This window comes from Chiloscyllium plagiosum, unplaced genomic scaffold, assembly GCF_037043375.1.
Source record: "Chiloscyllium plagiosum isolate Xiang-an unplaced genomic scaffold, Cpla_swu_hap1 HiC_scaffold_25, whole genome shotgun sequence".
NCBI lineage: Eukaryota > Metazoa > Chordata > Chondrichthyes > Orectolobiformes > Hemiscylliidae > Chiloscyllium > Chiloscyllium plagiosum.
Window position 1 is genome coordinate 63,847,539 of NW_028270163.1, and position 72,089 is coordinate 63,919,627.

Genomic DNA, 72,089 nt, shown 5'->3' on the forward strand with positions numbered 1-72,089 from the left:
CTGTGTGTGTATCACTGTTTCTAACACTGTGTGTGTGTCACTGTCTCTATCACTGTGTGTGTGTGTCACTGTCTCTATCACAGTGTGTGTGTGTGTCATGTCTCTATCACTGTGTGTGTGTCAATGTATCACAATGTATCTGTGTGTGTATCACTGTTTCTATCACTGTGTGTGTGTGTCACTGTCTCTATCACTGTCTGTGTGTCAATGTATCACAATGTATCAGTGTGTGTGTCACTGTCTCTATCACTGTGTGTGTGTGTCACTGTCTCTATCACTGTGTCTGTGCGTGTCACTGTCTCTATCAGTCTGTGTGTGTGTCACTGTCTCTATCACTGTGTGTGTGCGTGTGTGTGTCACTGTCTCTATCAGTGTGTGTGTGTGTCACTGTCTCTATCACTGTGTGTGTGTCACTGTCTCTGTCACTGTGTGTGTGTTAATGTATCACAATGCATCAGTGTGTGTGTCACTGTCTCTATCACTGGGTGTGTGTGTGTCAATGTATCACAATGTATCAGTGTGTGTATCACTGTCTCTATCACTGTGTGTGTCACTGTCTCTATCACTGTGTGTGTGCGTGTGTGTGTCACTGTCTCTATCACTGTGTGTGTGTCACTGTCTCTATCACTGTGTGTGTGTGTCACTGTCTCTACCACTGTGTATATCAATGTATCAGTGTGTGTGTCACTGTCTCTATCACTGTGTGTGTCACTGCCTCTATCACTGTGTGTGTGTGTCACTATCTCTGTCACTGTGTGTGTCTGTGTGTGTGTGTCACTGTCTCTATCACTGTGTGTGTGTGTGTCACCGTCTCTATCACTGTGCGTGTATCACTGTCTCTATCACTGTGTGTGTGTCAATGTCTCTATCACTGTGTGTGTCAATGTATCAGTGTGTGTGTCACTGTTTCTATCACTGTGTGTTTGTGTCACTGTCTCTATCACTGTGTGTGTCATTGTCTCTATCACTGTGTGTGTGTGTCACTGTCTCTATCACTGTGTGTGTGTGTCACTGTCTCTATCACTGTGTGTGTCACTGTCTCTATCACTGTGTGTGTGTCACTATCTCTATCACTGTGTGTATCACTTTCTCTATCACTGTGTGTGTCACTGTCTCTATCACTGTGTGTGTGTATCACTGTCTATCACTGTGTGTGTGTGTCTCTGTCTATATCTGTGTGTGTGTCACTGTCTCTATCTGTGTGTGTGTCAATGTCTCTATCACTGTGTGTGTCAATGTATCACAAAATATCAGTGTGTGTGTCACTGTCTCTATCACTGTGTGTGTATCACTGTCTCTATCACTGTGTGTGTGTGTCACTGTCTCTATCACTGTGTGTATCACTGTCTCTATCACTGTGTGTGTCACTGTCTCTGTGTGTGTGTCACTGTCTCTAACACTGTGTGTGTCAATGTATCACAAAGTATCAGCGTGTGTATCACTGCCTCTATCACTGTGTGTGTGTATCACTGTGTGTGTGTGTCACTGTCTCTATCACTGTGTGTGTGTGTCACTGTCTCCATCACTGTGTGTGTGTCAATGTCTCTATCACTGTGTGTGTGTGTCACTATCTCTGTCACTGTGTGTGTCTGTGTGTGTGTGTCACTGTCTCTATCACTGTGTGTGTGTGTGTCACCGTCTCTATCACTGTGCGTGTATCACTGTCTCTATCACTGTGTGTGTGTCAATGTCTCTATCACTGTGTGTGTCAATGTATCAGTGTGTGTGTCACTGTTTCTATCACTGTGTGTTTGTGTCACTGTCTCTATCACTGTGTGTGTCATTGTCTCTATCACTGTGTGTGTGTGTCACTGTCTCTATCACTGTGTGTGTGTGTCACTGTCTCTATCACTGTGTGTGTCACTGTCTCTATCACTGTGTGTGTGTCACTGTCTCTATCACTGTGTGTGTCATGCATCATAATGTATCAGTGTGTGTGTCACTGTGTCTATCTGTGTGTGTGTGTCAATGTCTCTATCGCTGTGTGTGTCACTGTCTCTATTACTGTGTGTGTGTGTGTCAATGTATCAGTATGTGTATCACTGTCTCTATCACTGTGTGTGTGTGTGTGTCACTGTCTCTATCACTGTGTGTGTGTTTCACTGTCTATCACTGTGTGTGTGTCACTGTCTCTATCACTGTCTGTGTGTGTGTGTGTCACTGTCTCTATCACTGTGTGTGTCATGCATCATAATGTATCAGTGTGTGTGTCACTGTCTCTATCTGTGTGTGTGTCAATGTCTCTATCACTGTGTGTGTGTGTCACTGTCTCTATTACTGTGTGTGTGTGTCAATGTATCACAATGTATCAGTATGTGTATCACTGTCTCTATCACTGTGTGTGTGTGTCACTGTCTATCACTGTGTGTGTGTCACTGTCTATCACTGTGTGTGTGTGTCACTGTCTCTATCACTGTGTGTGTGTCAATGTATCACAATGTATCAGTGTGTGTATCACTGTCTCTATCACTGTGTGTGTGTGTATCACTGTCTCTGTCACTGTGTGTGTGTGTCACTGTCTCTATCACTGTGTGTGTGTCAATGTATCACAATGTATCAGTGTGTGTGTCACTGTCTCTATCAGTGTGTGTGTCACTGTCTCTATCACTGTGTGTATGTCACTGTCTCTATCACTGTGTGTGTGTGTGTGTGTCACTGTCTCTATCACTGTGTGTGTGTTTCACTGTCTATCACTGTGTGTGTGTCACTGTCTCTATCACTGTCTGTGTGTGTGTGTGTTACTGTCTCTATCACTGTGTGTGTCATGCATCATAATGTATCAGTGTGTGTGTCACTGTCTCTATCTGTGTGTGTGTCAATGTCTCTATCACTGTGTGTGTGTCACTGTCTCTATTACTGTATCAGTGTGTGTGTGTCAATGTATCAGTATGTATCAGTATGTGCATCACTGTCTCTATCTTTGTGTATGTGTGTGTCAATGTCTCTATCACTGTGTGTGTGTGTCACTGTCTCTATCTGTGTGTGTGTCACTGTCTCTATCACTGTGTGTGTGTGTCAATGTATCACAATGTATCAGTATGTGTATCACTGTCTCTATCACTGTGTGTGTGTGTCACTGTCTATCACTGTGTGTGTCACTGTCTATCACTGTGTGTGTCACTGTCTCTATCACTGTGTGTGTGTCAATGTATCACAATGTATCAGTGTGTGTGTCACTGTCTCTATCACTGTGTGTATCACTGTCTCTATCACTGTGTGTGTGTCACTGTCTCTATCACTGTGTGTGTGTCACTGTCTCTATCACTGTGTGTGTGTGTCACTGTCTATCACTGTGTGTGTGTCACTGTCTCTATCACTGTCTGTGTGTGTGTATCACTGTCTCTATCACTGTGTGTGTCATGCATCATAATGTATCAGTGTGTGTGTCACTGTCTCTATCTGTGTGTGTGTCAATGTCTCTATCACTGTGTGTGTGCGTCACTGTGTGTGTGTATCACTGTCTCTATCACTGTGTGTGTGTCAATGTCTCTATCACTGTGTGTGTGTCAATGTATCACTGTGTGTGTCGCTGTCTCTATCACTGTGTGTGTCACTGTCTCTATCACTGTGTGTGTGTGTCACTGTCTCTATCACTGTGTGTGTGTCAATGTATCACAACGTATCAGTGTGTGTGAATCACATACACACTGATACATTGTGATACATTGACACACACAGTGATAGAGACAGTGACACACACACAGTGATAGACAGTGACACACACACACAGTGATAGGGACAGTGATACCCACACTGATACATTGACACACACAGAGTGATAGAGACAATGTGTGCGTCAATGTATCAGTGTGTGTATTACTGTCTCTATCACTGTGTGTGTCAATGTATCAGTGTGTGTGTGTATCACTGTCTCTATCACGGTATGTGTGTGTTTCACTGTCTCTATCACTGTGTGTGTCACTGTCTCTATCACTGTGTGTGTGTCACTGTCTCTATAACTGTGTGTGTGTCAATGTCTCTATCACTGTGTGTGTGTGTGTGTTTTAAAAAAATTCTCAAGGTCAAGGACCAGGCTCGCAGGAAAGTAGTCTGACACAGAACAAACAGCCAAGAGGCGAGTCTGCTAGAATATAAGTGTTTTATTCCCCGCAGCGTCGCCACAACCAGGTCTCGTACTTACAACGGGTCTGGTTTATACTCACTCTACGTGTTACCGGAACTGGGAGCCGTCAGTTCTCGTAGAGCGGTTGCCAACAACCCACGCTCGGCGGTTAAACGCAACCCCGGAGCAGACTCTACCGAACTGGAGACTTTTCCAGCTGATATACTCTTTTCGAGATCTAAACATTCATGTGAACAGCAGAGCAAGGCTGAAAAACACATTCCATTCTGGTCACATACAGATAAGAAGATCACACGGGAAGGTGTGTAATAAGATTCACACGGGACTAAGCGACACCTTCCATTTTCGGTTAGATTCACACATGTATTGGGACACAATTTTAACCCTTTCACCACATTCCACTGCTTGGCCCAATACATGTGTTACATTATGATTCACACATTTATTGGGACATAATTTTACACCACAGTGTGTCACTGTCTCTATCACTGTGTGTGTGTCACTGTCTCTATCACTGTGTGTCACTGTCTCTATCACTGTGTCACTGTCTCTATCACTGTGTGTGTGTCAATGTCTCTATCACTGTGTGTGTGTGTCACTGTCTCTATCACTGTGTGTGTGTCACTGTCTCTATCACTGTGTGTCACTGTCTCTATCACTGTGTGTCACTGTCTCTATCACTGTGTGTGTGTGTGTCACTGTCTCTATCACTGTGTGTGTGTGTGTGTATCACTGTCTCTATCTGTGTGTGTGTGTCACTGTCTCTATCACTGTGTGTGTGTCACTGTCTCTATCTGTGTGTGTGTCACTGTCTCTATCACTGTGTGTGTGTGTCACTGTCTCTATCTGTGTGTGTCACTGTCTCTATCACTGTGTGTACCACTGTCTCTATCACTGTGTGTGTCAATGTATCACAAAGTATCAGTGTGTGTGTCACTATCTCTATCACTGTGTGTGTATCACTTTCTCTATCACTGTGTGTGTCACTGTCTCTATCACTGTGTGTGTGTGTCACTGTCTCTATCTGTGTGTGTCACTGTCTCTATCACTGTGTGTACCACTGTCTCTATCACTGTGTGTGTCAATGTATCACAAAGTATCAGTGTGTGTGTCACTATCTCTATCACTGTGTGTATCACTTTCTCTATCACTGTGTGTGTCACTGTCTCTATCACTGTGTGTGTGTATCACTGTCTATCACTGTGTGTGTGTGTCTCTGTCTATATCTGTGTGTGTGTCACTGTCTCTATCTGTGTGTGTGTCAATGTCTCTATCACTGTGTGTGTGTCAATGTATCACAAAGTATCAGTGTGTGTGTCACTGTCTCTATCACTGTGTGTGTATCACTGTCTCTATCACTGTGTGTGTGTGTCACTGTCTCTATCACTGTGTGTATCACTGTCTCTATCACTGTGTGTGTCACTGTCTCTAACACTGTGTGTGTCAATGTATCACAAAGTATCAGCGTGTGTATCACTGTCTCTATCACTGTGTGTGTGTATCACTGTCTCTATCACTGTGTGTGTGTGTCACTGTCTCTATCACTGTGTGTGTGTGTCACTGTCTCCATCACTGTGTGTGTGTCAATGTCTCTATCACTGTGTGTGTGTGTGTCAATGTATCACAATGTATCTGTGTGTGTATCACTGTTTCTATCACTGTGTGTGTGTCACCGTCTCTATCACTGTGTGTGTGTCAATGTATCACAATGTATCTGTGTGTGTCACTGTCTCTATCACTGTGTGTGTGTGTCACTGTCTCTATCACTGTGTGTGTGTCAATGTATCACAATGTATCTGTGTGTGTGTCAATGTCTCTATCACTGTGTGTGTGTGTCACTGTCTCTATCACTGTGTGTGTGTGTCACTCTCTATCACTGTGTGTGTGTGCGTCACTGTCTCTATCTGTGTGTGTGTGTATCACTGTCTCTATCACTGTGTGTGTGTATCACTGTCTCTATCCGTGTGTGTGTGTGTGTCACTGTCTCTATCACTGTGTGTGTCACTGTCTCTATCACTGTGTGTGTGTGTCACTGTCTCTATCACTGTGTGTACCACTGTCTCTATCACTGTGTGTGTCAATGTATCACAAAGTATCAGTGTGTGTGTCACTGTCTCTATCTGTGTGTATGTCACTGTCTCTATCACTGTGTGTATCACTTTCTCTATCACTGTGTGTGTCACTGTCTCTATCAGTGTGTGTGTGTGTCACTGTCTCTATCACTGTGTGTGTGTCAATGTATCACAATGTATCTGTGTGTGTATCACTGTTTCTAACACTGTGTGTGTGTCACTGTCTCTATCACTGTGTGTGTGTGTCACTGTCTCTATCACAGTGTGTGTGTGTCATGTCTCTATCACTGTGTGTGTGTCAATGTATCACAATGTATCTGTGTGTGTGTCACTGTTTCTATCACTGTGTGTGTGTGTCACTGTCTCTATCACTGTGTGTGTGTCACTGTCTCTATCAGTGTGTGTGTGTGTCACTGTCTCTATCACTGTGTGTGTGTCACTGTCTCTGTCACTGTCTGTGTGTTAATGTATCACAATGCATCAGTGTGTGTGTCACTGTCTCTATCACTGGGTGTGTGTGTCACTGTCTCTATCACTGTGTGTGTGTTAATGTATCACAATGCATCAGTGTGTGTGTCACTGTCTCTATCACTGTGTGTATCACTGTCTCTATCACTGTGTGTGTCACTGTCTCTGTGTGTGTGTGTCACTGTCTCTAACACTGTGTGTGTCAATGTATCACAAAGTATCAGCGTGTGTATCACTGTCTCTATCACTGTGTGTGTGTGTCACTGTCTCTATCACTGTGTGTGTGTGTCACTGTCTCCATCACTGTGTGTGTGTCAATGTCTCTATCACTGTGTGTGTGTGTGTCAATGTATCACAATGTATCTGTGTGTGTATCACTGTTTCTATCACTGTGTGTGTGTCACCGTCTCTATCACTGTGTGTGTGTCAATGTATCACAATGTATCTGTGTGTGTCACTGTCTCTATCACTGTGTGTGTGTGTCACTGTCTCTATCACTGTGTGTGTGTCAATGTATCACAATGTATCTGTGTGTGTGTCAATGTCTCTATCACTGTGTGTGTGTGTCACTGTCTCTATCACTGTGTGTGTGTGTCACTCTCTATCACTGTGTGTGTGTGTGTCACTGTCTCTATCTGTGTGTGTGTGTATCACTGTCTCTATCACTGTGTGTGTGTATCACTGTCTCTATCCGTGTGTGTGTGTGTGTCACTGTCTCTATCACTGTGTGTGTCACTGTCTCTATCACTGTGTGTGTGTGTCACTGTCTCTATCACTGTGTGTACCACTGTCTCTATCACTGTGTGTGTCAATGTATCACAAAGTATCAGTGTGTGTGTCACTGTCTCTATCTGTGTGTATGTCACTGTCTCTATCACTGTGTGTATCACTTTCTCTATCACTGTGTGTGTCACTGTCTCTATCAGTGTGTGTGTGTGTCACTGTCTCTATCACTGTGTGTGTGTCAATGTATCACAATGTATCTGTGTGTGTATCACTGTTTCTAACACTGTGTGTGTGTCACTGTCTCTATCACTGTGTGTGTGTGTCACTGTCTCTATCACAGTGTGTGTGTGTCATGTCTCTATCACTGTGTGTGTGTCAATGTATCACAATGTATCTGTGTGTGTGTCACTGTTTCTATCACTGTGTGTGTGTGTCACTGTCTCTATCACTGTGTGTGTGTCACTGTCTCTATCAGTGTGTGTGTGTGTCACTGTCTCTATCACTGTGTGTGTGTCACTGTCTCTGTCACTGTCTGTGTGTTAATGTATCACAATGCATCAGTGTGTGTGTCACTGTCTCTATCACTGGGTGTGTGTGTCACTGTCTCTATCACTGTGTGTGTGTTAATGTATCACAATGCATCAGTGTGTGTGTCACTGTCTCTATCACTGTGTGTGTGTGTGCGTCAATGTATCACAATGTATCAGTGTGTGTATCACTGTCTCTATCACTGTGTGTGTCACTGTCTCTATCACTGTGTGTGTGCGTGTGTGTGTCCCTGTCTCTATCACGGTGTGTGTCACTCTCTCTATCACTGTGTGTGTGCGTGTGTGTGTCACTGTCTCTATCACTGTGTGTGTGTGTCACTATCTCTGTCACTGTGTGTGTCTGTGTGTGTGTGTCACTGTCTCTATCACTGTGTGTGTGTGTGTCACCGTCTCTATCACTGTGCGTGTATCACTGTTTCTATCACTGTGTGTGTGTCACCGTCTCTATCACTGTGTGTGTGTCAATGTATCACAATGTATCTGTGTGTGTCACTGTCTCTATCACTGTGTGTGTGTGTCACTGTCTCTATCACTGTGTGTGTGTGTCACTCTCTATCACTGTGTGTGTGTGTGTCACTGTCTCTATCTGTGTGTGTGTGTGTGTATCACTGTCTCTATCACTGTGTGTGTGTATCACTGTCTCTATCCGTGTGTGTGTGTGTGTCACTGTCTCTATCACTGTGTGTGTCACTGTCTCTATCACTGTGTGTGTGTGTCACTGTCTCTATCACTGTGTGTACCACTGTCTCTATCACTGTGTGTGTCAATGTATCACAAAGTATCAGTGTGTGTGTCACTGTCTCTATCTGTGTGTATGTCACTGTCTCTATCACTGTGTGTATCACTTTCTCTATCACTGTGTGTGTCACTGTCTCTATCAGTGTGTGTGTGTCACTGTCTCTATCACTGTGTGTGTGTCAATGTATCACAATGTATCTGTGTGTGTATCACTGTTTCTAACACTGTGTGTGTGTCACTGTCTCTATCACTGTGTGTGTGTGTCACTGTCTCTATCACAGTGTGTGTGTGTCATGTCTCTATCACTGTGTGTGTGTCAATGTATCACAATGTATCTGTGTGTGTATCACTGTTTCTATCACTGTGTGTGTGTGTCACTGTCTCTATCACTGTCTGTGTGTCAATGTATCACAATGTATCAGTGTGTGTGTCACTGTCTCTATCACTGTGTGTGTGTCACTGTCTCTATCAGTGTGTGTGTGTGTCACTGTCTCTATCAGTGTGTGTGTGTGTCACTGTCTCTATCACTGTGTGTGTGTCACTGTCTCTGTCACTGTCTGTGTGTTAATGTATCACAATGCATCAGTGTGTGTGTCACTGTCTCTATCACTGTGTGTGTGTGTGTGTCAATGTATCACAATGTATCACTGTGTGTGTCGCTGTCTCTATCACTGTGTGTGTGTGTCACTGTCTCTATCACTGTGTGTGTCAATGTATCACAATGTATCACTGTGTGTGTCACTGTCTCTATCACTGTGTGTGTGTGTCACTGTCTCTATCACTGTGTGTATCAATGTATCACTGTGTGTGTGTCACTGTCTCTATCACTGTGTGTGTGTCACTGCCTCTATCACTGTGTGTGTGTGTCACTATCTCAGACACTGTGTGTGTGTCACTGTCTCTATCACTGTGTGTGTGTCACTGTCTCTATCACTGTGTGTGTGCATCACTGTCTCTATCAGTGTGTGTGTGTGTCACCGTCTCTATCACTGTGCGTGTATCACTGTCTCTATCACTGTGTGTGTGTCAATGTCTCTATCACTGTGTGTGTGTCAATGTATCACTGTGTGTGTCACTGTCTCTATCACTGTGTGTGTGTGTCACTGTCTCTATCACTGTGTGTGTGTCACTGTCTCTATCACTGTGTGTGTGTGTCACTGTCTCTATCACTGTGTGTGTCACTGTCTCTATCACTGTGTGTGTGTCAATGTATCAGTGTGTGTGTCACTGTCTCTATCACTGTGTGTGTGTCATGTATCATAATGTATCAGTGTGTGTGTCACTGTCTCTATCACTGTGTGTGTGTCACTGTCTCTATCACTGTGTGTGTGTCATGTATCATAATGTATCAGTGTGTGTGTCACTGTCTCTATCACTGTGTGTGTGTGTCACTGTCTCTATCTGTGTGTGTGTCACTGTCTCTATCAGTGTGTGTGTGTGTCACTGTCTCTATCACTGTGTGTGTGTCAATGTATCACAATGTATCTGTGTGTGTATCACTGTTTCTAACACTGTGTGTGTGTCACTGTCTCTATCACTGTGTGTGTGTGTCACTGTCTCTATCACAGTGTGTGTGTGTCATGTCTCTATCACTGTGTGTGTGTCAATGTATCACAATGTATCTGTGTGTGTGTCACTGTTTCTATCACTGTGTGTGTGTGTCACTGTCTCTATCACTGTGTGTGTGTCACTGTCTCTATCAGTGTGTGTGTGTGTCACTGTCTCTATCACTGTGTGTGTGTCACTGTCTCTGTCACTGTCTGTGTGTTAATGTATCACAATGCATCAGTGTGTGTGTCACTGTCTCTATCACTGGGTGTGTGTGTCACTGTCTCTATCACTGTGTGTGTGTTAATGTATCACAATGCATCAGTGTGTGTGTCACTGTCTCTATCACTGTGTGTATCACTGTCTCTATCACTGTGTGTGTCACTGTCTCTGTGTGTGTGTGTCACTGTCTCTAACACTGTGTGTGTCAATGTATCACAAAGTATCAGCGTGTGTATCACTGTCTCTATCACTGTGTGTGTGTGTCACTGTCTCTATCACTGTGTGTGTGTGTCACTGTCTCCATCACTGTGTGTGTGTCAATGTCTCTATCACTGTGTGTGTGTGTGTCAATGTATCACAATGTATCTGTGTGTGTATCACTGTTTCTATCACTGTGTGTGTGTCACCGTCTCTATCACTGTGTGTGTGTCAATGTATCACAATGTATCTGTGTGTGTCACTGTCTCTATCACTGTGTGTGTGTGTCACTGTCTCTATCACTGTGTGTGTGTCAATGTATCACAATGTATCTGTGTGTGTGTCAATGTCTCTATCACTGTGTGTGTGTGTCACTGTCTCTATCACTGTGTGTGTGTGTCACTCTCTATCACTGTGTGTGTGTGTGTCACTGTCTCTATCTGTGTGTGTGTGTATCACTGTCTCTATCACTGTGTGTGTGTATCACTGTCTCTATCCGTGTGTGTGTGTGTGTCACTGTCTCTATCACTGTGTGTGTCACTGTCTCTATCACTGTGTGTGTGTGTCACTGTCTCTATCACTGTGTGTACCACTGTCTCTATCACTGTGTGTGTCAATGTATCACAAAGTATCAGTGTGTGTGTCACTGTCTCTATCTGTGTGTATGTCACTGTCTCTATCACTGTGTGTATCACTTTCTCTATCACTGTGTGTGTCACTGTCTCTATCAGTGTGTGTGTGTGTCACTGTCTCTATCACTGTGTGTGTGTCAATGTATCACAATGTATCTGTGTGTGTATCACTGTTTCTAACACTGTGTGTGTGTCACTGTCTCTATCACTGTGTGTGTGTGTCACTGTCTCTATCACAGTGTGTGTGTGTCATGTCTCTATCACTGTGTGTGTGTCAATGTATCACAATGTATCTGTGTGTGTGTCACTGTTTCTATCACTGTGTGTGTGTGTCACTGTCTCTATCACTGTGTGTGTGTCACTGTCTCTATCAGTGTGTGTGTGTGTCACTGTCTCTATCACTGTGTGTGTGTCACTGTCTCTGTCACTGTCTGTGTGTTAATGTATCACAATGCATCAGTGTGTGTGTCACTGTCTCTATCACTGGGTGTGTGTGTCACTGTCTCTATCACTGTGTGTGTGTTAATGTATCACAATGCATCAGTGTGTGTGTCACTGTCTCTATCACTGTGTGTGTGTGTGCGTCAATGTATCACAATGTATCAGTGTGTGTATCACTGTCTCTATCACTGTGTGTGTCACTGTCTCTATCACTGTGTGTGTGCGTGTGTGTGTCCCTGTCTCTATCACGGTGTGTGTCACTCTCTCTATCACTGTGTGTGTGCGTGTGTGTGTCACTGTCTCTATCACTGTGTGTGTGTGTCACTGTCTCTACCACTGTGTGTATCAATGTATCAGTGTGTGTGTCACTGTCTCTATCACTGTGTGTGTCACTGCCTCTATCACTGTGTGTGTGTGTCACTATCTCTGTCACTGTGTGTGTCTGTGTGTGTGTGTCACTGTCTCTATCACTGTGTGTGTGTGTGTCACCGTCTCTATCACTGTGCGTGTATCACTGTTTCTATCACTGTGTGTGTGTCACCGTCTCTATCACTGTGTGTGTGTCAATGTATCACAATGTATCTGTGTGTGTCACTGTCTCTATCACTGTGTGTGTGTGTCACTGTCTCTATCACTGTGTGTGTGTGTCACTCTCTATCACTGTGTGTGTGTGTGTCACTGTCTCTATCTGTGTGTGTGTGTGTGTATCACTGTCTCTATCACTGTGTGTGTGTATCACTGTCTCTATCCGTGTGTGTGTGTGTGTCACTGTCTCTATCACTGTGTGTGTCACTGTCTCTATCACTGTGTGTGTGTGTCACTGTCTCTATCACTGTGTGTACCACTGTCTCTATCACTGTGTGTGTCAATGTATCACAAAGTATCAGTGTGTGTGTCACTGTCTCTATCTGTGTGTATGTCACTGTCTCTATCACTGTGTGTATCACTTTCTCTATCACTGTGTGTGTCACTGTCTCTATCAGTGTGTGTGTGTCACTGTCTCTATCACTGTGTGTGTGTCAATGTATCACAATGTATCTGTGTGTGTATCACTGTTTCTAACACTGTGTGTGTGTCACTGTCTCTATCACTGTGTGTGTGTGTCACTGTCTCTATCACAGTGTGTGTGTGTCATGTCTCTATCACTGTGTGTGTGTCAATGTATCACAATGTATCTGTGTGTGTATCACTGTTTCTATCACTGTGTGTGTGTGTCACTGTCTCTATCACTGTCTGTGTGTCAATGTATCACAATGTATCAGTGTGTGTGTCACTGTCTCTATCACTGTGTGTGTGTCACTGTCTCTATCAGTGTGTGTGTGTGTCACTGTCTCTATCAGTGTGTGTGTGTGTCACTGTCTCTATCACTGTGTGTGTGTCACTGTCTCTGTCACTGTCTGTGTGTTAATGTATCACAATGCATCAGTGTGTGTGTCACTGTCTCTATCACTGTGTGTGTGTGTGTGTGTCAATGTATCACAATGTATCACTGTGTGTGTCGCTGTCTCTATCACTGTGTGTGTGTGTCACTGTCTCTATCACTGTGTGTGTCAATGTATCACAATGTATCACTGTGTGTGTCACTGTCTCTATCACTGTGTGTGTGTGTCACTGTCTCTATCACTGTGTGTATCAATGTATCACTGTGTGTGTGTCACTGTCTCTATCACTGTGTGTGTGTCACTGCCTCTATCACTGTGTGTGTGTGTCACTATCTCAGACACTGTGTGTGTGTGTGTGTCACTGTCTCTATCACTGTGTGTGTGTCACTGTCTCTATCACTGTGTGTGTATCACTGTCTCTATCACTGTGTGTGTGTCAATGTCTCTATCACTGTGTGTGTGTCAATGTATCACTGTGTGTGTCACTGTCTCTATCACTGTGTGTGTGTGTCACTGTCTCTATCACTGTGTGTGTGTCACTGTCTCTATCACTGTGTGTGTGTGTCACTGTCTCTATCACTGTGTGTGTCACTGTCTCTATCACTGTGTGTGTGTCAATGTATCAGTGTGTGTGTCACTGTCTCTATCACTGTGTGTGTGTCATGTATCATAATGTATCAGTGTGTGTGTCACTGTCTCTATCACTGTGTGTGTGTCACTGTCTCTATCACTGTGTGTGTGTGTGTATCACTGTCTCTATCACTGTGTCTGTGTGTCACTGTCTATCACAGTGTGTGTGTCACTGTCCCTATCACTGTGTGTGTTAATGTATCACAATGCATCAGTGTGTGTGTGTCACTGTCTCTATCACTGTGTGTGTGTATCCCTGTCTCTATCACTGTGTGTGTGTCACTGTATCACAATGTATCAGTGTGTGTCACTGTCTCTATCACTGTGAGTGTGTGTGTGTGTGTCACTGTCTCTATCACTGTGTGTGTCACTGTCTCTATCACTGTGTGTGTCAATGTATCACAATTTATCACTGTGTGTGTGTGTCACTGTCTCTATCACTGTGTGTATCAATGTATCACTGTGTGTGTGTCACTGTCTCTATCACTGTGTGTGTGTCACTGCCTCTATCACTGTGTGTGTGTGTCACTATCTCTGTCACTGTGTGTGTGTGTGTGTGTCACTGTCTCTATCACTGTGTGTGTGTATCACTGTCTCTATCACTGTGTGTGTGTGTCACCGTCTCTATCACTGTGCGTGTATCACTGTCTCTATCACTGTGTGTGTGTCAATGTCTCTATCACTGTGTGTGTGTCAATGTATCAGTGTGTGTGTCACTGTCTCTATCACTGTGTGTGTGTCATGCATCACAATGTATCAGTGTGTGTATCACTGTCTCTATCACTGTGTGTGTGTGTCACTGTCTCTATCACTGTGTGTGTGTCACTGTCTCTATCACTGTGTGTGTCATGCATCATAATGTATCAGTGTGTGTGTCACTGTCTCTATCTGTGTGTGTGTGTCAATGTCTCTATCACTGTGTGTGTGTGTCACTGTCTCTATTACTGTGTGTGTGTGTGTGTGTCAATGTATCAGTATGTGTATCACTGTCTCTATCACTGTGTGTGTGTGTCACTGTCTCTATCACTGTGTGTGTCATGCATCATAATGTATCAGTGTGTGTGTCACTGTCTCTATCTGTGTGTGTGTGTCAATGTCTCTATCACTGTGTGTGTGTGTCACTGTCTCTATTACTGTGTGTGTGTGTGTCAATGTATCAGTATGTGTATCACTGTCTCTATCACTGTGTGTGTGTGTGTCACTGTCTCTATCACTGTGTGTGTGTGTCAATGTCTCTATCACTGTGTGTGTGTCAATGTATCAGTGTGTGTGTCACTGTCTCTATCACTGTGTGTGTGTCAAGCATCATAATGTATCATAATGTATCAGTGTGTGTGTCACTGTCTCTATCACTGTGTGTGTGTGTCATTGTCTCTATCACTGTGTGTGTGTCACCGTCTCTATCACTGTGCGTGTATCACTGTCTCTATCACTGTGTGTGTGTCAATGTCTCTATCACTGTGTGTGTGTCAATGTATCAGTGTGTGTGTCACTGTCTCTATCACTGTGTGTGTGTCATGCGTCACAATGTATCAGTGTGTGTATCACTGTCTCTATCACTGTGTGTGTGTGTCACTGTCTCTATCACTGTGTGTGTGTCACTGTCTCGATCACTGTGTGTGTCATGCATCATAATGTATCAGTGTGTGTGTCACTGTCTCTATCTGTGTGTGTGTGTCAATGTCTCTATCACTGTGTGTGTGTGTCACTGTCTCTATTACTGTGTGTGTGTGTGTGTGTGTCAATGTATCAGTGTGTGTATCACTGTCTCTATCACTGTGAGTGTGTGTCACTGTCTCTATCACTGTGTGTGTGTCACTGTCTCTATCACTGTGTGTCATGCATCATAATGTATCAGTGTGTGTGTCACTGTCTCTATCTGTGTGTGTGTCAATGTCTCTATCACTGTGTGTGTGTGTCACTGTCTCTATTACTGTGTGTGTGTGTGTGTGTGTCAATGTATCAGTATGTGTATCACTGTCTCTATCACTGTGTGTGTGTGTGTCACTGTCTCTATCACTGTGTGTGTAATGCATCACTGTCTCTTTCACTGTGTCTGTGTGTCACTGTCTATCACAGTGTGTGTCACTGTCTCTATCACTGTGTGTGTGTATCCCTGTCTCTATCACTGTGTGTGTGTCACTGTATCACAATGTATCAGTGTGTGTCACTGTCTCTATCACTGTGAGTGTGTGTGTGTGTGTGTCACTGTCTCTATCACTGTGTGTGTGTCAATGTATCACAATGTATCAGTGTGTGTATCACTGTCTCTATCACTGTGTGTGTGTCATGTATCATAATGTATCAGTGTGTGTGTCACTGTCTCTATCACTGTGTGTGTGTGTCACTGTCTCTATCACTGTGTGTGTCACTGTCTCTATCACTGTGTGTGTGTCAATGTATCAGTGTGTGTGTCACTGTCTCTATCACTGTGTGTGTGTCATGTATCATAATGTATCAGTGTGTGTGTCACTGTCTCTATCACTGTGTGTGTGTCACTGTCTCTATCACTGTGTGTGTGTGTGTATCACTGTCTCTATCACTGTGTCTGTGTGTCACTGTCTATCACAGTGTGTGTGTCACTGTCTCTATCACTGTGTGTGTTAATGTATCACAATGCATCAGTGTGTGTGTGTCACTGTCTCTATCACTGTGTGTGTGTATCCCTGTCTCTATCACTGTGTGTGTGTCACTGTATCACAATGTATCAGTGTGTGTCACTGTCTCTATCACTGTGAGTGTGTGTCACTGTCTCTATCACTGTGTGTGTCACTGTCTCTATCACTGTGTGTGTCAATGTATCACAATGTATCACTGTGTGTGTCACTGTCTCTATCACTGTGTGTGTGTGTGTCACTGTCTCTATCACTGTGTGTATCAATGTATCACTGTGTGTGTGTCACTGTCTCTATCACTGTGTGTGTGTCACTGCCTCTATCACTGTGTGTGTGTGTCACTATCTCTGTCACTGTGTGTGTGTGTGTGTGTGTCACTGTCTCTATCACTGTGTGTGTGTATCACTGTCTCTATCACTTTGTGTGTGTGTGTCACCGTCTCTATCACTGTGCGTGTATCACTGTCTCTATCACTGTGTGTGTGTCAATGTCTCTATCACTGTGTGTGTGTCAATGTATCAGTGTGTGTGTCACTGTCTCTATCACTGTGTGTGTGTATCACTGTCTCTATCACTGTGTGTGTGTGTGTCACCGTCTCTATCACTGTGCGTGTATCACTGTCTCTATCACTGTGTGTGTGTCAATGTCTCTATCACTGTGTGTGTGTCAATGTATCAGTGTGTGTGTCACTGTCTCTATCACTGTGTGTGTGTCATGCATCACAATGTATCAGTGTGTGTATCACTGTCTCTATCACTGTGTGTGTGTGTCACTGTCTCTATCACTGTGTGTGTGTCACTGTCTCTATCACTGTGTGTGTCATGCATCATAATGTATCAGTGTGTGTGTCACTGTCTCTATCTGTGTGTGTGTGTCAATGTCTCTATCACTGTGTGTGTGTATCACTGTCTCAATCACTGTGTGTGTGTGTGTCACTGTCTCTATCACTGTGTGCGTAATGCATCATAGTGTATCAGTGTGTGTGTGTCACTGTCTCTATCTGTGTGTGTGTGTGTCAATGTATCAGTATGTGTATCACTGTCTCTATCACTGTGTGTGTGTGTGTCACTCTCTATCACTGTGTGTGTGTCAATGTCTCTATCACTGTGTGTGTGTCAATGTATCAGTGTGTGTGTCACTGTCTCTATCACTGTGTGTGTGTCATGCATCATAATGTATCAGTGTGTGTGTCACTGTCTCTATCACTGTGTGTGTGTGTCACTGTCTCTATCACTGTGTGTGTGTATCACTGTCTCTATCACTGTGTGTGTGTCACTGTCTCTATCACTGTGTGTGTGTCAATGTATCACAATGTATCAGTGTGTGTATCACTGTCTCTATCACTGTGTGTGTGTCACTGTCTCTATCACTGTGTGTGTGTGTCACTGTCTCTATCACTGTGTGTGTGTGTGTATCACTGTCTCTATCACTGTGTCTGTGTGTCACTGTCTATCACAGTGTGTGTGTCACTGTCTCTATCACTGTGTGTGTTAATGTATCACAATGCATCAGTGTGTGTGTGTCACTGTCTCTATCACTGTGTGTGTATATCCCTGTCTCTATCACTGTGTGTGTGTCACTGTATCACAATGTATCAGTGTGTGTCACTGTCTCTATCACTGTGAGTGTGTGTGTGTGTGTCACTGTCTCTATCACTGTGTGTGTCACTGTCTCTATCACTGTGTGTGTCAATGTATCACAATGTATCACTGTGTGTGTGTGTCACTGTCTCTATCACTGTGTGTGTGTGTTACTGTCTCTATCACTGTGTGTATCAATGTATCACTGTGTGTGTGTGTCACTGTCTCTATCACTGTGTGTGTGTCACTGCCTCTATCACTGTGTGTGTGTGTCACTATCTCTGTCACTGTGTGTGTGTGTGTGTGTGTCACTGTCTCTATCACTGTGTGTGTGTATCACTGTCTCTATCACTGTGTGTGTGTGTGTCACCGTCTCTATCACTGTGCGTGTATCACTGTCTCTATCACTGTGTGTGTGTCAATGTCTCTATCACTGTGTGTGTGTCAATGTATCAGTGTGTGTGTCACTGTCTCTATCACTGTGTGTGTGTCATGCATCACAATGTATCAGTGTGTGTATCACTGTCTCTATCACTGTGTGTGTGTCACTGTCTCTATCACTGTGTGTGTGTCACTGTCTCTATCACTGTGTGTGTCATGCATCATAATGTATCAGTGTGTGTGTCACTGTCTCTATCTGTGTGTGTGTGTCAATGTCTCTATCACTGTGTGTGTGTGTCACTGTCTCTATTACTGTGTGTCTGTGTGTCAATGTATCAGTATGTGTATCACTGTCTCTATCACTGTGTGTGTGTGTCACTGTCTCTATCACTGTGTGTGTCATGCATCATAATGTATCAGTGTGTGTGTCACTGTCTCTATCTGTGTGTGTGTGTCAATGTCTCTATCACTGTGTGGGTGTGTCACTGTCTCCATTACTGTGTGTGTGTGTGTCAATGTATCAGTATGTGTATCACTGTCTCTATCACTGTGTGTGTGTGTGTCACTGTCTCTATCACTGTGCGTGTGTCAATGTCTCTATCACTGTGTGTGTGTCAATGTATCAGTGTGTGTGTCACTGTCTCCATCACTGTGTGTGTGTCAAGCATCATAATGTATCAGTGTGTGTGTCACTGTCTCTATCACTGTGTGTGTGTGTCATTGTCTCTATCACTGTGTGTGTGTCACCGTTTCTATCACTGTGCGTGTATCACTGTCTCTATCACTGTGTGTGTGTCAATGTCTCTATCACTGTGTGTGTGTCAATGTATCAGTGTGTGTGTCACTGTCTCTATCACTGTGTGTGTGTCATGCGTCACAATGTATCAGTGTGTGTATCACTGTCTCTATCACTGTGTGTGTGTGTCACTGTCTCTATCACTGTGTGTGTGTCATTGTCTCGATCACTGTGTGTGTCATGCATCATAATGTATCAGTGTGTGTGACACTGTCTCTATCTGTGTGTGTGTGTCAATGTCTCTATCACTGTGTGTGTGTGTCACTGTCTCTATTACTGTGTGTGTGTGTGTGTGTGTCAATGTATCAGTGTGTGTATCACTGTCTCTATCACTGTGTGTGTGTGTCACTGTCTCTATCACTGTGTGTGTGTCACTGTCTCTATCACTGTGTGTGTGTCACTGTCTCTATCACAGTGTGTGTCAAGCATCATAATGTATCAGTGTGTGTGTCACTGTCCCTATCTGTGTGTGTGTGTCAATGTCTCTATCACTGTGTGTGTGTGTCACTGTCTCTATTACTGTGTGTGTGTGTGTGTGTGTGTCAATGTATCAGTATGTGTATCACTGTCTCTATCACTGTGTGTGTGTGTGTCACTGTCTCTATCACTGTGTGTGTAATGCATCACTGTCTCTATCACTGTGTCTGTGTGTCACTGTCTATCACAGTGTGTGTGTCACTGTCTCTATCACTGTGTGTGTTAATGTATCACAATGCATCAGTGTGTGTGTGTCACTGTCTCTATCACTGTGAGTGTGTGTGTGTGTGTCACTGTCTCTATCACTGTGTGTGTGTCAATGTATCACAATGTATCACTGTGTGTGTCACTGTCTCTATCACTGTGTGTGTGTGTGTCACTGTCTCTATCACTGTGTGTATCAATGTATCACTGTGTGTGTGTCACTGTCTCTATCACTGTGTGTGTGTCACTGCCTCTATCACTGTGTGTGTGTGTCACTATCTCTGTCACTGTGTGTGTGTGTGTGTCACTGTCTCTATCACTGTGTGTGTCACTGTCTCTATCACTGTGTGTGTGTCAATGTATCAGTGTGTGTGTCACTGTCTCTATCACTGTGTGTGTGTCATGTATCATAATGTATCAGTGTGTGTGTCACTGTCTCTATCACTGTGTGTGTGTCACTGTCTCTATCACTGTGTGTGTGTGTATCACTGTCTCTATCACTGTGTCTGTGTGTCACTGTCTATCACAGTGTGTGTGTCACTGTCTCTATCACTGTGTGTGTTAATGTATCACAATGCATCAGTGTGTGTGTGTCACTGTCTCTATCACTGTGTGTGTGTATCCCGGTCTCTATCACTGTGTGTGTGTCACTGTATCACAATGTATCAGTGTGTGTCACTGTCTCTATCACTGTGAGTGTGTGTCACTGTCTCTATCACTGTGTGTGTCACTGTCTCTATCACTGTGTGTGTCAATGTATCACAATGTATCACTGTGTGTGTCACTGTCTCTATCACTGTGTGTGTGTGTGTCACTGTCTCTATCACTGTGTGTATCAATGTATCACTGTGTGTGTGTCACTGTCTCTATCACTGTGTGTGTGTCACTGCCTCTATCACTGTGTGTGTGTGTCACTATCTCTGTCACTGTGTGTGTGTGTGTGTGTGTGTGTGTGTCACTGTCTCTATCACTGTGTGTGTGTATCACTGTCTCTATCACTGTGTGTGTGTGTGTCACCGTCTCTATCACTGTGCGTGTATCACTGTCTCTATCACTGTGTGTGTGTCAATGTCTCTATCACTGTGTGTGTGTCAATGTCTCTATCACTGTGTGTGTGTCAATGTATCAGTGTGTGTGTCACTGTCTCTATCACTGTGTGTGTGTCATGCATCACAATGTATCAGTGTGTGTATCACTGTCTCTATCGCTGTGTGTGTGTGTCACTGTCTCTATCACTGTGTGTGTGTCACTGTCTCTATCACTGTGTGTGTCATGCATCATAATGTATCAGTATGTGTGTCACTGTCTCTATCTGTGTGTGTGTGTCAATGTCTCTATCACTGTGTGTGTGTGTCACTGTCTCTATTACTGTGTGTGTGTGTCAATGTATCAGTATGTGTATCACTGTCTCTATCACTGTGTGTGTGTGTGTCACTGTCTCTATCACTGTGTGTGTAATGCATCATAGTGTATCAGTGTGTGTGTGTCACTGTCTCTATCTGTGTGTGTGTGTCAATGTCTCTATCACTGTGTGTGTGTGTCACTGTCTCTATCACTGTGTGTGTGTGTCAATGTATCAGTATGTGTATCACTGTCTCTATCACTGTGTGTGTGTGTGTCACTCTCTATCACTGTGTGTGTGTCAATGTCTCTATCACTGTGTGTGTGTCAATGTATCAGTGTGTGTGTCACTGTCTCTATCACTGTGTGTGTGTCATGCATCATAATGTATCAGTGTGTGTGTCACTGTCTCTATCACTCTGTGTGTGTGTCATTGTCTCTATCACTGTGTGTGTGTGTCACTGTCTCTATCACTGTGTGTGTGTCACTGTCTCTATCACTGTGTGTGTCATGCATCATAATGTATCAGTGTGTGTGTCACTGTCTCTATCTGTGTGTGTGTGTCAATGTCTCTATCACTGTGAGTGTGTGTCACTGTCTCTATTACTGTGTGTGTGTGTGTGTCAATGTATCAGTGTGTGTATCACTGTCTCTATCACTGTGTGTGTGTGTCACTGTCTCTATCACTGTGTGTGTGTCACTGTCTCTATCACTGTGTGTGTCATGCATCATAATGTATCAGTGTGTGTGTCACTGTCTCTATCTGTGTGTGTGTGTGTTACTGTCTCTATCACTGTGTGTGTGTCACTGTCTCTATCACTGTGTGTGTGTCAATGTATCACAATGTATCAGTGTGTGTATCACTGTCTCTATCACTGTGTGTGTGTCACTGTCTCTATCACTGTGTGTGTGTCAATGTATCACAATGTATCAGTGTGTGTATCACTGTCTCTATCACTGTGTGTGTGTCACTGTGTCTATCACTGTGTGTGTGTGTCACTGTCTCTATCACTGTGTGTGTGTCACTGTCTCTATCACTGTGTGTGTCATGCATCATAATGTATCAGTGTGTGTGTCACTGTCTCTATCTGTGTGTGTGTGTCAATGTCTCTATCACTGTGTGTGTGTGTCACTGTCTCTATTACTGTGTGTGTGTGTGTGTGTGTCAATGTATCAGTATGTGTATCACTGTCTCTATCACTGTGTGTGTTTGTGTCACTGTCTCTATCACTGTGTGTGTGTCATGCATCATAATGTATCAGTGTGTGTATCACTGTCTCTATCACTGTGTGTGTGTGTTACTGTCTCTATCACTGTGTGTGTGTCACTGTCTCTATCACTGTGTGTGTGTCAATGTATCACAATGTATCAGTGTGTGTATCACTGTCTCTATCACTGTGTGTGTGTCACTGTCTCTATCACTGTGTGTGTGTGTCACTGTCTCTATCACTGTGTGTGTCACTGTGTCTATCACTGTGTGTGTGTCAATGTATCAGTGTGTGTGTCACTGTCTCTATCACTGTGTGTGTGTCATGTATCATAATGTATCAGTGTGTGTGTCACTGTCTCTATCACTGTGTGTGTGTCACTGTCTCTATCACTGTGTGTGTGTGTGTATCACTGTCTCTATCACTGTGTCTGTGTGTCACTGTCTATCACAGTGTGTGTGTCACTGTCTCTATCACTGTGTGTGTTAATGTATCACAATGCATCAGTGTGTGTGTCACTGTCTCTATCACTGTGTGTGTGTATCCCTGTCTCTATCACTGTGTGTGTGTCACTGTATCACAATGTATCAGTGTGTGTCACTGTCTCTATCACTGTGAGTGTGTGTGTGTGTCACTGTCTCTATCACTGTGTGTGTCACTGTCTCTATCACTGTGTGTGTCAATGTATCACAATGTATCACTGTGTGTGTCATTGTCTCTATCACTGTGTGTGTGTGTCACTGTCTCTATCACTGTGTGTATCAATGTATCACTGTGTGTGTGTCACTGTCTCTATCACTGTGTGTGTGTCACTGCCTCTATCACTGTGTGTGTGTGTCACTATCTCTGTCACTGTGTGTGTGTGTCACTGTCTCTATCACTGTGTGTGTGTATCACTGTCTCTATCACTGTGTGTGTGTGTGTCACCGTCTCTATCACTGTGCGTGTATCACTGTCTCTATCACTGTGTGTGTGTCAATGTCTCTATCACTGTGTGTGTGTCAATGTATCAGTGTGTGTGTCACTGTCTCTATCACTGTGTGTGTGTCATGCATCACAATGTATCAGTGTGTGTATCACTGTCTCTATCACTGTGTGTGTGTCACTGTCTCTATCACTGTGTGTGTGTCACTGTCTCTATCACTGTGTGTGTCATGCATCATAATGTATCAGTGTGTGTGTCACTGTCTCTATCTGTGTGTGTGTGTCAATGTCTCTATCACTGTGTGTGTGTGTCACTGTCTCTATTACTGTGTGTGTGTGTCAATGTATCAGTATGTGTATCACTGTCTCTATCACTGTGTGTGTGTGTGTCACTGTCTCTATCACTGTGTGTGTAATGCATCATAGTGTATCAGTGTGTGTGTGTCACTGTCTCTATCTGTGTGTGTGTCAATGTCTCTATCACTGTGTGTGTGTCAATGTATCAGTGTGTGTGTCACTGTCTCTATCACTGTGTGTGTGTCATGCATCATAATGTATCAGTGTGTGTGTCACTGTCTCTATCACTGTGTGTGTGTGTCAATGTCTCTATCACTGTGTGTGTGTATCACTGTCTCTATCACTGTGTGTGTGTCACTGTCTCTATCACTGTGTGTGTGTCAATGTATCACAATGTATCAGTGTGTGTATCACTGTCTCTATCACTGTGTGTGTGTCACTGTCTCTATTACTGTGTGTGTGTGTCAATGTATCAGTATGTGTATCACTGTATCTATCACTGTGTGTGTGTGTGTCACTCTCTATCACTGTGTGTGTGTCAATGTCTCTATCACTGTGTGTGTGTCAATGTATCAGTGTGTGTGTCACTGTCTCTATCACTGTGTGTGTGTCATGCATCATAATGTATCAGTGTGTGTGTCACTGTCTCTATCACTGTGTGTGTGTGTCATTGTCTCTATCACTGTGTGTGTGTGTCACTGTCTCTATCACTGTGTGTGTGTCACTGTCTCTATCACTGTGTGTCATGCATCATAATGTATCAGTGTGTGTGTCACTGTCTCTATCTGTGTGTGTGTGTCAATGTCTCTATCACTGTGTGTGTGTGTCACTGTCTCTATTACTGTGTGTGTGTGTGTGTCAATGTATCAGTGTGTGTATCACTGTCTCTATCACTGTGTGTGTGTGTCACTGTCTCTATCACTGTGTGTGTCACTGTCTCTATCACTGTGTGTGTGTCAATGTATCAGTGTGTGTGTCACTGTCTCTATCACTGTGTGTGTGTCATGTATCATAATGTATCAGTGTGTGTGTCACTGTCTCTATCACTGTGTGTGTGTCACTGTCTCTATCACTGTGTGTGTGTGTGTGTATCACTGTCTCTATCACTGTGTCTGTGTGTCACTGTCTATCACAGTGTGTGTGTCACTGTCTCTATCACTGTGTGTGTTAATGTATCACAATGCATCAGTGTGTGTGTGTCACTGTCTCTATCACTGTGTGTGTGTATCCCTGTCTCTATCACTGTGTGTGTGTCACTGTATCACAATGTATCAGTGTGTGTCACTGTCTCTATCACTGTGAGTGTGTGTGTGTGTGTCACTGTCTCTATCACTGTGTGTGTCACTGTCTCTATCACTGTGTGTGTCAATGTATCACAATGTATCACTGTGTGTGTGTGTCACTGTCTCTATCACTGTGTGTGTGTGTTACTGTCTCTATCACTGTGTGTATCAATGTATCACTGTGTGTGTGTCACTGTCTCTATCACTGTGTGTGTGTCACTGCCTCTATCACTGTGTGTGTGTGTCACTATCTCTGTCACTGTGTGTGTGTGTGTGTGTCACTGTCTCTATCACTGTGTGTGTGTATCACTGTCTCTATCACTGTGTGTGTGTGTGTCACCGTCTCTATCACTGTGCGTGTATCACTGTCTCTATCACTGTGTGTGTGTCAATGTCTCTATCACTGTGTGTGTGTCAATGTATCAGTGTGTGTGTCACTGTCTCTATCACTGTGTGTGTGTCATGCATCACAATGTATCAGTGTGTGTATCACTGTCTCTATCACTGTGTGTGTGTCACTGTCTCTATCACTGTGTGTGTGTCACTGTCTCTATCACTGTGTGTGTCATGCATCATAATGTATCAGTGTGTGTGTCACTGTCTCTATCTGTGTGTGTGTATCACTGTCTCTATCACTGTGTGTGTGTCACTGTCTCTATCACTGTGTGTGTGTCAATGTATCAGTGTGTGTGTCACTGTCTCTATCACTGTGTGTGTGTCATGCGTCACAATGTATCAGTGTGTGTATCACTGTCTCTATCACTGTGTGTGTGTGTCACTGTCTCTATCACTGTGTGTGTGTCATTGTCTCGATCACTGTGTGTCATGCATCATAATGTATCAGTGTGTGTGACACTGTCTCTATCTGTGTGTGTGTGTCAATGTCTCTATCACTGTGTGTGTGTGTCACTGTCTCTATTACTGTGTGTGTGTGTGTGTGTCAATGTATCAGTGTGTGTATCACTGTCTCTATCACTGTGTGTGTGTGTCACTGTCTCTATCACTGTGTGTGTGTCACTGTCTCTATCACTGTGTGTGTGTCACTGTCTCTATCACAGTGTGTGTCATGCATCATAATGTATCAGTGTGTGTGTCACTGTCTCTATCTGTGTGTGTGTGTCAATGTCTCTATCACTGTGTGTGTGTGTCACTGTCTCTATTACTGTGTGTGTGTGTGTGTGTGTGTCAATGTATCAGTATGTGTATCACTGTCTCTATCACTGTGTGTGTGTGTGTCACTGTCTCTATCACTGTGTGTGTAATGCATCACTGTCTCTATCACTGTGTCTGTGTGTCACTGTCTATCACAGTGTGTGTGTCACTGTCTCTATCACTGTGTGTGTGTCACTGTCTCTATCACTGTGTGTGTGTGTCACTGTCTCTATCACTGTGTGTGTCACTGTCTCTATCACTGTGTGTGTGTCAATGTATCAGTGTGTGTGTCACTGTCTCTATCACTGTGTGTGTGTCATGTATCATAATGTATCAGTGTGTGTGTCACTGTCTCTATCACTGTGTGTGTGTCACTGTCTCTATCACTGTGTGTGTGTGTATCACTGTCTCTATCACTGTGTCTGTGTGTCACTGTCTATCACAGTGTGTGTGTCACTGTCTCTATCACTGTGTGTGTTAATGTATCACAATGCATCAGTGTGTGTGTGTCACTGTCTCTATCACTGTGTGTGTGTATCCCGGTCTCTATCACTGTGTGTGTGTCACTGTATCACAATGTATCAGTGTGTGTCACTGTCTCTATCACTGTGAGTGTGTGTCACTGTCTCTATCACTGTGTGTGTCACTGTCTCTATCACTGTGTGTGTCAATGTATCACAATGTATCACTGTGTGTGTCACTGTCTCTATCACTGTGTGTGTGTGTGTCACTGTCTCTATCACTGTGTGTATCAATGTATCACTGTGTGTGTGTCACTGTCTCTATCACTGTGTGTGTGTCACTGCCTCTATCACTGTGTGTGTGTGTCACTATCTCTGTCACTGTGTGTGTGTGTGTGTGTGTGTGTCACTGTCTCTATCACTGTGTGTGTGTATCACTGTCTCTATCACTGTGTGTGTGTGTGTCACCGTCTCTATCACTGTGCGTGTATCACTGTCTCTATCACTGTGTGTGTGTGTGTCACTGTCTCTATCACTGTGTGTGTAATGCATCATAGTGTATCAGTGTGTGTGTGTCACTGTCTCTATCTGTGTGTGTGTGTCAATGTCTCTATCACTGTGTGTGTGTGTCACTGTCTCTATTACTGTGTGTGTGTGTGTCAATGTATCAGTATGTGTATCACTGTCTCTATCACTGTATGTGTGTGTGTCACTCTCTATCACTGTGTGTGTGTCAATGTCTCTATCACTGTGTGTGTGTCAATGTATCAGTGTGTGTGTCACTGTCTCTATCACTGTGTGTGTGTCATGCATCATAATGTATCAGTGTGTGTGTCACTGTCTCTATCACTGTGTGTGTAATGCATCATAGTGTATCAGTGTGTGTGTGTCACTGTCTCTATCTGTGTGTGTGTGTCAATGTCTCTATCACTGTGTGTGTGTGTCACTGTCTCTATTACTGTGTGTGTGTGTGTCAATGTATCAGTATGTGTATCACTGTCTCTATCACTGTATGTGTGTGTGTCACTCTCTATCACTGTGTGTGTGTCAATGTCTCTATCACTGTGTGTGTGTCAATGTATCAGTGTGTGTGTCACTGTCTCTATCACTGTGTGTGTGTCATGCATCATAATGTATCAGTGTGTGTGTCACTGTCTCTATCACTGTGTGTGTGTGTCATTGTCTCTATCACTGTGTGTGTGTGTCACTGTCTCTATCACTATGTGTGTGTCACTGTCTCTATCACTGTGTGTGTCATGCATCATAATGTATCAGTGTGTGTGTCACTGTCTCTATCTGTGTGTGTGTGTCAATGTCTCTATCACTGTGTGTGTGTGTCACTGTCTCTATTACTGTGTGTGTGTGTGTGTGTCAATGTATCAGTGTGTGTATCACTGTCTCTATCACTGTGTGTGTGTGTCACTGTCTCTATCACTGTGTGTGTGTCACTGTCTCTATCACTGTGTGTGTCATGCATCATAATGTATCAGTGTGTGTGTCACTGTCTCTATCTGTGTGTGTGTGTCAATGTCTCTATCACTGTGTGTGTGTGTCACTGTCTCTATTACTGTGTGTGTGTCAATGTATCAGTATGTGTATCACTGTCTCTATCACTGTGTGTGTGTGTGTGTGTCAATGTATCAGTATGTGTATCACTGTCTCTATCACTGTGTGTGTGTCACTGTCTCTATCACAGTGTGTGTCATGCATCATAATGTATCAGTGTGTGTGTCACTGTCTCTATCACTGTGTGTGTGTCACTGTCTCTATCACTGTGTGTGTGTGTCACTGTCTCTATCTGTGTGTGTGTCACTGTCTCTGTCACTGTGTGTGTGTGTGTCACTGTCTCTCACTGTGTGTGTAATGCATCATAGTGTATCAATGTGTGTGTGTCACTGTCTCTATCTGTGTGTGTGTCAATGTCTCTATCACTGTGTGTGTGTGTCACTGTCTCTATTACTGTGTGTGTGTGTGTCAATGTATCAGTATGTGTATCACTGTCTCTATCACTGTGTGTGTGTGTGTCACTCTCTATCACTGTGTGTGTGTCAATGTCTCTATCACTGTGTGTGTGTCAATGTATCAGTGTGTGTGTCACTGTCTCTATCACTGTGTGTGTGTCATGCATCATAATGTATCAGTGTGTGTGTCACTGTCTCTATCACTGTGTGTGTGTGTCACTGTCTCTATCACTGTGTGTGTGTATCACTGTCTCTATCACTGTGTGTGTGTCACTGTCTCTATCACTGTGTGTGTGTCAATGTATCACAATGTATCAGTGTGTGTATCACTGTCTCTATCACTGTGTGTGTGTCACTGTCTCTATCACTGTGTGTGTGTGTCACTGTCTCTATCACTGTGTGTGTCACTGTCTCTATCACTGTGTGTGTGTCAATGTATCAGTGTGTGTGTCACTGTCTCTATCACTGTGTGTGTGTCATGTATCATAATGTATCAGTGTGTGTGTCACTGTCTCTATCACTGTGTGTGTGTCACTGTCTCTATCACTGTGTGTGTGTGTGTATCACTGTCTCTATCACTGTGTCTGTGTGTCACTGTCTATCACAGTGTGTGTGTCACTGTCTCTATCACTGTGTGTGTTAATGTATCACAATGCATCAGTGTGTGTGTGTCACTGTCTCTATCACTGTGTGTGTGTATCCCTGTCTCTATCACTGTGTGTGTGTCACTGTATCACAATGTATCAGTGTGTGTCACTGTCTCTATCACTGTGAGTGTGTGTGTGTGTGTCACTGTCTCTATCACTGTGTGTGTCACTGTCTCTATCACTGTGTGTGTCAATGTATCACAATGTATCACTGTGTGTGTGTGTCACTGTCTCTATCACTGTGTGTGTGTGTTACTGTCTCTATCACTGTGTGTATCAATGTATCACTGTGTGTGTGTCACTGTCTCTATCACTGTGTGTGTGTCACTGCCTCTATCACTGTGTGTGTGTGTCACTATCTCTGTCACTGTGTGTGTGTGTGTGTGTCACTGTCTCTATCACTGTGTGTGTGTATCACTGTCTCTATCACTGTGTGTGTGTGTGTCACCGTCTCTATCACTGTGCGTGTATCACTGTCTCTATCACTGTGTGTGTGTCAATGTCTCTATCACTGTGTGTGTGTCAATGTATCAGTGTGTGTGTCACTGTCTCTATCACTGTGTGTGTGTCATGCATCACAATGTATCAGTGTGTGTATCACTGTCTCTATCACTGTGTGTGTGTCACTGTCTCTATCACTGTGTGTGTGTCACTGTCTCTATCACTGTGTGTGTCATGCATCATAATGTATCAGTGTGTGTGTCACTGTCTCTATCTGTGTGTGTGTGTCAATGTCTCTATCACTGTGTGTGTGTGTCACTGTCTCTATTACTGTGTGTGTGTGTGTCAATGTATCAGTATGTGTATCACTGTCTCTATCACTGTGTGTGTGTGTCACTGTCTCTATCACTGTGTGTGTCATGCATCATAATGTATCAGTGTGTGTGTCACTGTCTCTATCTGTGTGTGTGTGTCAATGTCTCTATCACTGTGTGTGTGTGTCACTGTCTCTATTACTGTGTGTGTGTGTGTCAATGTATCAGTATGTGTATCACTGTCTCTATCACTGTGTGTGTGTGTGTCACTGTCTCTATCACTGTGCGTGTGTCAATGTCTCTATCACTGTGTGTGTGTCAATGTATCAGTGTGTGTGTCACTGTCTCCATCACTGTGTGTGTGTCAAGCATCATAATGTATCAGTGTGTGTGTCACTGTCTCTATCACTGTGTGTGTGTGTCATTGTCTCTATCACTGTGTGTGTCACCGTCTCTATCACTGTGCGTGTATCACTGTCTCTATCACTGTGTGTGTGTCAATGTCTCTATCACTGTGTGTGTGTCAATGTATCAGTGTGTGTGTCACTGTCTCTATCACTGTGTGTGTGTCATGCGTCACAATGTATCAGTGTGTGTATCACTGTCTCTATCACTGTGTGTGTGTGTCAATGTCTCTATCACTGTGTGTGTGTGTCAATGTATCAGTATGTGTATCACTGTCTCTATCACTGTGTGTGTGTGTGTCACTGTCTCTATCACTGTGTGTGTAATGCATCATAGTGTATCAGTGTGTGTGTGTCACTGTCTCTATCTGTGTGTGTGTGTCAATGTCTCTATCACTGTGTGTGTGTGTCACTGTCTCTATTACTGTGTGTGTGTGTGTCAATGTATCAGTATGTGTATCACTGTCTCTATCACTGTATGTGTGTGTGTCACTCTCTATCACTGTGTGTGTGTCAATGTCTCTATCACTGTGTGTGTGTCAATGTATCAGTGTGTGTGTCACTGTCTCTATCACTGTGTGTGTGTCATGCATCATAATGTATCAGTGTGTGTGTCACTGTCTCTATCACTGTGTGTGTGTGTCATTGTCTCTATCACTGTGTGTGTGTGTCACTGTCTCTATCACTGTGTGTGTGTCACTGTCTCTATCACTGTGTGTGTCATGCATCATAATGTATCAGTGTGTGTGTCACTGTCTCTATCTGTGTGTGTGTGTCAATGTCTCTATCACTGTGTGTGTGTGTCACTGTCTCTATTACTGTGTGTGTGTGTGTGTGTGTGTCAATGTATCAGTGTGTGTATCACTGTCTCTATCACTGTGTGTGTGTGTCACTGTCTCTATCACTGTGTGTGTGTCACTGTCTCTATCACTGTGTGTGTCATGCATCATAATGTATCAGTGTGTGTGTCACTGTCTCTATCTGTGTGTGTGTGTCAATGTCTCTATCACTGTGTGTGTGTGTCACTGTCTCTATTACTGTGTGTGTGTGTGTGCGTGTCAATGTATCAGTATGTGTATCACTGTCTCTATCACTGTGTGTGTGTGTGTCACTGTCTCTATCACTGTGTGTGTGTCATGCATCATAATGTATCAGTGTGTGTATCACTGTCTCTATCACTGTGTGTGTGTCACTGTCTCTATTACTGTGTGTGTGTGTGTGTGTGTCAATGTATCAGTATGTGTATCACTGTCTCTATCACTGTGTGTGTGTGTGTCACTGTCTCTATCACTGTGTGTGTCATGCATCATAATGTATCAGTGTGTGTATCACTGTCTCTATCACTGTGTGTGTGTGTTACTGTCTCTATCACTGTGTGTGTGTCACTGTCTCTATCACTGTGTGTGTGTCAATGTATCACAATGTATCAGTGTGTGTATCACTGTCTCTATCACTGTGTGTGTGTCACTGTCTCTATCACTGTGTGTGTGTGTCACTGTCTCTATCACTGTGTGTGTCACTGTCTCTATCACTGTGTGTGTGTCAATGTATCAGTGTGTGTGTCACTGTCTCTATCACTGTGTGTGTGTCATGTATCATAATGTATCAGTGTGTGTGTCACTGTCTCTATCACTGTGTGTGTGTCACTGTCTCTATCACTGTGTGTGTGTGTGTATCACTGTCTCTATCACTGTGTCTGTGTGTCACTGTCTATCACAGTGTGTATGTCACTGTCTCTATCACTGTGTGTGTTAATGTATCACAATGCATCAGTGTGTGTGTGTCACTGTCTCTATCACTGTGTGTGTGTATCCCTGTCTCTATCACTGTGTGTGTCACTGTATCACAATGTATCAGTGTGTGTCACTGTCTCTATCACTGTGAGTGTGTGTGTGTGTCACTGTCTCTATCACTGTGTGTGTCACTGTCTCTATCACTGTGTGTGTCAATGTATCACAATGTATCACTGTGTGTGTCACTGTCTCTATCACGGTGTGTGTGTGTCACTGTCTCTATCACTGTGTGTATCAATGTATCACTGTGTGTGTGTCACTGTCTCTATCACTGTGTGTGTGTCACTGCCTCTATCACTGTGTGTGTGTGTCACTATCTCTGTCACTGTGTGTGTGTGTCACTGTCTCTATCACTGTGTGTGTGTATCACTGTCTCTATCACTGTGTGTGTGTGTCACCGTCTCTATCACTGTGCGTGTATCACTGTCTCTATCACTGTGTGTGTGTCAATGTCTCTATCACTGTGTGTGTGTCAATGTATCAGTGTGTGTGTCACTGTCTCTATCACTGTGTGTGTGTCACTGTCTCTATCACTTTGTGTGTGTGTCACTGTCTCTATCTGTGTGTGTGTCACTGTCTCTATCACTGTGTGTGTGTGTGTGTCACTGTCTCTCACTGTGTGTGTAATGCATCATAGTGTATCAGTGTGTGTGTCACTGTCTCTATCTGTGTGTGTGTGTCAATGTCTCTATCACTGTGTGTGTGTTTCACTGTCTCTATTACTGTGTGTGTGTGTGTGTGTCAATGTATCAGTATGTGTATCACTGTCTCTATCACTGTGTGTGTGTGTGTCACTGTCTCTATCACTGTGTGTGTGTCACTGTCTCTATCACTGTGTGTGTGTCAATGTATCACAATGTATCAGTGTGTGTATCACTGTCTCTATCACTGTGTGTGTGTCACTGTCTCTATCACTGTGTGTGTGTGTCACTGTCTCTATCACTGTGTGTGTGTCAATGTATCAGTGTGTGTGTCACTGTCTCTATCACTGTGTGTGTGTCATGTATCATAATGTATCAGTGTGTGTGTCACTGTCTCTATCACTGTGTGTGTGTCACTGTCTCTATCACTGTGTGTGTGTGTGTATCACTGTCTCTATCACTGTGTCTGTGTGTCACTGTCTATCACAGTGTGTGTGTCACTGTCTCTATCACTGTGTGTGTTAATGTATCACAATGCATCAGTGTGTGTGTGTCACTGTCTCTATCACTGTGTGTGTGTATCCCTGTCTCTATCACTGTGTGTGTGTCACTGTATCACAATGTATCAGTGTGTGTCACTGTCTCTATCACTGTGAGTGTGTGTGTGTGTGTCACTGTCTCTATCACTGTGTGTGTCACTGTCTCTATCACTGTGTGTGTCAATGTATCACAATGTATCACTGTGTGTGTGTGTCACTGTCTCTATCACTGTGTGTGTGTGTTACTGTCTCTATCACTGTGTGTATCAATGTATCACTGTGTGTGTGTCACTGTCTCTATCACTGTGTGTGTGTCACTGCCTCTATCACTGTGTGTGTGTGTCACTATCTCTGTCACTGTGTGTGTGTGTGTGTGTGTCACTGTCTCGATCACTGTGTGTGTGTATCACTGTCTCTATCACTGTGTGTGTGTGTGTCACCGTCTCTATCACTGTGCGTGTATCACTGTCTCTATCACTGTGTGTGTGTCAATGTCTCTATCACTGTGTGTGTGTCAATGTATCAGTGTGTGTGTCACTGTCTCTATCACTGTGTGTGTGTCATGCATCACAATGTATCAGTGTGTGTATCACTGTCTCTATCACTGTGTGTGTGTCACTGTCTCTATCACTGTGTGTGTGTCACTGTCTCTATCACTGTGTGTGTCATGCATCATAATGTATCAGTGTGTGTGTCACTGTCTCTATCTGTGTGTGTGTGTCAATGTCTCTATCACTGTGTGTGTGTGTCACTGTCTCTATTACTGTGTGTGTGTGTCAATGTATCAGTATGTGTATCACTGTCTCTATCACTGTGTGTGTGTGTCACTGTCTCTATCACTGTGTGTGTCATGCATCATAATGTATCAGTGTGTGTGTCACTGTCTCTATCTGTGTGTGTGTGTCAATGTCTCTATCACTGTGTGTGTGTGTCACTGTCTCTATTACTGTGTGTGTGTGTGTCAATGTATCAGTATGTGTATCACTGTCTCTATCACTGTGTGTGTGTGTGTCACTGTCTCTATCACTGTGCGTGTGTCAATGTCTCTATCACTGTGTGTGTGTCAATGTATCAGTGTGTGTGTCACTGTCTCTATCACTGTGTGTGTGTCAAGCATCATAATGTATCAGTGTGTGTGTCACTGTCTCTATCACTGTGTGTGTGTGTCATTGTCTCTATCACTGTGTGTGTGTCACCGTCTCTATCACTGTGCGTGTATCACTGTCTCTATCACTGTGCGTGTGTCAATGTCTCTATCACTGTGTGTGTGTCAATGTATCAGTGTGTGTGTCACTGTCTCTATCACTGTGTGTGTGTCAAGCATCATAATGTATCAGTGTGTGTGTCACTGTCTCTATCACTGTGTGTGTGTGTCATTGTCTCTATCACTGTGTGTGTGTCACCGTCTCTATCACTGTGCGTGTATCACTGTCTCTATCACTGTGTGTGTGTCAATGTCTCTATCACTGTGTGTGTGTCAATGTATCAGTGTGTGTGTCACTGTCTCTATCACTGTGTGTGTGTCATGCGTCACAATGTATCAGTGTGTGTATCACTGTCTCTATCACTGTGTGTGTGTGTCACTGTCTCTATCACTGTGTGTGTGTCATTGTCTCGATCACTGTGTGTGTCATGCATCATAATGTATCAGTGTGTGTGACACTGTCTCTATCTGTGTGTGTGTGTCAATGTCTCTATCACTGTGTGTGTGTGTCACTGTCTCTATTACTGTGTGTGTGTGTGTGTGTCAATGTATCAGTGTGTGTATCACTGTCTCTATCACTGTGTGTGTGTGTCACTGTCTCTATCACTGTGTGTGTGTCACTGTCTCTATCACTGTGTGTGTGTCACTGTCTCTATCACAGTGTGTGTCATGCATCATAATGTATCAGTGTGTGTGTCACTGTCTCTATCTGTGTGTGTGTGTCAATGTCTCTATCACTGTGTGTGTGTGTCACTGTCTCTATTACTGTGTGTGTGTGTGTGTGTGTCAATGTATCAGTATGTGTATCACTGTCTCTATCACTGTGTGTGTGTGTCACTGTCTCTATCACTGTGTGTGTAATGCATCACTGTCTCTATCACTGTGTCTGTGTGTCACTGTCTATCACAGTGTGTGTGTCACTGTCTCTATCACTGTGTGTGTGTCACTGTCTCTATCACTGTGTGTGTGTGTCACTGTCTCTATCACTGTGTGTGTCACTGTCTCTATCACTGTGTGTGTGTCAATGTATCAGTGTGTGTGTCACTGTCTCTATCACTGTGTGTGTGTCATGTATCATAATGTATCAGTGTGTGTGTCACTGTCTCTATCACTGTGTGTGTGTCACTGTCTCTATCACTGTGTGTGTGTGTATCACTGTCTCTATCACTGTGTCTGTGTGTCACTGTCTATCACAGTGTGTGTGTCACTGTCTCTATCACTGTGTGTGTTAATGTATCACAATGCATCAGTGTGTGTGTGTCACTGTCTCTATCACTGTGTGTGTGTATCCCGGTCTCTATCACTGTGTGTGTGTCACTGTATCACAATGTATCAGTGTGTGTCACTGTCTCTATCACTGTGAGTGTGTGTCACTGTCTCTATCACTGTGTGTGTCACTGTCTCTATCACTGTGTGTGTCAATGTATCACAATGTATCACTGTGTGTGTCACTGTCTCTATCACTGTGTGTGTGTGTGTCACTGTCTCTATCACTGTGTGTATCAATGTATCACTGTGTGTGTGTCACTGTCTCTATCACTGTGTGTGTGTCACTGCCTCTATCACTGTGTGTGTGTGTCACTATCTCTGTCACTGTGTGTGTGTGTGTGTGTGTGTCACTGTCTCTATCACTGTGTGTGTGTATCACTGTCTCTATCACTGTGTGTGTGTGTGTCACCGTCTCTATCACTGTGCGTGTATCACTGTCTCTATCACTGTGTGTGTGTCAATGTCTCTATCACTGTGTGTGTGTCAATGTATCAGTGTGTGTGTCACTGTCTCTATCACTGTGTGTGTGTCATGCATCACAATGTATCAGTGTGTGTATCACTGTCTCTATCACTGTGTGTGTGTGTCACTGTCTCTATCACTGTGTGTGTGTCACTGTCTCTATCACTGTGTGTGTCATGCATCATAATGTATCAGTGTGTGTGTCACTGTCTCTATCTGTGTGTGTGTGTCAATGTCTCTATCACTGTGTGTGTGTGTCACTGTCTCTATTACTGTGTGTGTGTGTCAATGTATCAGTATGTGTATCACTGTCTCTATCACTGTGTGTGTGTGTGTCACTGTCTCTATCACTGTGCGTGTAATGCATCATAGTGTATCAGTGTGTGTGTGTCACTGTCTCTATCTGTGTGTGTGTGTCAATGTCTCTATCACTGTGTGTGTGTGTCACTGTCTCTATTACTGTGTGTGTGTGTGTCAATGTATCAGTATGTGTATCACTGCCTCTATCACTGTGTGTGTGTGTGTCACTCTCTATCACTGTGTGTGTGTCAATGTCTCTATCACTGTGTGTGTGTCAATGTATCAGTGTGTGTGTCACTGTCTCTATCACTGTGTGTGTGTCATGCATCATAATGTATCAGTGTGTGTGTCACTGTCTCTATCACTGTGTGTGTGTGTCATTGTCTCTATCACTGTGTGTGTGTGTCACTGTCTCTATCACTGTGTGTGTGTCACTGTCTCTATCACTGTGTGTGTCATGCATCATAATGTATCAGTGTGTGTGTCACTGTCTCTATCTGTGTGTGTGTGTCAATGTCTCTATCACTGTGTGTGTGTGTCACTGTCTCTATTACTGTGTGTGTGTGTGTGTGTCAATGTATCAGTGTGTGTATCACTGTCTCTATCACTGTGTGTGTGTCACTGTCTCTATCACTGTGTGTGTGTCACTGTCTCTATCACTGTGTGTGTCATGCATCATAATGTATCAGTGTGTGTGTCACTGTCTCTATCTGTGTGTGTGTGTCAATGTCTCTATCACTGTGTGTGTGTGTCACTGTCTCTATTACTGTGTGTGTGTGTGTGTGTGTGTCAATGTATCAGTATGTGTATCACTGTCTCTATCACTGTGTGTGTGTGTGTCACTGTCTCTATCACTGTGTGTGTGTCATGCATCATAATGTATCAGTGTGTGTATCACTGTCTCTATCACTGTGTGTGTGTGTCACTGTCTCTATTACTGTGTGTGTGTGTGTGTGTGTGTGTGTCAATGTATCAGTATGTGTATCACTGTCTCTATCACTGTGTGTGTGTGTGTGTCACTGTCTCTATCACTGTGTGTGTGTCATGCATCATAATGTATCAGTGTGTGTATCACTGTCTCTATCACTGTGTGTGTGTGTTACTGTCTCTATCACTGTGTGTGTGTCACTGTCTCTATCACTGTGTGTGTGTCAATGTATCACAATGTATCAGTGTGTGTATCACTGTCTCTATCACTGTGTGTGTGTCACTGTCTCTATCACTGTGTGTGTGTGTCACTGTCTCTATCACTGTGTGTGTCACTGTCTCTATCACTGTGTGTGTGTCAATGTATCAGTGTGTGTGTCACTGTCTCTATCACTGTGTGTGTGTCATGTATCATAATGTATCAGTGTGTGTGTCACTGTCTCTATCACTGTGTGTGTGTCACTGTCTCTATCACTGTGTGTGTGTGTGTATCACTGTCTCTATCACTGTGTCTGTGTGTCACTGTCTATCACAGTGTGTGTGTCACTGTCTCTATCACTGTGTGTGTTAATGTATCACAATGCATCAGTGTGTGTGTGTCACTGTCTCTATCACTGTGTGTGTGTATCCCTGTCTCTATCACTGTGTGTGTGTCACTGTATCACAATGTATCAGTGTGTGTCACTGTCTCTATCACTGTGAGTGTGTGTGTGTGTCACTGTCTCTATCACTGTGTGTGTCACTGTCTCTATCACTGTGTGTGTCAATGTATCACAATGTATCACTGTGTGTGTCACTGTCTCTATCACTGTGTGTGTGTGTCACTGTCTCTATCACTGTGTGTATCAATGTATCACTGTGTGTGTGTCACTGTCTCTATCACTGTGTGTGTGTCACTGCCTCTATCACTGTGTGTGTGTGTCACTATCTCTGTCACTGTGTGTGTGTGTCACTGTCTCTATCACTGTGTGTGTGTATCACTGTCTCTATCACTGTGTGTGTGTGTGTCACCGTCTCTATCACTGTGCGTGTATCACTGTCTCTATCACTGTGTGTGTGTCAATGTCTATCACTGTGTGTGTGTCAATGTATCAGTGTGTGTGTCACTGTCTCTATCACTGTGTGTGTGTCATGCATCACAATGTATCAGTGTGTGTATCACTGTCTCTATCACTGTGTGTGTCACTGTCTCTATCACTGTGTGTGTGTCACTGCCTCTATCACTGTGTGTGTGTGTCACTATCTCTGTCACTGTGTGTGTGTGTGTGTGTCACTGTCTCTATCACTGTGTGTGTGTATCACTGTCTCTATCACTGTGTGTGTGTCACTGTCTCTATCACTGTGTGTGTGTGTCACTGTCTCTATCACTGTGTGTGTCACTGTCTCTATCACTGTGTGTGTGTCAATGTATCAGTGTGTGTGTCACTGTCTCTATCACTGTGTGTGTGTCATGTATCATAATGTATCAGTGTGTGTGTCACTGTCTCTATCACTGTGTGTGTGTGTGTATCACTGTCTCTATCACTGTGTCTGTGTGTCACTGTCTATCACAGTGTGTGTGTCACTGTCTCTATCACTGTGTGTGTTAATGTATCACAATGCATCAGTGTGTGTGTGTCACTGTCTCTATCACTGTGTGTGTGTATCCCTGTCTCTATCACTGTGTGTGTCACTGTATCACAATGTATCAGTGTGTGTCACTGTCTCTATCACTGTGTGTGTCACTGTCTCTATCACTGTGTGTGTCAATGTATCACAATGTATCACTGTGTGTGTGTGTCACTGTCTCTATCACTGTGTGTGTGTGTTACTGTCTCTATCACTGTGTGTATCAATGTATCACTGTGTGTGTGTCACTGCCTCTATCACTGTGTGTGTGTGTCACTATCTCTGTCACTGTGTGTGTGTGTGTGTGTGTCACTGTCTCTATCACTGTGTGTGTGTATCACTGTCTCTATCACTGTGTGTGTGTGTGTCACCGTCTCTATCACTGTGCGTGTATCACTGTCTCTATCACTGTGTGTGTGTCAATGTCTCTATCACTGTGTGTGTGTCAATGTATCAGTGTGTGTGTCACTGTCTCTATCACTGTGTGTGTGTCATGCATCACAATGTATCAGTGTGTGTATCACTGTCTCTATCACTGTGTGTGTGTGTCACTGTCTCTATCACTGTGTGTGTGTCACTGTCTCTATCACTGTGTGTGTCATGCATCATAATGTATCAGTGTGTGTGTCACTGTCTCTATCTGTGTGTGTGTGTCAATGTCTCTATTACTGTGTGTGTGTGTGTCAATGTATCAGTATGTGTATCACTGTCTCTATCACTGTGTGTGTGTGTCACTGTCTCTATCACTGTGTGTGTCATGCATCATAATGTATCAGTGTGTGTGTCACTGTCTCTATCTGTGTGTGTGTGTCAATGTCTCTATCACTGTGTGTGTGTGTCACTGTCTCTATTACTGTGTGTGTGTGTGTCAATGTATCAGTATGTGTATCACTGTCTCTATCACTGTGTGTGTGTGTGTCACTGTCTCTATCACTGTGCGTGTGTCAATGTCTCTATCACTGTGTGTGTGTCAATGTATCAGTGTGTGTGTCACTGTCTCTATCACTGTGTGTGTGTCAAGCATCATAATGTATCAGTGTGTGTGTCACTGTCTCTATCACTGTGTGTGTGTGTCATTGTCTCTATCACTGTGTGTGTGTCACCGTCTCTATCACTGTGCGTGTATCACTGTCTCTATCACTGTGTGTGTGTCAATGTCTCTATCACTGTGTGTGTGTCAATGTATCAGTGTGTGTGTCACTGTCTCTATCACTGTGTGTGTGTCATGCGTCACAATGTATCAGTGTGTGTATCACTGTCTCTATCACTGTGTGTGTGTGTCACTGTCTCTATCACTGTGTGTGTGTCATTGTCTCGATCACTGTGTGTGTCATGCATCATAATGTATCAGTGTGTGTATCACTGTCTCTATCACTGTGTGTGTGTGTCACTGTCTCTATCACTGTGTGTGTGTCACTGTCTCTATCACTGTGTGTGTGTCACTGTCTCTATCACAGTGTGTGTCATGCATCATAATGTATCAGTGTGTGTGTCACTGTCTCTATCTGTGTGTGTGTGTCAATGTCTCTATCACTGTGTGTGTGTGTCACTGTCTCTATTACTGTGTGTGTGTGTGTGTGTGTCAATGTATCAGTATGTGTATCACTGTCTCTATCACTGTGTGTGTGTGTCACTGTCTCTATCACTGTGTGTGTAATGCATCACTGTCTCTATCACTGTGTCTGTGTGTCACTGTCTCTCACAGTGTGTGTGTCACTGTCTCTATCACTGTGTGTGTTAATGTATCACAATGCATCAGTGTGTGTGTGTCACTGTCTCTATCACTGTGTGTGTGTATCCCTGTCTCTATCACTGTGTGTGTGTCACTGTATCACAATGTATCAGTGTGTGTCACTGTCTCTATCACTGTGAGTGTGTGTGTGTGTGTCACTGTCTCTATCACTGTGTGTGTGTCAATGTATCACAATGTATCAGTGTGTGTATCACTGTCTCTATCACTGTGTGTGTGTGTCACTGTCTCTATCACTGTGTGTGTCACTGTCTCTATCACTGTGTGTGTGTCAGTGTATCAGTGTGTGTGTCACTGTCTCTATCACTGTGTGTGTGTCATGTATCATAATGTATCAGTGTGTGTGTCACTGTCTCTATCACTGTGTGTGTGTCACTGTCTCTATCACTGTGTGTGTGTGTATCACTGTCTCTATCACTGTGTCTGTGTGTCACTGTCTATCACAGTGTGTGTTAATGTATCACAATGCATCAGTGTGTGTGTGTCACTGTCTCTATCACTGTGTGTGTGTGTCACTGTCTCTATCACTGTGTGTGTTAATGTATCACAATGCATCAGTGTGTGTGTGTCACTGTCTCTATCACTGTGTGTGTGTATCCCTGTCTCTATCACTGTGTGTGTGTCACTGTATCACAATGTATCAGTGTGTGTCACTGTCTCTATCACTGTGTGTGTCACTGTCTCTATCACTGTGTGTGTCAATGTATCAGTATGTGTATCACTGTCTCTATCACTGTGTGTGTGTGTCACTGTCTCTATCACTGTGTGTGTCATGCATCATAATGTATCAGTGTGTGTGTCACTGTCTCTATCTGTGTGTGTGTGTCAATGTCTCTATCACTGTGTGGGTGTGTCACTGTCTCCATTACTGTGTGTGTGTGTGTCAATGTATCAGTATGTGTATCACTGTCTCTATCACTGTGTGTGTGTGTGTCACTCTCTATCACTGTGTGTGTGTGTCAATGTCTCTATCACTGTGTGTGTGTCAATGTATCAGTGTGTGTGTCACTGTCTCTATCACTGTGTGTGTGTCATGCATCATAATGTATCAGTGTGTGTGTCACTGTCTCTATCACTGTGTGTGTGTGTCATTGTCTCTATCACTGTGTGTGTGTGTCACTGTCTCTATCACTGTGTGTGTGTCACTGTCTCTATCACTGTGTGTGTCATGCATCATAATGTATCAGTGTGTGTGTCACTCTCTATCTGTGTGTGTGTGTCAATGTCTCTATCACTGTGTGTGTGTGTCACTGTCTCTATTACTGTGTGTGTGTGTGTGTGTGTCAAAATATCAGTGTGTGTATCACTGTCTCTATCACTGTGTGTGTGTGTCACTGTCTCTATCACTGTGTGTGTGTCACTGTCTCTATCACTGTGTGTGTCATGCATCATAATGTATCAGTGTGTGTGTCACTGTCTCTATCTGTGTGTGTGTGTCAATGTCTCTATCACTGTGTGTGTGTGTGTCACTGTCTCTATTACTGTGTGTGTGTGTGTGTGTGTCAATGTATCAGTATGTGTATCACTGTCTCTATGACTGTGTGTGTGTGTGTCACTGTCTCTATCACTGTGTGTGTGTCATGCATCATAATGTATCAGTGTGTGTATCACTGTCTCTATCACTGTGTGTGTGTGTGTTACTGTCTCTATCACTGTGTGTGTGTCACTGTCTCTATCACTGTGTGTGTGTCAATGTATCACAATGTATCAGTGTGTGTATCACTGTCTCTATCACTGTGTGTGTGTCACTGTCTCTATCACTGTGTGTGTGTGTCACTGTCTCTATCACTGTGTGTGTCACTGTCTCTATCACTGTGTGTGTGTCAATGTATCAGTGTGTGTGTCACTGTCTCTATCACTGTGTGTGTGTCATGTATCATAATGTATCAGTGTGTGTGTCACTGTCTCTATCATTGTGTGTGTGTCACTGTCTCTATCACTGTGTGTGTGTGTGTATCACTGTCTCTATCACTGTGTCTGTGTGTCACTGTCTATCACAGTGTGTGTGTCACTGTCTCTATCACTGTGTGTGTTAATGTATCACAATGCATCAGTGTGTGTGTGTCACTGTCTCTATCACTGTGTGTGTGTATCCCTGTCTCTATCACTGTGTGTGTGTCACTGTATCACAATGTATCAGTGTGTGTCACTGTCTCTATCACTGTGAGTGTGTGTGTGTGTCACTGTCTCTATCACTGTGTGTGTCACTGTCTCTATCACTGTGTGTGTCAATGTATCACAATGTATCACTGTGTGTGTCACTGTCTCTGTCACTGTGTGTGTGTGTCACTGTCTCTATCACTGTGTGTATCAATGTATCACTGTGTGTGTGTCACTGTCTCTATCACTGTGTGTGTGTCACTGCCTCTATCACTGTGTGTGTGTGTCACTATCTCTGTCACTGTGTGTGTGTCACTGTCTCTATCACTGTGTGTGTGTATCACTGTCTCTATCACTGTGTGTGTGTGTGTCACCGTCTCTATCACTGTGCGTGTATCACTGTCTCTATCACTGTGTGTGTGTCAATGTCTCTATCACAGTGTGTGTGTCACTGTCTCTATCACTGTGTGTGTGTCATGCATCACAATGTATCAGTGTGTGTATCACTGTCTCTATCACTGTGTGTGTGTGTCACTGTCTCTATCACTGTGTGTGTGTCACTGCCTCTATCACTGTGTGTGTGTGTCACTATCTCTGTCACTGTGTGTGTGTGTGTGTGTGTCACTGTCTCTATCACTGTGTGTGTGTATCACTGTCTCTATCACTGTGTGTGTGTGTGTGTCACCGTCTCTATCACTGTGCGTGTATCACTGTCTCTATCACTGTGTGTGTGTCAATGTCTCTATCACTGTGTGTGTGTCAATGTATCAGTGTGTGTGTCACTGTCTCTATCACTGTGTGTGTGTCATGCATCACAATGTATCAGTGTGTGTATCACTGTCTCTATCACTGTGTGTGTGTGTCACTGTCTCTATCACTGTGTGTGTGTCACTGTCTCTATCACTGTGTGTGTGTCACTGTCTCTATCACTGTGTGTGTCATGCATCATAATGTATCAGTGTGTGTGTCACTGTCTCTATCTGTGTGTGTGTGTCAATGTCTCTATCACTGTGTGTGTGTGTCACTGTCTCTATTACTGTGTGTGTGTGTGTGTGTGTCAATGTATCAGTATGTGTATCACTGTCTCTATCACTGTGTGTGTGTGTCACTGTCTCTATCACTGTGTGTGTAATGCATCATAGTGTATCAGTGTGTGTGTCACTGTCTCTATCTGTGTGTGTGTGTCAATGTCTCTATCACTGTGTGTGTGTGTCACTGTCTCTATTACTGTGTGTGTGTGTGTGTGTGTCAATGTATCAGTATGTGTATCACTGTCTCTATCACTGTGTGTGTGTGTGTCACTGTCTCTATCACTGTGTGTGTCAATGTCTCTATCACTGTGTATGTGTCAATGTATCAGTGTGTGTGTCACTGTCTCTATCACTGTGTGTGTGTCATGCATCATAATGTATCAGTGTGTGTGTCACTGTCTCTATCACTGTGTGTGTGTGTCATTGTCTCTATCACTGTGTGTGTGTGTGTCACTGTCTCTATCACTTTGGGTGTCATGCATCAGAATGTATCAGTGTGTGTATCACTGTCTCTATCTGTGTGTGTGTGTCAATGTCTCTATCACTGTGTGTGTGTCACTGTCTCTATCACTGTGTGTGTGTGTGTGTCAATGTATCAGTATGTGTATCACTGTCTCTATCACTGTGTGTGTGTGTGTGTGTCACTGTCTCTATCACTGTGTGTGTGTTTCACTGTCTATCACTGTGTGCGTGTCACTGTCTCTATCACTGTCTGTGTGTGTGTGTTTGTCACTGTCTCTATCACTGTGTGTGTGTCACTGTCTCTATCACTGTGTGTGTCATGCATCATAATGTATCAGTGTGTGTGTCACTGTCTCTATCTGTGTGTGTGTGTCAATGTCTCTATCACTGTGTGTGCGTGTCACTGTCTCTATTACTGTATCTGTGTGTGTGTGTCAATGTATCAGTATGTGTATCACTGTCTCTATCTTTGTGTGTGTGTGTCAATTTCTCTATCACTGTGTGTGTGTGTCACTGTCTCTATTACTGTGTGTGTCAATGTATCACAATGTATCAGTATGTGTATCACTGTCTCTATCACTGTGTGTGTGTGTGTCACTGTCTATCACTGTGTGTGTGTCACTGTCTATCACTGTGTGTGTGTCACTGTCTATCACTGTGTGTGTGTCACTGTCTATCACTGTGTGTGTGTCAATGTATCACAATGTATCAGTGTGTGTGTCACTGTCTCTATCACTGTGTGTGTGTGTATCACTGTCTCTATCACTGTGTGTGTGTGTCACTGTCTCTATTACTGTATCAGTGTGTGTGTGTCAATGTATCAGTATGTGTATCACTGTCTCTATCTTTGTATGTGTGTGTCAATATCTCTATCACTGTGTGTGTGTGTCACTGTCTCTATTACTGTGTGTGTGTGTGTCAATGTATCACAATGTATCAGTGTGTGTGTCACTGTCTATCACTGTGTGTGTGTCACTGTCTATCACTGTGTGTGTGTGTCACTGTCTCTATCACTGTGTGTGTGTCAATGTATCACAATGTATCAGTGTGTGTGTCACTGTCTCTATCACTGTGTGTGTGTATCACTGTCTCTATCACTGTGTGTGTGTCACTGTCTCTATTACTGTATCAGTGTGTGTGTGTCAATGTATCAGTGTGTGTATCACTGTCTCTATCTTTGTGTGTGTGTGTCAATGTCTCTATCACTGTGTGTGTGTGTCACTGTCTCTATTACTGTGTGTGTGTCAATGTATCACAATGTATCAGTACGTGTATCACTGTCTCTATCACTGTGTGTGTGTGTCACTGTCTCTATCACTGTGTGTGTGTGTCACTGTCTATCACTGTGTGTGTGTCACTGTCTATCACTGTGTGTGTCAATGTATCACAATGTATCAGTGTGTGTGTCACTGTCTCTATCACTGTGTGTGTGTGTCACTGTCTATATCACTGTGTGTGTGTGTCACCGTCTCTATCACTGTGGGTGTATCACTGTCTCTATCACTGTGTGTGTGTGTCACTGTCTCTATCACTGTGTGTGTCACTGTCTCTATCACTGTGTGTGTGTGTGTGTCACTGTCTCTATCACTGTGTGTGTCACTGTCTCTATCACTGTGTGTGTGTGTGTGTCACTGTCTCTATCACTGTGTGTGTGTCACTGTCTCTATCACTGTGTGTGTCATGCATCATAATGTATCAGTGTGTGTGTCACTGTCTCTATCTGTGTGTGTGTGTCAATGTCTCTATCACTGTGTGTGTGTGTCACTGTCTCTACTACTGTGTGTGTGTGTGTGTGTGTCAATGTATCAGTATGTGTATCACTGTCTCTATCACTGTGTGTGTGTGTGTCACTGTCTCTATCACTGTGTGTGTCATGCATCATAATGTATCAGTGTGTGTCACTGTCTCTATCTGTGTGTGTGTGTGTCAATGTCTCTATCACTGTGTGTGTGTGTCACTGTCTCTATTTCTGTGTGTGTGTGTGTCAATGTATCAGTATGTGTGTCACTGTCTCTATCACTGTGTGTGTGTCACTGTCTCTATCACTGTGTGTGTCATGCATCATAATGTATCAGTGTGTGTGTCACTGTCTCTATCTGTGTGTGTGTGTCAATGTCTCTATCACTGTGTGTGTGTGTCACTGTCTCTATTACTGTGTGTGTGTGTCAATGTATCAGTATGTGTATCACTGTCTCTATCACTGTGTGTGTGTGTGTCACTGTCTCTATCACTGTGTGTGTGTTTCACTGTCTATCACTGTGTGTGTGTCACTGTCTCTATCACTGTCTGTGTGTGTGTGTGTCACTGTCTCTATCACTGTGTGTGTGTGTGTCACTGTCTCTATCACTGTGTGTGTGTCACTGTCTCTATCACTGTGTGTGTCATGCATCATAATGTATCAGTGTGTGTGTCACTGTCTCTATCTGTGTGTGTGTGTCAATGTCTCTATCACTGTATGTGTGTGTCACTGTCTCTATTACTGTGTGTGTGTGTGTCAATGTATCAGTATGTGTATCACTGTCTCTATCACTGTGTGTGTGTGTGTCACTGTCTCTATCACTGTGTGTGTCATGCATCATAATGTATCAGTGTGTGTGTCACTGTCTCTATCTGTGTGTGTGTGTCAATGACTCTATCACTGTGTGTGTGTGTCACTGTCTCTATTACTGTGTGTGTGTGTGTGTGTGTGTGTGTCAATGTATCAGTATGTGTATCACTGTCTCTATCACTGTGTGTGTGTTTCACTGTCTATCACTGTGTGTGTGTCACTGTCTCTATCACTGTCTGTGTGTGTGTGTGTCACTGTCTCTATCACTGTCTGTGTGTGTGTGTGTCACTGTCTCTATCACTGTGTGTGTGTCACTGTCTCTATTACTGTGTGTGTCATGCATCATAATGTATCAGTGTGTGTGTCACTGTCTCTATCTGTGTGTGTGTGTCAATGTCTCTATCACTGTGTGTGTGTGTCACTGTCTCTATTACTGTATCTGTGTGTGTCAATGTATCAGTATGTATCAGTATGTGTATCACTGTCTCTATCTTTGTGTGTGTGTGTGTCAATGTCTCTATCACTGTGTGTGTGTGTCACTGTCTATCACTGTGTGTGTGTGTCACTGTCTCTATCACTGTGTGTGTCAATGTATCACAATGTATCAGTGTGTGTGTCACTGTCTCTATCACTGTGTGTGTGTGTGTATCACTGTCTCTATCACTGTGTGTGTGTGTCACTGTCTCTATCACTGTGTGTGTCAATGTATCACAATGTATCAGTGTGTGTGTCACTGTCTCTATCAGTGTGTGTGTCACTGTCTCTATCACTGTGTGTGTGTGTCACTGTCTCTATCACTGTGTGTGTATCACTGTCTCTATCACTGTGTGTGTGCGTCACTGTGTGTGTGTGTCACTGTCTCTATCACTGTGTGTGTGGATCACTGTCTCTATCACTGTGTGTGTGTGTCACCGTCTCTATCACTGTGCGTGTATCACTGTCTCTATCACTGTGTGTGTGTCAATGTCTCTATCACTGTGTGTGTGTCAATGTATCACAATGTATCACTGTGTGTGTCGCTGTCTCTATCACTGTGTGTGTCGCTGTCTCTATCACTGTGTGTGTGTCAATGTATCACAATGTATCAGTGTGTGTGTCACTGTCTCTATCAGTGTGTGTGTCACTGTCTCTATCACTGTGTGTGTGTGTCACTGTCTCTATCACTGTGTGTGTGTCACTGTCTCTATCACTGTGTGTGTGCGTCACTATGTGTGTGTGTCACTGTCTCTATCACTGTGTGTGTGGATCACTGTCTCTATCACTGTGTGTGTGTGTCACCGTCTCTATCACTGTGCGTGTATCACTGTCTCTATCACTGTGTGTGTGTCAATGTCTCTATCACTGTGTGTGTGTCAATGTATCACAATGTATCACTGTGTGTGTCGCTGTCTCTATCACTGTGTGTCGCTGTCTCTATCACTGTGTGTGTCACTGTCTCTATCACTGTGTGTGTATCATTGTCTCTATCACTGTGTGTTTGTGTCAATGTATCACAATGTATCTGTGTGTGTATCACTGTCTATCACTGTGTCAATGTATGTGTATCACTGTCTCTATCATTGTGTGTGTCAATATATCAGTGTGTGTGTATCACTGTGTGTGTGTGTGTGTCAATGCATCACAATGTATCAGTGTGTGTATCACTGTCTCTATCACTGTGTGTCAATGTATCAGTGTGTGTGTATCACTGCCTCTATCATTGTGTGTGTGTGTCACTGTCTCTATAACTGTGTGTGTGTCACTGTCTCTATCACTGTGTGTGTGTATCACTGTCTCTATCACTTTGTGTGTGTCAATGTATCACAATGTGTCAGTGTGTGTGTCAATGTATCTGTGTGTGTATCACTGTCTCTATCACTGTGTGTGTGTGTGTCACTGTCTCTATCACTGTGTGTGTGTATCACTGTCTCTATCACTGTGTGTGTCAATGTATCAGTGTGTGTGTATCACTGTGTGTGTGTGTCAATGTATCACAATGTATCAGTGTGTGCATCACTGTCTCTATAACTGTGTGTGTGTGTGTCAATGTATCACAATGTATCAGTGTGTGTATCACTGTCTCTATCACTGTGTGTGTGTCAATGTATCACAATGTATCAGTGTGTGTATCACTGTCTCTATCACTGTGTGTGTGTGTCAATGTCTCACAATGTATCAGTGTGTGTGTATCACTGTCTCTATTACTGTATGTGTCAGTGTATCAGTGTGTGTGTGTAACTATGTGTGTGTCAATGTATCACAAAGAATCAGTGTGTGTATCACTGTCTATAACTGTATGTCTGTCAATGTATCAGTGTGTGTATCACTGTCTCTATCACTCTGTGTGCGTGTGTGTGTGTGTGTGTGTCAATGTCTCACAATGTATCAGTGTCTGTGTATCACTGTCTCTATCACTGTATGTGGGTCAATGTATCACAATGTATCTGTGTGTGTGTATCACTGTCTCTATCACTGTGTGTGTCAGTGTATCAGTGTGTGTGTGTAATTATGTGTGTGTCAATGTATCACAAAGAATCAGTGTGTGTATCACTGTCTATAACTGTGTGTCTGTCAATGTATCACAATTTATCAGTGTGTGTGTATCACTGTGTGTCAATGTATCAGTGTGTGTGTGTATCACTGTCTCTATCACTGTGTGTGTCAGTGATACACACAGATACATTGTGATACATTATCACTGTGTGTGTGTGTCAATGTATCAGTGTGTGTGTATCACTGTCTCTATCACTGTGTGTGTGTATCACTGTCTCTATCACTGTGTGTGTCAATGTATCACAATGTTTCAGTGTGTGTGTGTATCACTGTCTCTATCACTGTGTGTATGTCACTGTCTCTATCACTGTGTGTGTGTCAATGTATTACAATATATCAGTGTGTGTGTGTCACTGTCTCTTTCACTGTGTATGTGCGTCACTGTGTCAGTGTGTGTATCACTGGCTCTGACACAAACACACACGCTGATAGAGACAGTGATACACACACACTGATACATTGTGTATATCACTGTGTGTGTCAGTGATACACACACACTGATACATTGTGATACATTGACACAAACACACAGTGATAATGTATCACAATGTATCAGTGTGTGTATCACTGACACACAGTGACAGAGACAATGTATCAGTGTGTGTGTCACTGTCTCTATCACTGTGTGTGTGTGTCACTGTCTCTATCACTGTGTGTATCACTGTCTCTATCACTGTGTGTGTGTTTGTGTCAGAGACAGTGATACACACACACTGATACATTGACACACACAGTGATAGAGACAGTGATACACACACTGATACATTGACACACACACAGTGATACACACAGTGATAGAGACAGTGATACACACACAGATACATTGTGATACATTGACACACACTCAATGTATCAGTGTGTGTGTATCACTGACACACACAGTGATAGAGACAATGTATCTGTGTGTGTGTATCACTGTCTCTATCACTGTGTGTTTGTGTCAGAGACAGTGATACACACACACTGATACATTGACACACACAGTGATAGAGACAGTGACACACACACAGTGATAGAGACAGTGATACACACACACTGATACATTGTGATACATTGACACACACAGTGATAGAGTGATACACACACACTGAGACATTGTGACACACATGCACACACACACAGTGATAGAGACATTGATACACACACACAGTGATAGAGACAGTGATATACACACACACAGATACATTGTCACTATCACTGTGTGTATCACTGTCTCTATCACTGTGTGTTTGTGTCAATGTATCAGTGTGTGTGTATCACTGACACACAGTGATGGAGACAATGTATCAGTGTGTGTGTATCACTCTCTATCACTGTGTGTTTGTGTCAGAGACAGTGATACACACACACTGATACATTGCACACACAGTGATACACACACACTGATACATTAACACACACACAGTGGTAGAGACAGTGATACACACACACTGATACATTGTCTCTATCACTGTGTGTCAGTGATACACACACACTGATACATTGTGATACATTGAAACACACACAATTTATCAGTGTGTGTGTGTATCACTAACACACACAGTGATAGAGACAATGTATCAGTGTGTGTGTATCACTGTCTCTACCACTGTGTGTGTGTCAATGTATCAGTGTGTGTGTGTATCACTGTTTCTGGCACAAACACACACAGTGATAGAGACAGTGACACACACACAGTGATAGAGACAGTGATACACACAGTGATAGAGACGGTGATACACACACACACTGATACATTGTGTCTATCACTGTGTGTGTGTCAGTGATACACACACACTGATACATTGTGATACATTGACACAAACACACAGTGATAATGTATCACAATGTATCAGTGTGTGTATCACTGACACACACAGTGATAGAGACAATGTATCAGTGTGTGTGTATCACTGACACACACAGTGATAGAGACAATGTATCAGTGTGTGTGTATCACTGACACACTGATACATTGTGATACATTGATACACACACACAGTGATGAGACAGTGATACACACACACAGATACATTGTGATACATTGACACACACACACACAGTGATAGAGACAGTGACACACACACAGTGATAGAGACAGTGACACACGCACACAGTGATAGAGACAGTGACACACGCACACAGTGATAGAGACAGTGACACACACACTGATACTTTGTGATACATTGACACACACACACAGTGATAATGTATCAGTGTGTGTGTATCACTGACACACACAGTGATGGAGACAATGTATCATTGTGTGTGTGTATCACTGTCTCTATCACTGTGCGTATGTGTCAATGTATCTGTGTGTGTATCACTGTCAATTGTGGGAAAAACCCATCCAATTCACTAATGTCCTTAAGTGAAGTCAACCTGCCATCCTTACCTGGTCTGGCGAACATATGACTCCAGACCCACAGCAATGTGGGTGTCTCTCAGCTGCACCCTGGGCAATTAGGGATGGACAATAAATGATGGCCTCCGTTTTCCTCCCAAAATCCAAAGATGTGCAGGTTAGCTGGCTGGCCATGCTAAATTACCGAGAGTAGGTTAGGTGCATTAGTCAGGGCTAAATGCAGAGTAACAGGAGAATGTGTCTGGGTGGGTTACTCTTGGGAGGTAAAAACAATGACTGCAGATGCTGGAAACCAGATTCTGGATCAGTGGTGCTGGAAGAGCACAGCAATTCAGGCAGCATCCAAGGAGCTGGAAAATCGACGTTTCGGGCAAAAGCCCTTCATCAGTGTGGACTTGCTGGTCTTCTAAGCTTCTCTCTCCCTCTCTCTCTCACTCACAAACACACACGGTAATAAACACGCACACGATACACACAGTGATAGAGACAGTGATACACACACACTGAAACATTGTGATACATTGACACACACAGTGATACACACACTGATACACTGTGATACATTGACACACACACACAGTGATAGAGACAGTGTTTGTCTCTGTGTGTGTGCCTGTCTCTGCCTATATCACTATATGCCTGCATTTCTGTCTGTGTGCCTGTATCATTATGTGCCTGCATTTCTGTCTGTGTGCTTGTATCACTATGTGCCTGTGTGTGTGCCTGTATCACTATGTACTTGTGTCTGTATCTGTGTGCCTGTATCACTATGTGCCAGTGTTTCTGTGTGTGCCTGTATCACTATGTACTTGTGGCTGTGTGCCTGTATCACTATGTGCCCGTGTTTCTGTCTGCGTTTGCCTGTAGCTCTGTGAGTGTGCCTGTATAACTATGTGCCCGTATCACTGTGTGTGTGCCTGTCTCAGTCTGCCTGTAACTCTACATGCCTGTGTCTCTGTAGGTGTTCCCGTACTACTGTGAGTGCCTGTCTCGGTCTGCCTGTATCACTATGTGCCTATGTCTCTGTGTGTGCGCCTGTATCACTGTGTGCCAGTGTCTCTGTCTGTATGCCTGTGTGAGTGTGTGATTAGCTGCTAGTCTCTCTCTGATTGTCAGGCAGTGTGTACTGTTATCAAAAGAAAGTCCAACCTTTACCTGATGAAGGTTGAGCATCAAACCTCAGATACTTGCTCCTGTTACCAGCTCTAACCCCGAGCACTGAAAATCAGGCAGTTGTTTCCAGGATTAAAAATCGCACAACACCAGGTTATAGTCCAACAGGTTTAATTGGAAGCATGAGCTTTTGGAGCACTGCTCCTTCATCAGATGTTGTGGAAAATAAGATTGTAAGACACAGAATTTATAGTAAAAGTTTACAGTGTGATGTAACTGAAATTATACATTGAAGAATACCTTGATTGTTTGTTAAGTCTCTCATCTGTTAGAATGACCATGATAGGTTCACTTCTTTCATATGTAAATCACAAAACTTTTTAATATAAAAGTTACATTCTCAGGTTAACTGTAACAATTGGTGTCAGCCCAGAGAATATGCTGAGGGTGTTAGCCCCCTATGTTCTCTGTCTGTGCCATAATGTTTAGACTGATTCTAATCTAAAAAGTGAGTTAATAGAGTCTTACATGGAATCATGCAGTTTTTGAGCAAAATACAATGTAACTCTGCAAGTATAAATTCATCCCAGAAACATGTATGTATGTATATGTTGCATGTGGGGTTTTTTTGTGTGTGGGTGTGGGGTTGTAAGTGTCTGTGAGAGAGTGTATGTGTGTGAGTGTAAATAGGTCTAAGTCCGTGAGAAGGTGTGTGTGGGAGTGTGTGTGTCTGTAGGAGTGTGTGTGAGTGTCTGTGTGCATGTCTGTGTGTATGTGTGTGCATAGAAGTGCCTGTGTGTGTGTGTGTGTATAGTGCAATGATGGTCACCTGTAATGTGACATGAACCCAAGGTCCCGGTTGAGGCCCTCCCTATGGATTTAGAACTTAGCTATCAGCCTCTGCTCGGCCACTTTGTACACCCTAGTCCAGCACCAGCATCTCCAAATCATTTCCAGGATTATCACCTACTTTACCTCCTCTGGAGATCTTCCCTCCACAGCTCCCACCTCATCATCCCACAGCCCCGTACAGCCAGCCTTGAACTCCTTCCCAAAGACATCAAACGGCATGGCCCATGCACACCCATTGTTTCAGCCTACTCCTGCCCCTCTGCACTTAACTCTTCCTATTGAAACTTCCCCTCTGCACTGTGCAGTAACGCACTCCCCCCGCTGTGCTGTGCAGTGACGCACTCCCCCGCTGCACTGTGCAGTGACGCACTCCCCCGCTGCACTGTGCAGTGACGCACTCCCCTGCTGCACTGTGCAGTGACGCACTCCCCCGCTGCACTGTGCAGTGACGCACTCTCCCCGCTACGCTGTTGCAGTGACGCACTCCCCCCGCTGCACTGTGCAGTAACGCACTCCCCCGCTGCACTGTGCAGTAACGCACTCCCCCCGCTGTGCTGTGCAGTAACGCACTCCCCCGCAGCACTGTCCAGTAACGCACTCCCCCCGCTGCACTGTGCAGTAACGCACTCCCCCGCTGCACTGTGCAGTAACGCACTCCCCCCGCTGTGCTGTGCAGTAACGCACTCCACCACAGCACTGTGCAGTAACGAACTCCCCCCGCTGCACTGTGCAGTGACGCACTCCCCCCGCTGCACTGTGCAGTGACGCACTCCCCCGCTGTGCTGTGCAGTAACGCACTCCCCTGCCGCACGGTGCAGTGACGCACTCCCCTGCTGCACTGTGCAGTAACGCACTCCCCCGCTGTGCTGTGCAGTGACGCACTCCCCCGCTGCACTGTGAAGTAACGCACTCCCCCACTGTGCTGTGCAGTAACGCACTCCCCTGCCGCACGGTGCAGTGACGCACTCCCCCGCTGCACTGTGCAGTAACGCACTCCCCCGCTGTGCTGTGCAGTAACGCACTCCCCTGCCGCACGGTGCAGTGACGCACTCCCCTGCTGCACTGTGCAGTGACGCACTCCCCTGCTGCACTGTGCAGTAACGCACTCCCCCGCAGCACTGCCCAGTAACGCACTCCCCCGCTGTGCTGTGCAGTAACACACTCCCCTGACGCACGGTGCAGTGACGCACTCCCCTGCTGCACTGTGCAGTGACGCACTCCCCTGCTGCACTGTGCAGTAACGCACTCCCCCGCTGTGCTGTGCAGTGACGCACTCCCCCGCTGCACTGTGAAGTAACGCACTCCCCCAGCTGCACTGTGCAGTAACGCACTCCCCCGTTGTGCTGTGCAGTAACGCACTCCCCCGCAGCACTGTGCAGTAACACACTCCCCCGCTGTGCTGTGCAGTAACGCACTCCCCCGCTGCACTGTGCAGTGACGCACTCCCCCGCTGCACTGTGCAGTAACGCACTCCCCCGCTGCACTGTGCAGTAACTCACTCCCCCGCTGCACTGTGCAGTAACGCACTCCCCCGCTGCACTGTGCAGTAACTCACTCCCCCGCTGTGCTGTGCAGTAACGCACTCCCCCGCTGCACTGTGCAGTAACACACTCCCCCACTGTGCTGTGCAGTAACGCACTCCCCCGCTGCACTGTGCAGTAACACACTCCCCCGCTGTGCTGTGCAGTAACGCACTCCCCCGCTGCACTGTGAAGTAACGCACTCCCCCCGCTGCACTGTGCAGTGACGCACTCCCCCGCTGCACTGTGCAGTAACGCACTCCCCCCGCTGCACTGTGCAGTGACGCACTCCCCCGCTGCACTGTGCAGTAACGCACTCCCCCGCTGCGCTGTGCAGTGACGCACTCCCCCGCTGCACTGTGCAGTGACGCACTCCCCCGCTGCACTGTGCAGTGACGCACTCCCCCGCTGCACTGTGCAGTAACGCACTCCCCCGCTGCACTGTGCAGTAACACACTCCCCCGCTGTGCTGTGCAGTAACGCACTCCCCCGCTGCACTGTGAAGTAACGCACTCCCCCCGCTGCACTGTGCAGTGACGCACTCCCCCGCTGCACTGTGCAGTAACGCACTCCCCCCGCTGCACTGTGCAGTGACGCACTCCCCCGCTGCACTGTGCAGTAACGCACTCCCCCGCTGCGCTGTGCAGTGACGCACTCCCCCGCTGCGCTGTGCAGTGACGCACTCCCCCGCTGCACTGTGCAGTGACGCACTCCCCCGCTGCACTGTGCAGTGACGCACTCCCCCGCTGCACTGTGCAGTAACGCACTCCCCCGCTGCACTGTGCAGTAACGCACTCCCCCCGCTGCACTGTGCAGTGACGCACTCCCCCGCTGCACTGTGCAGTGACGCACTCCCCCGCTGCACTGTGCAGTGACGCACTCCCCCGCTGCACTGTGCAGTGACGCACTCCCCCGCTGCACTGTGCAGTGACGCACTCCCCCGCTGCACTGTGCAGTGACGCACTCCCCCGCTGCACTGTGCAGTGACTCACTCCCCCGCTGCACTGTGCGGTGATGCACTCTCCCCGCTGCACTGTGCAGTAACGCACTCCCCCCGCTGCACTGTGCAGTGACGCACTCCCCTGCTGCACTGTGCAGTAACGCACTCCCCCGCTGCACTGTGCAGTAACGCACTCCCCCCGCTGCACTGTGCAGTAACGCACTCCCCCCGCTGCACTGTGCAGTGACGCACTCCCCTGCTGCACTGTGCAGTAACGCACTCCCCCGCTGCACTGTGCAGTAACGCACTCCCCTCGCTGCACTGTGCAGTAACGCACTCCCCCTGCTGCACTGTGCAGTAACGCACTCCCCTGCTGCACTGTGCAGTAACGCACTCCCCTGCTGCACTGTGCAGTGACGCACTCCCCCGCTGCACTGTGCAGTAACGCACTCCCCCGCTGCACTGTGCAGTGACTCACTCCCCCGCTGCACTGTGCGGTGACGCACTCTCCCCACTACGCTGTTGCAGTGACGCACTCCCCCCGCTGCACTGTGCAGTAACGCACTCCCCCGCTGCACTGTGCAGTAACGCACTCCCCCCGCTGCACTGTGCAGTGACGCACTCCCCTGCTGCACTGTGCAGTAACGCACTCCCCCGCTGCACTGTGCAGTAACGCACTCCCCTCGCTGCACTGTGCAGTAACGCACTCCCCCCGCTGCACTGTGCAGTAACGCACTCCGCTGCTGCACTGTGCAGTGACGCACTCCCCCGCTGCACTGTGCAGTGACGCACTCCCCCGCTGCACTGTGCAGTGACGCACTCCCCCGCTGCACTGTGCAGTGACGCACTTCCCCGCTGCACTGTGCAGTGACGCACTCCCCCGCTGCACTGTGCAGTGACGCACTCCCCCCGCTGCACTGTGCAGTAACGCACTCCCCTGCTGCACTGTGCAGTAACGCACTACCCTGCTGCACTCTGCAGTGACGCACTCCCCCCGCTGCACTGTGCAGTAACGCACTCTGCTGCTGCACTGTGCAGTAACGCACTCCCCCCGCTGCACTGTGCAGTGACACACTCCCCTGCTGCACTGTGCAGTAACGCACTCCCCCGCTGTGCTGTGCAGTGACGCACTCCCCCGCTGCACTGTGAAGTAACGCACTCCCCCACTGTGCTGTGCAGTAACGCACTCCCCTGCCGCACGGTGCAGGGACGCACTCCCCCGCTGCACTGTGCAGTAACGCACTCCCCCGCTGTGCTGTGCAGTAACGCACTCCCCTGCCGCACGGTGCAGTGACGCACTCCCCTGCTGCACTGTGCAGTGACGCACTCCCCTGCTGCACTGTGCAGTAACGCACTCCCCCGCAGCACTGCCCAGTAACGCACTCCCCCGCTGTGCTGTGCAGTAACACACTCCCCTGACGCACGGTGCAGTGACGCACTCCCCTGCTGCACTGTGCAGTGACGCACTCCCCTGCTGCACTGTGCAGTAACGCACTCCCCCGCTGTGCTGTGCAGTGACGCACTCCCCCGCTGCACTGTGAAGTAACGCACTCCCCCAGCTGCACTGTGCAGTAACGCACTCCCCCGTTGTGCTGTGCAGTAACGCACTCCCCCGCAGCACTGTGCAGTAACACACTCCCCCGCTGTGCTGTGCAGTAACGCACTCCCCCGCTGCACTGTGCAGTGACGCACTCCCCCGCTGCACTGTGCAGTAACGCACTCCCCCGCTGCACTGTGCAGTAACTCACTCCCCCGCTGCACTGTGCAGTAACGCACTCCCCCGCTGCACTGTGCAGTAACTCACTCCCCCGCTGCACTGTGCAGTAACGCACTCCCCCGCTGCACTGTGCAGTAACGCACTCCCCCGCTGTGCTGTGCAGTGACGCACTCCCCCGCTGCACTGTGAAGTAACGCACTCCCCCACTGTGCTGTGCAGTAACGCACTCCCCTGCCGCACGGTGCAGGGACGCACTCCCCCGCTGCACTGTGCAGTAACGCACTCCCCCGCTGTGCTGTGCAGTAACGCACTCCCCTGCCGCACGGTGCAGTGACGCACTCCCCTGCTGCACTGTGCAGTGACGCACTCCCCTGCTGCACTGTGCAGTAACGCACTCCCCCGCAGCACTGCCCAGTAACGCACTCCCCCGCTGTGCTGTGCAGTAACACACTCCCCTGACGCACGGTGCAGTGACGCACTCCCCTGCTGCACTGTGCAGTGACGCACTCCCCTGCTGCACTGTGCAGTAACGCACTCCCCCGCTGTGCTGTGCAGTGACGCACTCCCCCGCTGCACTGTGAAGTAACGCACTCCCCCAGCTGCACTGTGCAGTAACGCACTCCCCCGTTGTGCTGTGCAGTAACGCACTCCCCCGCAGCACTGTGCAGTAACACACTCCCCCGCTGTGCTGTGCAGTAACGCACTCCCCCGCTGCACTGTGCAGTGACGCACTCCCCCGCTGCACTGTGCAGTGACGCACTCCCCCGCTGCACTGTGCAGTAACGCACTCCCCCGCTGCACTGTGCAGTAACTCACTCCCCCGCTGCACTGTGCAGTAACGCACTCCCCCGCTGCACTGTGCAGTAACGCACTCCCCCGCTGCACTGTGCAGTAACTCACTCCCCCGCTGTGCTGTGCAGTAACGCACTCCCCCGCTGCACTGTGCAGTAACACACTCCCCCACTGTGCTGTGCAGTAACGCACTCCCCCGCTGCACTGTGCAGTAACACACTCCCCCGCTGCACTGTGAAGTAACGCACTCCCCCCGCTGCACTGTGCAGTGACGCACTCCCCCGCTGCACTGTGCAGTAACGCACTCCCCCCGCTGCACTGTGCAGTGACGCACTCCCCCGCTGCACTGTGCAGTAACGCACTCCCCCGCTGCGCTGTGCAGTGACGCACTCCCCCGCTGCGCTGTGCAGTGACGCACTCCCCCGCTGCACTGTGCAGTGACGCACTCCCCCGCTGCACTGTGCAGTGACGCACTCCCCCGCTGCACTGTGCAGTAACGCACTCCCCCGCTGCACTGTGCAGTGACGCACTCCCCCCGCTGCACTGTGCAGTGACGCACTCCCCCGCTGCACTGTGCAGTGACGCACTCCCCCGCTGCACTGTGCAGTGACGCACTCCCCCGCTGCACTGTGCAGTGACGCACTCCCCCGCTGCACTGTGCAGTGACGCACTCCCCCGCTGCACTGTGCAGTGACGCACTCCCCCGCTGCACTGTGCAGTGACGCACTCCCCCGCTGCACTGTGCAGTGACTCACTCCCCCGCTGCACTGTGCGGTGACGCACTCTCCCCACTACGCTGTTGCAGTGACGCACTCCCCCCGCTGCACTGTGCAGTAACGCACTCCCCCCGCTGCACTGTGCAGTGACGCACTCCCCTGCTGCACTGTGCAGTAACGCACTCCCCCGCTGCACTGTGCAGTAACGCACTCCCCTCGCTGCACTGTGCAGTAACGCACTCCCCCTGCTGCACTGTGCAGTAACGCACTCCCCTGCTGCACTGTGCAGTAACGCACTCCCCTGCTGCACTGTGCAGTGACGCACTCCCCCGCTGCACTGTGCAGTAACGCACTCCCCCGCTGCACTGTGCAGTGACTCACTCGCCCGCTGCACTGTGCGGTGACGCACTCTCCCCACTACGCTGTTGCAGTGACGCACTCCCCCCGCTGCACTGTGCAGTAACGCACTCCCCCGCTGCACTGTGCAGTAACGCACTCCCCCCGCTGCACTGTGCAGTGACGCACTCCCCTGCTGCACTGTGCAGTAACGCACTCCCCCGCTGCACTGTGCAGTAACGCACTCCCCTCGCTGCACTGTGCAGTAACGCACTCCCCCCGCTGCACTGTGCAGTAACGCACTCCGCTGCTGCACTGTGCAGTGACGCACTCCCCCGCTGCACTGTGCAGTGACGCACTCCCCCGCTGCACTGTGCAGTGACGCACTCCCCCGCTGCACTGTGCAGTGACGCACTCCCCCGCTGCACTGTGCAGTGACGCACTCCCCCGCTGCACTGTGCAGTGACGCACTCCCCCGCTGCACTGTGCAGTGACGCACTCCCCCGCTGCACTGTGCAGTGACGCACTCCCCCGCTGCACTGTGCAGTGACGCACTCCCCCGCTGCACTGTGCAGTAATGCACTCCCCCGCTGCACTGTGCAGTAACGCACTCCCCCCGCTGCACTGTGCAGTAACGCACTCCCCTGCTGCACTGTGCAGTGACGCACTACCCTGCTGCACTGTGCAGTGACGCACTCCCCCGTTGCACTGTGCAGTAACGCACTCCCCTGCTGCACTCTGCAGTGACGCACTCCCCCCGCTGCACTGTGCAGTAACGCACTCTGCTGCTGCACTGTGCAGTAACGCACTCCCCCCGCTGCACTGTGCAGTGACACACTCCCCTGCTGCACTGTGCAGTAACGCACTCCCCCGCTGCACTGTGCAATAACGCACTCCCCCCGCTGCACTGTGCAGTAACGCACTCCCCCCGCTGCACTGTGCAGTAACGCACTCCCCCCGCTGTGCTGTGCAGTAACGCACTCCACCACAGCACTGTGCAGTAACGAACTCCCCCCGCTGCACTGTGCAGTAACGCACTCCCCCCGCTGCACTGTGCAGTGACGCACTCCACCCGCTGTGCAGTAACGCACTCCCCCCGCTGCACTGTGCAGTAACGCACTCCCCCGCAGCACTGTCCAGTAACGCACTCCCCCGCTGTGCTGTGCAGTGACGCACTCCCCTGCCGCACTGTGCAGTGACGCACTCCCCTGCTGCACTGTGCAGTGACGCACTCCCCTGCTGCACTGTGCAGTGACGCACTCCCCCGCTGTGCTGTGCAGTGACGCACTCCCCCGCTGCACTGTGAAGTAACGCACTCCCCCAGCTGCACTGTGCAGTAACGCACTCCCCCGTTGTGCTGTGCAGTAACGCACTCCCCCGCAGCACTGTGCAGTAACACACTCCCCCGCTGCGCTGTGCAGTGACGCACTCCCCCGCTGCACTGTGCAGTGACGCACTCCCCCGCTGCACTGTGCAGTGACGCACTCTCCTGCTGCACTGTGCAGTAACGCACTCCCCCGCTGCACTGTGCAGTAATACACTCCCCCGCTGTGCTGTGCTGTGCAGTAACGCACTCCCCCTGCTGCACTGTGCAGTAACGCACTCCCCCCGCTACACTGTGCAGTAACGCACTCCCCCGCTGCACTGTGCAGTGACGCACTCCCCCGCTGCACTGTGCAGTGACGCATTCCCCCGCTGTGCTGTGCAGTAACGCACTCTCCCACTGCACTGTGCAGTTAAGCACTCCCCCGCTGCGCTGTGCAGTAACACACTCCCCCCGCTGTGCTGTGCAGTAACGCACTCCCCCCGCTGTGCTGTGCAGTGACGCACTCCCCCGCTGCACTGTGCAGTGACGCACTCCCCCGCTGCACTGTGCAGTAACGCACTCCCCCGCTGCACTGTGCAGTGACGCACTCCCCCGCTGCACTGTGCAGTAACGCACTCCCCCCGCTGCAATCTGCAGTGACTCACTCCCCCTGCTGCACTGTGCAGTAACGCACTCCCCCGCTGCACTGTGCAGTGACGCACTCCCCCGCTGCGCTGTGCAGTAACGCACTCCCCTGCTGCACTGTGCAGTAACGCACTCCCCCGCTGCACTGTGCACTATGGCACTCCCCCGCTGTGCTGTGCAGTGACGCACTCCCCCGCTGTGCTGTGCAGTAACGCACTCCCCCGCTGCACTGTGCAGTAACGCACTCCCCCCGCTGCACTGTGCAGTAACGCATTCCCCCCGCTGCACTGTGCAGTAACGCACTCCCCTGCTGCACTGTGCCGTAACGCACTCCCCTGCCGTACTGTGCAGTAACGCACTCCCCTGCTGCACTGTGCAGTAACGCACTCCCCCGCTGCACTGTGCAGTAACGCACTCCCCCCGCTGCACTGTGCAGTAACGCATTCCCCCCGCTGCACTGTGCAGTAACGCACTCCCCTGCTGCACTGTGCAGTAACGCACTCCCCCACTGCACTGTGCAGTAACGCACTCCCTCGCTGTGCTGTGCAGTGATACACTCCCCCTGCTGCACTGTGCAGTAACGCACTCCCCCACTGCACTGTGCAGTAACGCTCTCCCTCGCTGTGCTGTGCAGTGATACACTCCCCCTGATGCACTGTGCAGTAACGCACTCCCCCACTGCACTGTGCAGTAACGCACTCCCTCGCTGTGCTGTGCAGTGACGCACTCCCCCGCTGTGCTGTGCAGTGACGCACTCCCCCGCTGTGCTGTGCAGTAACGCACTCCCCCGCTGTGCTGTGCAGTGACGCACTCCCCCGCTGTGCTGTGCAGTAACGCACGCTCCCACTGCACTGTGCAGTAACGCACTCCCCCGCTGTGCTGTGCAGTGACGCACTCCCCGGCTGCACTGTGCAGTGACGCACTCCCCCGCTGCACTGTGCAGTGACGCACTCCCCCGCTGCACTGTGCAGTGACTCACTCCCCCCGCTGCACTGTGCAGTGACGCACTCCCCCGCTGTGCTGTGCAGTGACGCACTCCCCCGCTGTGCTGTGCAGTGATGCACTCCCCCGCTGTGCTGTGCAGTGATGCACTCCCCCGCTGTGCTGTGCAGTGACGCACTCCCCCGCTGCACTGTGCAGTAACGCACTCCCCCGCTGTGCTGTGCAGTAACGCACTCCCCCCGCTGCACTGTGCAGTAACGAACTCCCCCTGCTGTGCTGTGCAGTAACGCACTCCCCCGCTGTGCTGTGCAGTAACACACTCCCCCCGCTGTGCTGTGCAGTAACGCACTCCCCCCGCTGCACTGTGCAGTGACGCACTCCCCCCGCTGTGCTGTGCAGTAACGCACTCCCCCCGCTATGCTGTGCAGTAACGCACTCCCCCGCTGCACTGTGCAGTAACGCACTCCCCCGCTGCACTGTGCAGTAACGCACTCCCCCGCTGCACTGTGCAGTGACTCACTCCCCCGCTGCACTGTGCGGTGACGCACTCTCCCCACTACGCTGTTGCAGTGACGCACTCCCCCCGCTGCACTGTGCAGTAACGCACTCCCCCGCTGCACTGTGCAGTAACGCACTCCCCCCGCTGCACTGTGCAGTGACGCACTCCGCTGCTGCACTGTGCAGTAACGCACTCCCCCGCTGCACTGTGCAGTAACGCACTCCCCTCGCTGCACTGTGCAGTAATGCACTCCCCCCGCTGCACTGTGCAGTGACGCACTCCCCTGCTGCACTGTGCAGTGACGCACTCCCCTGCTGCACTGTGCAGTGACGCACTCCCCCGCTGCACTGTGCAGTGACGCACTCCCCCGCTGCAATGTGCAGTGACGCACTCCCCCGCTGCACTGTGCAGTGACGCACTCCCCCGCTGCACTGTGCAGTGAAGCACTCCCCTGCTGCACTGTGCAGTGACGCACTCCCCCGCTGCACTGTGCAGTGACGCACTCCCCTGCTGCACTGTGCAGTAATGCACTCCCCTGCTGCACTGTGCAGTAATGCACTCCCCTGCTGCACTGTGCAGTAATGCACTCCCCTGCTGCACTGTGCAGTAACGCACTCCCCCGCTGCACTGTGCAGTAACGCACTCCCCTGCTGCACTGTGCAGTGACGCACTACCCTGCTGCACTGTGCAGTGACGCACTCCCCCGTTGCACTGTGCAGTAACGCACTCCCCTGCTGCACTCTGCAGTGACGCACTCCCCCCGCTGCACTGTGCAGTAACGCACTCTGCTGCTGCACTGTGCAGTAACGCACTCCCCCCGCTGCACTGTGCAGTGACACACTCCCCTGCTGCACTGTGCAGTAACGCACTCCCCCCGCTGCACTGTGCAGTAACGCACTCCCCCCGCTGCACTGTGCAGTAACGCACTCCCCCCGCTGTGCTGTGCAGTAACGCACTCCACCACAGCACTGTGCAGTAACGAACTCCCCCCGCTGCACTGTGCAGTAACGCACTCCCCCCGCTGCACTGTGCAGTGACGCACTCCACCCGCTGTGCAGTAACGCATTCCCCCCGCTGCACTGTCCAGTAATGCACTCCCCCGCAGCACTGTCCAGTAACGCACTCCCCCGCTGTGCTGTGCAGTAACGCACTCCCCTGCCGCACTGTGCAGTGACGCACTCCCCTGCTGCACTGTGCAGTGACGCACTCCCCTGCTGCACTGTGCAGTAACGCACTCCCCCGCTGTGCTGTGCAGTGACGCACTCCCCCGCTGCACTGTGAAGTAACGCACTCGCCCAGCTGCACTGTGCAGTAACGCACTCCCCCGTTGTGCTGTGCAGTAACGCACTCCCCCGCAGCACTGTGCAGTAACACACTCCCCCGCTGTGCTGTGCAGTAACGCACTCCCCCGCTGCACTGTGCAGTGACGCACTCCCCCGCTGCACTGTGCAGTGACGCACTCCCCCGCTGCACTGTGCAGTGACGCACTCCCCCGCTGCACTGTGCAGTAACGCACTCCCCCGCTGCACTGTGCAGTAACACACTCCCCCGCTGTGCTGTGCAGTAACGCACTCCCCCGCTGCACTGTGCAGTAACACACTCCCCCGCTGTGCTGTGCAGTAACGCACTCCCCCGCTGCACTGTGAAGTAACGCACTCCCCCCGCTGCACTGTGCGGTAATGCACTCCCCCGTTGTGCTGTGCAGTAACGCACTCCCCCGCTGCACTGTGCAGTGACGCACTCCCACGCTGCACTGTGCAGTAACGCACTCCCCTGCTGCGCTGTGCAGTGATGCACTCCCCCGCTGCGCTGTGCAGTAACGCACTCCCCCCGCTGCACTGTGCAGTGACTCACTCCCCCGCTGTGCTTTGCAGTGACTCACTCCCCCGCTGTGCTGTGCAGTAACGCACACCCCCCGCTGCACTGTGCAGTAACGCACTCCCCCCGCTGCACTGTGCACTGACTCACTCCCCCGCTGTGCTGTGCAGTGACTCACTCCCCCGCTGTGCTGTGCAGTAACGCACACCCCCCGCTGCACTGTGCAGGAAAGCACTCCCCCGCTGCACTGTGCACTGACTCACTCCCCTGCTGTGCTGTGCAGTGACTCACTCCCCCGCTGTGCTGTGCAGTAACGCACACCCCCCGCTGCACTGTGCAGTAACGCACTCCCCCCGCTGCAATCTGCAGTGACTCACTCCCCCTGCTGCATGTGTAGTAACGCCCTCCCCCGCTGCACTGTGCAGTGACGCACTCCCCCGCTGCGCTGTGCAGTAACGCACTCCCCTGCTGCACTGTGCAGTAACGCACTCCCCCGCTGCACTGTGCACTATGGCACTCCCCCGCTGTGCTGTGCAGTGACGCACTCCCCCGCTGTGCTGTGCAGTAACGCACTCCCCCGCTGCACTGTGCAGTAACGCACTCCCCCCGCTGCACTGTGCAGTCACGCATTCCCCCCGCTGCACTGTGCAGTAACGCACTCCCCTGCTGCACTGTGCAGTAACGCACTCCCCTGCCGCACTGTGCAGTAACGCACTCCCCTGCTGCACTGTGCAGTGACGCACTCCCCCTGCTGCACTGTGCAGTGACGCACTCCCCCACTGCACTGTGCAGTAACGCACTCCCTCGCTGTGCTGTGCAGTGATACACTCCCCCTGCTGCACTGTGCAGTAACGCACTCCCTCGCTGCGCTGTGCAGTGACGCACTCCCCCGCTGTGCTGTGCAGTGACGCACTCCCCCGCTGTGCTGTGCAGTGACGCACTCCCCCGCTGTGCTGTGCAGTAACGCACGCTCCCACTGCACTGTGCAGTAACGCACTCCCCCGCTGTGCTGTGCAGTGACGCACTCCCCGGCTGCACTGTGCAGTGACGCACTCCCCCGCTGCACTGTGCAGTGACGCACTCCCCCGCTGCACTGTGCAGTGACTCACTCCCCCTGCTGCACTGTGCAGTGACGCACTCCCCTGCTGTGCTGTGCAGTGACGCACTCCCCCGCTGTGCTGTGCAGTGACGCACTCCCCCGCTGTGCTGTGCAGTGACGCACACCCCGCTGCTCTGTGCAGTGACGCACTCCCCCACTGCACTGTGCAGTGACGCTCTCCCCCCGCTGTGCTGTGCAGTAACGCACTCCCCCGCTATGCTGTGCAGTAACGCACTCCCCCGCTGCACTGTGCAGTAACGCACTCCCCCGCTGTGCTGTGCAGTAACGCACTCCCCCCGCTGCACTGTGCAGTAACGAACTCCCCCTGCTGTGCTGTGCAGTAACGCACTCCCCCGCTGTGCTGTGCAGTAACACACTCCCCCCGCTGTGCTGTGCAGTAACGCACTCCGTCCGCTGCACTGTGCAGTGACGCACTCCCCCCGCTGTGCTGTGCAGGAACGCACTCCCCCCGCTATGCTGTGCAGTAACGCACTCCCCCGCTGCACTGTGCAGTAACGCACTCCCCCCGCTGTGCTGTGCAGTAACGCACTCCCCCGCTGTGCTGTGCAGTAACGCACTCCCCCCGCTGCACTGTGCAGTAACGCACTCCCCCGCTGCACTGTGCAGTAACGCACTCCCCCGCTGTGCTGTGCAGTAACGCACTCGCCCCGCTGCACTGTGCAGTAACGCACTCCCCCGCTGCACTGTGCAGTGACGCACTCCCCTGCTGCACTGTGCAGTGACGCACTCCCCTGCTGCACTGTGCAGTGACGCACTCCCCTGCTGCACTGTGCAGTGATGCACTCCCCTGCTGCACTGTGCAGTGACGCACTCCCCCGTTGCACTGTGCAGTAACGCACTCCCCCGCTGCACTGTGCAGTGACGCACTCTGCTGCTGCACTGTGCAATAACGCACTCCCCCGCTGCACTGTGCAGTAACGCACTCCCCCGCTGCACTGTGCAGTGACGCACTCCCCCGCTGCACTGTGCACTAATGCACTCCCCTGCTGCACTGTGCAGTAACGCACTTCCCCCGCTGCACTGTGCAGTAACGCACTCCCCTGCTGCACTCTGCAGTGACGCACTCCCCCCGCTGCACTGTGCAGTAACGCACTCCGCTGCTGCACTGTGCAGTAACGCACTCCCCCCGCTGCACTGTGCAGTAACGCATTCCCCCCGCTGCACTGTGCAGTGACACACTCCCCTGCTGCACTGTGCAGTAACGCACTCCCCCGCTGCACTGTGCAGTAACACTCTCCCCCGCTGCACTGTGCAGTGACGCACTCCCCCCGCTGTGCTGTGCAGTAACGCACTCCCCCGCTGTGCTGTGCAGTAACGCACTCCCCCCGCTGTGCTGTGCAGTAACACACTCCCCCGCTGCGCTGTGCAGTGACGCACTCCCCCGCTGCACTGTGCAGTGACGCACTCCCCCGCTGCACTGTGCAGTGACGCACTCTCCTGCTGCACTGTGCAGTAACGCACTCCCCCGCTGCACTGTGCAGTAATACACTCCCCCGCTGTGCTGTGCAGTAACGCACTCCCCCTGCTGCACTGTGCAGTAACGCACTCCCCCCGCTACACTGTGCAGTAACGCACTCCCCTGCTGCACTGTGCAGTGACGCACTCCCCCGCTGCACTGTGCAGTGACGCATTCCCCCGCTGTGCTGTGCAGTAACGCACTCTCCCACTGCACTGTGCAGTTAAGCACTCCCCCGCTGCGCTGTGCAGTAACACACTCCCCCCGCTGTGCTGTGCAGTAACGCACTCCCCCCGCTGTGCTGTGCAGTGACGCACTCCCCCGCTGCACTGTGCAGTGACGCACTCCCCCGCTGCACTGTGCAGTAACGCACTCCCCCGCTGCACTGTGCAGTGACGCACTCCCCCGCTGCACTGTGCAGTAACGCACTCCCCCCGCTGCAATCTGCAGTGACTCACTCCCCCTGCTGCACTGTGCAGTAACGCACTCCCCCGCTGCACTGTGCAGTGACGCACTCCCCCGCTGCGCTGTGCAGTAACGCACTCCCCTGCTGCACTGTGCAGTAACGCACTCCCCCGCTGCACTGTGCACTATGGCACTCCCCCGCTGTGCTGTGCAGTGACGCACTCCCCCGCTGTGCTGTGCAGTAACGCACTCCCCCGCTGCACTGTGCAGTAACGCACTCCCCCCGCTGCACTGTGCAGTAACGCATTCCCCCCGCTGCACTGTGCAGTAACGCACTCCCCTGCTGCACTGTGCAGTAACGCACTCCCCTGCCGTACTGTGCAGTAACGCACTCCCCTGCTGCACTGTGCAGTAACGCACTCCCCCGCTGCACTGTGCAGTAACGCACTCCCCCCGCTGCACTGTGCAGTAACGCATTCCCCCCGCTGCACTGTGCAGTAACGCACTCCCCTGCTGCACTGTGCAGTAACGCACTCCCCTGCTGCACTGTGCAGTAACGCACTCCCCCACTGCACTGTGCAGTAACGCACTCCCTCGCTGTGCTGTGCAGTGATACACTCCCCCTGCTGCACTGTGCAGTAACGCACTCCCCCACTGCACTGTGCAGTAACGCACTCCCTCGCTGTGCTGTGCAGTGATACATTCCCCCTGATGCACTGTGCAGTAACGCACTCCCCCACTGCACTGTGCAGTAACGCACTCCCTCGCTGTGCTGTGCAGTGACGCACTCCCCCGCTGTGCTGTGCAGTGACGCACTCCCCCGCTGTGCTGTGCAGTAACGCACGCTCCCACTGCACTGTGCAGTAACGCACTCCCCCGCTGTGCTGTGCAGTGACGCACTCCCCGGCTGCACTGTGCAGTGACGCACTCCCCCGCTGCACTGTGCAGTGACGCACTCCCCCGCTGCACTGTGCAGTGACTCACTCCCCCCGCTGTGCTGTGCAGTGACGCACTCCCCCGCTGTGCTGTGCAGTGACGCACTCCCCCGCTGTGCTGTGCAGTGACGCTCTCCCCCCGCTGTGCTGTGCAGTAACGCACTCCCCCCGCTATGCTGTGCAGTAACGCACTCCCCCGCTGCACTGTGCAGTAACGCACTCCCCCGCTGTGCTGTGCAGTAACGCACTCCCCCCGCTGCACTGTGCAGTAACGAACTCCCCCTGCTGTGCTGTGCAGTAACGCACTCCCCCGCTGTGCTGTGCAGTAACACACTCCCCCCGCTGTGCTGTGCAGTAACGCACTCCCCCCGCTGCACTGTGCAGTGACGCACTCCCCCCGCTGTGCTGTGCAGTAACGCACTCCCCCCGCTATGCTGTGCAGTAACGCACTCCCCCGCTGCACTGTGCAGTAACGCACTCCCCCGCTGCACTGTGCAGTAACGCACTCCCCCGCTGCACTGTGCAGTGACTCACTCCCCCGCTGCACTGTGCGGTGACGCACTCTCCCCACTACGCTGTTGCAGTGACGCACTCCCCCCGCTGCACTGTGCAGTAACGCACTCCCCCGCTGCACTGTGCAGTAACGCACTCCCCCCGCTGCACTGTGCAGTGACGCACTCCGCTGCTGCACTGTGCAGTAACGCACTCCCCCGCTGCACTGTGCAGTAACGCACTCCCCTCGCTGCACTGTGCAGTAATGCACTCCCCCCGCTGCACTGTGCAGTGACGCACTCCCCTGCTGCACTGTGCAGTGACGCACTCCCCTGCTGCACTGTGCAGTGACGCACTCCCCCGCTGCACTGTGCAGTGACGCACTCCCCCGCTGCAATGTGCAGTGACGCACTCCCCCGCTGCACTGTGCAGTGACGCACTCCCCCGCTGCACTGTGCAGTGAAGCACTCCCCTGCTGCACTGTGCAGTGACGCACTCCCCCGCTGCACTGTGCAGTGACGCACTCCCCTGCTGCACTGTGCAGTAATGCACTCCCCTGCTGCACTGTGCAGTAATGCACTCCCCTGCTGCACTGTGCAGTAATGCACTCCCCTGCTGCACTGTGCAGTAACGCACTCCCCCGCTGCACTGTGCAGTAACGCACTCCCCTGCTGCACTGTGCAGTGACGCACTACCCTGCTGCACTGTGCAGTGACGCACTCCCCCGTTGCACTGTGCAGTAACGCACTCCCCTGCTGCACTCTGCAGTGACGCACTCCCCCCGCTGCACTGTGCAGTAACGCACTCTGCTGCTGCACTGTGCAGTAACGCACTCCCCCCGCTGCACTGTGCAGTGACACACTCCCCTGCTGCACTGTGCAGTAACGCACTCCCCCCGCTGCACTGTGCAGTAACGCACTACCCCCGCTGCACTGTGCAGTAACGCACTCCCCCCGCTGTGCTGTGCAGTAACGCACTCCACCACAGCACTGTGCAGTAACGAACTCCCCCCGCTGCACTGTGCAGTAACGCACTCCCCCCGCTGCACTGTGCAGTGACGCACTCCACCCGCTGTGCAGTAACGCACTCCCCCCGCTGCACTGTCCAGTAATGCACTCCCCCGCAGCACTGTCCAGTAACGCACTCCCCCGCTGTGCTGTGCAGTAACGCACTCCCCTGCCGCACTGTGCAGTGACGCACTCCCCTGCTGCACTGTGCAGTGACGCACTCCCCTGCTGCACTGTGCAGTAACGCACTCCCCCGCTGTGCTGTGCAGTGACGCACTCCCCCGCTGCACTGTGAAGTAACGCACTCGCCCAGCTGCACTGTGCAGTAACGCACTCCCCCGTTGTGCTGTGCAGTAACGCACTCCCCCGCAGCACTGTGCAGTAACACACTCCCCCGCTGTGCTGTGCAGTAACGCACTCCCCCGCTGCACTGTGCAGTGACGCACTCCCCCGCTGCACTGTGCAGTGACGCACTCCCCCGCTGCACTGTGCAGTGACGCACTCCCCCGCTGCACTGTGCAGTAACGCACTCCCCCGCTGCACTGTGCAGTAACACACTCCCCCGCTGTGCTGTGCAGTAACGCACTCCCCCGCTGCACTGTGCAGTAACACACTCCCCCGCTGTGCTGTGCAGTAACGCACTCCCCCGCTGCACTGTGAAGTAACGCACTCCCCCCGCTGCACTGTGCGGTAATGCACTCCCCCGTTGTGCTGTGCAGTAACGCACTCCCCCGCTGCACTGTGCAGTGACGCACTCCCACGCTGCACTGTGCAGTAACGCACTCCCCTGCTGCGCTGTGCAGTGATGCACTCCCCCGCTGCGCTGTGCAGTAACGCACTCCCCCCGCTGCACTGTGCAGTGACTCACTCCCCCGCTGTGCTTTGCAGTGACTCACTCCCCCGCTGTGCTGTGCAGTAACGCACACCCCCCGCTGCGCTGTGCAGTAACGCACACCCCCCGCTGCACTGTGCAGTAACGCACTCCCCCCGCTGCACTGTGCACTGACTCACTCCCCCGCTGTGCTGTGCAGTGACTCACTCCCCCGCTGTGCTGTGCAGTAACGCACACCCCCCGCTGCACTGTGCAGGAAAGCACTCCCCCGCTGCACTGTGCACTGACTCACTCCCCTGCTGTGCTGTGCAGTGACTCACTCCCCCGCTGTGCTGTGCAGTAACGCACACCCCCCGCTGCACTGTGCAGTAACGCACTCCCCCCGCTGCAATCTGCAGTGACTCACTCCCCCTGCTGCATGTGTAGTAACGCCCTCCCCCGCTGCACTGTGCAGTGACGCACTCCCCCGCTGCGCTGTGCAGTAACGCACTCCCCTGCTGCACTGTGCAGTAACGCACTCCCCCGCTGCACTGTGCACTATGGCACTCCCCCGCTGTGCTGTGCAGTGACGCACTCCCCCGCTGTGCTGTGCAGTAACGCACTCCCCCGCTGCACTGTGCAGTAACGCACTCCCCCCGCTGCACTGTGCAGTCACGCATTCCCCCCGCTGCACTGTGCAGTAACGCACTCCCCTGCTGCACTGTGCAGTAACGCACTCCCCTGCCGCACTGTGCAGTAACGCACTCCCCTGCTGCACTGTGCAGTGACGCACTCCCCCTGCTGCACTGTGCAGTGACGCACTCCCCCACTGCACTGTGCAGTAACGCACTCCCTCGCTGTGCTGTGCAGTGATACACTCCCCCTGCTGCACTGTGCAGTAACGCACTCCCTCGCTGCGCTGTGCAGTGACGCACTCCCCCGCTGTGCTGTGCAGTGACGCACTCCCCCGCTGTGCTGTGCA